This window comes from Condylostylus longicornis, unplaced genomic scaffold (genome assembly GCF_029603195.1).
Source record: "Condylostylus longicornis isolate FDR11 unplaced genomic scaffold, ASM2960319v2 ptg000065l, whole genome shotgun sequence".
Taxonomy (NCBI): Eukaryota; Metazoa; Arthropoda; class Insecta; order Diptera; family Dolichopodidae; genus Condylostylus; species Condylostylus longicornis.
Window position 1 is genome coordinate 309,779 of NW_026578033.1, and position 60,222 is coordinate 370,000.

General features: G+C 30.6%; 2 protein-coding genes across 4 annotated transcripts; both read left to right on the forward strand.

Annotated features, from left to right (window-relative positions):
* Window positions 1-484: 484 nt before the first annotated feature.
* LOC129612308 (eukaryotic translation elongation factor 2) lies at window positions 485-5,751 on the forward strand. The gene is made up of 7 exons (XM_055525850.1): window positions 485-634; window positions 775-888; window positions 944-1,044; window positions 1,290-1,817; window positions 2,547-3,243; window positions 3,413-4,022; window positions 5,158-5,751. Exons 1-7 carry the CDS (start codon window positions 632-634, stop codon window positions 5,637-5,639), a joined length of 2,535 nt encoding a protein of 844 aa, XP_055381825.1. The 5' UTR covers window positions 485-631; the 3' UTR covers window positions 5,640-5,751.
* Window positions 5,752-14,266: 8,515 nt separating this feature from the next.
* LOC129612310 (uncharacterized) lies at window positions 14,267-19,799 on the forward strand. 3 transcript variants are annotated; one of them, XR_008697220.1, is made up of 4 exons: window positions 14,267-14,834; window positions 17,309-18,158; window positions 18,215-19,008; window positions 19,063-19,799. XR_008697220.1 is itself a non-coding variant. In XM_055525851.1 (2 exons), the coding sequence occupies exons 1-2, from the start codon at window positions 18,027-18,029 to the stop codon at window positions 18,809-18,811; spliced, it is 729 nt and encodes a 242-aa protein (XP_055381826.1). In that variant the 5' UTR covers window positions 16,313-18,026; the 3' UTR covers window positions 18,812-19,048. The 3 variants fall into 3 exon arrangements, 1 of the variants encoding a protein (XP_055381826.1); XR_008697221.1 differs by lacking the exon at window positions 14,267-14,834 and having other exon boundaries at window positions 16,313-17,577; window positions 17,632-18,158; XM_055525851.1 differs by lacking the exons at window positions 14,267-14,834; window positions 19,063-19,799 and having other exon boundaries at window positions 16,313-18,158; window positions 18,215-19,048.
* Window positions 19,800-60,222: the final 40,423 nt, after the last annotated feature.

Consider the following 60,222-nt stretch of genomic DNA (forward strand, 5'->3'; position numbering starts at 1 on the left):
TTTGTTTAAATTTGATTTTTTTTTACGAACATTTAAAACAAAAAAATATTTTGAAATGTTGTTTAGTTTTTACTATAAAAAAAATTTTAACTTATCTTTTTTGCAAATTATACATATTTTATAGTAGAGGCCAGATAAGAAAATAAAATAAATATCGTCCTGTTATGACTTTGACAATGCTTGGAGCAAAGAAAGAGACAACTACAAAAATTTGGTTTCATTGTTTTTTCAAATCAACTATTTCTGATTCGTTGCAATTTTACTTATATATTTTGTGTAAAATATCGCACAAAAATTTTAACGGGGGAAAGAATATTACTTTTCGGCTTACGCTAGCTTTGGGAAAAAATTAAGCGAAAACTACATATCAGAATGTAAACGAAAAGGAGCTAAACTACTGGAATTGCATTCAGTTACAAATGTACAGAGTGTAAACATGCGCATTCGTGTATAATATCTGACATATAAACGCAATCTAATTTTTCCTTGCTAGGAATAAGCAAATAATTGTCAGATTTTGAAATTGCTATGAAATCATATACGTCACCGAAGTCTTTCTTTTCTGTGAGCGGCGCCATATTAGGCGTGTTGAATTATACGGAGTTTAGTTAGAAATCACAAAACATCAAAAATGGTAAGAAAGCTTAAGGAAATTTGAAATTAAATATTTTTGAAATTTAGGATTATTGTTGCAAATTCGCAAAACTTTCACTAACTTTTTAAATAGCGTAGAAGTTAAAAATATTTTTTTCCTACAAATTTTCAATGTAACAGGTAAACTTTACTGTGGACGAAATTCGTTCCTTAATGGACAAGAAACGTAATATCCGTAATATGTCTGTTATTGCTCACGTGGATCATGGCAAATCTACTTTGACTGATTCCCTTGTAAGTAAAGCAACAACATCCGTATGTTTTAAATAAATGAAATTAATTAAAATAGGTATCAAAAGCTGGGATTATAGCTGGCGCTAAAGCTGGAGAGACTAGATTCACTGACACGCGAAAAGATGAACAGGAGAGATGTATCACTATTAAATCTACGTAAGTTAATATTTATACATATATACTTATATTTTTTTTGCTTTTTTGAGATAATATTAGTGATGAGTCGATGACGAGACTGAAAATGTGTAAAAGTTGTATTTTTCTGTTTTTATGCAAATTGTATTTCGCAATTGTAATTGAATGAAAATGGCAAACTGAAATTATTAGAATAGAAAAATTAAAAAAAAAACTTAAATACTTAACGACATAATGTAATTAGTAGAATTATTTTTTTTCCACAGTGCTATTTCTATGTACTTCGAATTGGATGACAAAGATTTGGCTTTTATAACTAATCCTGATCAAAGAGATAAGGATTGTAAAGGTTTTCTAATCAATTTGATTGATAGTCCTGGGCACGTTGATTTTTCGTCGGAAGTAACAGCTGCTCTCCGTGTTACAGATGGTGCCTTAGTTGTGGTTGATTGTGTTTCGGGGGTCTGTGTGCAGACTGAGACAGTACTACGGCAAGCTATTGCGGAGAGAATCAAACCCATATTATTTATGAACAAGATGGATCGGGCATTACTAGAACTGCAATTAGATTCGGAAGAATTGTATCAAACTTTTCAACGAATTGTCGAGAATGTTAATGTTATTATTGCTACCTATAATGATGATAGCGGTCCTATGGGGGAAGTACGTGTCGATCCGTCAAAGGGAAGTGTTGGATTTGGTTCAGGTTTACATGGATGGGCTTTCACGCTTAAGCAATTTTCTGAAATGTATTCTGAAAAGTTCAAAATAGATGTTGTAAAATTAATGAATCGGTAAATATAAAATTACTTCTGTGCGAATACATGCACCTGAACTATAGTGCTCGATGTAATTGGTATAACTTACAAATTAATGTCATATATATCAATCCGACCACCAAACTCAGAGAGTAAATCAAAGCCAAGTTTCAAATTTATATGGAAGGGGTGTCGGAAATTATTTGTGGGAAAAAATTGATTAGTATTTTTAGCTTTATTGATTCTGTTTATTTTTAACTTAAAATTTAAATTTCAAAAATAATTGGTTGAAATTTGAAAAAAAAAATGCAACTTTTGACGCAGTCAACTCTTCCTATTTCTTCCAAATGGAGGGAAGAAACTTTCAATAAATTGATGTAAACGTACTAAATACTATGCGAACTTGTTTTTGTATTGTGCTCGGGGGAGTAACTATGTAATTTGATTTTTATGAAGCGATTTTTGTATCAGCAGAAATGGAAAGATGGCATAAATACCATGCAAAATTCCGCCTGATGTTCGCGAAACTGGTAAGAGAACACCAATAAGTTTGTGTGGTTACTACTTTTCCATTTCGGTAAATATAAAAATTAAATTGCAAGGTGAGGCTTTTATAGGTATATATGACATTATTAGATACTTCAAGTAAAACTTATTTAAATATGGTTTTACATTATCTGTAAAAGTATGTTAAAATTCTTTTTATAAATTTAACCCGATATAAGCTCCAAATTGATGAAGAAAATTTTATCGTTTTTTTTAAAGCTTGTGGGGTGAAAATTTCTTTAACGGGAAAACGAAGAAATGGTCGAAGCAAAAAGACGCAGATAATAAAAGATCATTCTGTATGTACATATTAGATCCGATTTACAAAGTTTTCGATGCTATTATGAATTACAAGAAAGAAGAAATACCACAACTTTTGGATAAACTAGGGATTCAATTAAAACATGAAGATAAAGACAAAGATGGCAAACAGCTTCTTAAGGTTGTAATGCGAACTTGGCTTCCAGCAGGAGAAGCTTTGCTTCAAATGATTGCCATTCACTTGCCATCTCCAGTTGTGGCACAGAAATATAGAATGGAAATGTTATATGAAGGTCCTCATGATGATGAAGCAGCAGTAGCTGTTAAAAACTGTGATCCAGAGGGTCCGCTGATGATGTATATTTCAAAAATGGTGCCAACTTCTGATAAAGGAAGATTTTATGCATTTGGCCGTGTTTTCTCTGGAAAAGTTGCAACCGGTCAAAAATGTAGAATCATGGGCCCTAATTATATTCCTGGAAAAAAAGAAGATTTGTATGAAAAAGCTATTCAACGCACAATATTAATGATGGGTCGTTATGTTGAAGCTATTGAAGATGTTCCTTCGGGTAACATTTGTGGTTTAGTGGGTGTGGATCAATTTTTAGTAAAAACTGGAACTATTTCTACCTTCAAAGATGCTCATAATATGAAGGTGATTTCCAATGTTTTTGGATCAGTTTCGTTTCAATAAATTTTTTGATGATTTATTCACAGACCTGTACTGAAGAAATAAGTTGTGGATTTGTTTGTCTGATATTGTTTTTACATTAATCATTATAAACATATCCTTTGCCCTTGTAAAATATTTTATAATATTTCAGGTTATGAAATTTTCGGTTTCACCTGTAGTTCGTGTTGCTGTAGAGCCCAAAAATCCGGCCGATCTACCTAAACTTGTTGAGGGTCTTAAGCGATTGGCTAAATCAGATCCTATGGTGCAATGTATAATAGAAGAATCCGGTGAGCATATCATTGCTGGAGCCGGTGAATTACATCTGGAAATTTGTTTAAAAGATCTTGAAGAAGATCACGCCTGCATTCCATTAAAAAAATCGGATCCAGTTGTTTCTTATAGAGAAACAGTAGTCGACGAATCAAATCAAATGTGTTTGTCAAAATCACCGAATAAACACAATCGACTTTTTATGAAAGCATGCCCAATGCCTGATGGTTTACCGGAAGATATTGATAAAGGCGATGTTAGCTCTAAAGATGATTTTAAAGTAAGAGCTCGCTATTTAGCTGAAAAGTATGACTACGATGTTACAGAAGCAAGAAAAATTTGGTGTTTTGGGCCCGATGGGACTGGTCCGAACTTTGTTATAGATTGTACGAAAGGGGTACAATATTTAAATGAAATAAAAGATTCAGTAGTGGCCGGCTTCCAATGGGCTACAAAGGAAGGTGTGCTAGCTGAGGAAAATATGCGTGGTGAGTGCTTAATTTCAACAGCCATTAAAAATCGGTTAGGTTTTTTTTATGTATTAACTTTTTTTTTTTGTTTTGCATTAGTCAAGTCTATTACTGCTTCAAACTGTTTGACCATATTTGATCATCCACTGTTCATCATCTAAAATTTGTTGAACAGGTCAAACAATTATCTTCATTCCTTTGGATAGTTTCGTTATCTGAAATAATGCTTTTAAATTTGAATTAACATAACTGCGGTGTAACCGCCGAAATAAGATATAAATGTCACAAAGCTGCAGCTATGAATGTAAAATTATTAAAAAAGTTATAATGACGTAAGAATTCCATTGAAATAATGGACTGAAAACATAAATGGAAATACTTGGGTAAAAACATAGGCTGTATTATTTGTGATTGTTGTTAAAAGGGAGCAAACATATAGCGTTTTTGACAATCTAATATGCTTTCGCATTTCTAGCTTAGAAATTAAATAACTTAGACAACAGAAAAACAAAAACTACAGCAAAAACTACAAATTGGACATTAGCATAAAAAAATTTTTTTTAGTTGTGAAAGTCAAAGGTTGTCATATGTTTTTTGAAGTTTCAAAAATGAAATCACAAAATTAATATTTCATTATTTCAAATTTACCTAAATATAAATTTAAATTTTAATTAAACTAACAAAATTTTAAAGAAACTTATTCTAATAAATTTTCTTAATCCGACCTTATCTTTTCTTTAAGTATAAAAAAGTTTGCGGTAAAATCAAAACTGAATTTTAGCGCTTATATCTTAAAAATCCTTACCTGCCGTTGTATTTATAAAACAAACTGCAAAAATAGTACTGCATTAACAAACATATTTTTTTGACGGCAAGTGTGTTACTTTTATTGTCAAATACAGGAATTATCAAAAATGTAGATAATTTTGTATTCAAAAACTTTTTCTATTGAGCATGATACTAGGCATTTTGAATTAGAATCAGAAATATTTAGTTTTAGTCTATTTAAAGAGTTAGTGATGATATATGACTGTCTTGAAGAACCGTGTGGATAAAATTTTAAGCTCAACAGGACTGATGTTCTCTTTATAACAAATTAAAAAAAAAAAAAATGTATCTTTTTAACAGAAAAATTGTTTTAATATTTTTTGAGGTGTAAGATTCAACATATTTGATGTCACTTTACATGCCGATGCAATTCATCGTGGTGGCGGTCAAATAATTCCAACAGCTCGTCGTGTATTATATGCTTCAGTTATTACAGCTAGCCCTCGTTTAATGGAGCCTGTATATCTATGTGAAATTCAATGTCCAGAAGTAGCAGTCGGTGGTATATATGGCGTTTTAAACAGACGCAGAGGACATGTTTTCGAAGAAAGTCAAGTTGCTGGCACTCCTATGTTTGTCGTAAAAGCCTATTTGCCAGTAAATGAATCATTCGGTTTCACTGCTGATTTACGTTCAAATACTGGGGGTCAAGCTTTTCCTCAATGTGTGTTTGATCATTGGCAAGTTCTACCTGGAGATCCAATGGACGGTAGCAGCAAACCTTATCAAATTGTACAAGATACACGAAAACGTAAAGGTTTGAAAGAAGGACTACCAGATTTAACACAATATCTAGATAAATTATAAGCGTTAATGCAACTGCATTCTTGACAAAAACGCTGCTGATTATATAATCAAATTGTCGTTTAAAAAAACAAATTTCATTGGAAACTAAAAAATAAAACTTGTTCTTGGAAAATTTTTTCGTTTGATTTTTGAACATACATATATTTCAGCAAATGCAACTAGGTGTATTAATTATATGGAATTAACTTATCACCGCAAAGTTGGTTATATGAAGAAGATGCAAAAGCTTCAATAGTATAAGCGACCCTTTCCCAGCACGTTAAAGATTTGACAATGATGTTTAGGTCATTCGCTTGGTATTGTAAATTTTGTAAAGTGGAAAATTACAATACACTAGATCCTCGATTTACGTCATATAGGATAATATGTATGTATGTTGTATATTATGTTTACATTAAAATTGTCAGCAACATTTTATTTATATATAACCGTGACTTCAATAATACGCTTACAACGTAAACTTTACAAAGTACCACGTTCCAAAAAGTTAAGTAAAAGCTCTTGACAATGTACACTTTTCCCAAATGCGTTCTATACGTAGTGGATACGTAAAATAAAAGTAAGTCGGTGATCGGAAAATCGAGCACGCTTTTCTTATACATTCATATAAATTTTGCCAGAAATAACCAATTAAATAAACTAGTATATATTTTCAACAATAAAATGCTAGTTATTAAGATTTTTTCTAAAATGCAATGTTTTTAATGATGTGATTACGTTTGGCAAAAATTAACATTTGTACAAAACTTTAAGTTGAAATTTTCAAACAAACGTCAAAATATGTATTAATATTGTAAAAGTTGTTTTCTAAAATGTATTAACAGCTTTAGCAGCTCTTTTTACAATGTAAAGGTATTGCAAGCTCTGACACGCGAGCACAATCGTATTAATAATACCGTACTTAAACTTTTTAACTCATTATTGAAGTCACAGTATAGCTACTTCTCAGGTGTCAAAAAGTACGGTTACTTCTAGAAGGGCTAGAGACATGGGACAAAAGGCCTCAGATAGGGTTTTTCCTTTAGGGTACCAGAAAAATCTGATATTGGAACTTTCCAACCCCGAATTAGCTCTATTTTAAGATTTTATGAAAAAGTTTTTGTATAACAAAAGCACGTTTTTCTTTTATGCATTATATAATTAGAAACACAAACCATGAAATAAATGATACGTTTTATGTAATTAGAAACGCAAACCGAGAAATAAATGTTTGAAAATATGATCTCATATATAAAAATCGAAATAGTCTTAACGTAAATAATAAGTCAACTTTTATCAAGGACATCAGATGTTTTGTGGCATCTGAATATTAATGCCTCATTTGTTATTGTTTTGAATATTATGTTTCGTCAGCAAGCTTTAAAAAAATATACATACACAATTTATGTTGTAGTGCATATACAATATACATACATTAATTACATACATTACTATATATCTACCTATTCACGATATACGTACATTACCATAATATATTCATAGCATACATACATTGCTATATACTTACCTAAACGGTTTAAAATTTCATTACTTGCAAACAAGCGGCATATTATCATATGGTGAACATATGTTTCGCTTACACTTTATGATGTGTATAACAACAATGCATACCTTTATGTTTATATTATACATTAGAGTATAAAGCGGTATGCATAATGTTAATATGAAAAATGCAAGCCTATGCATTTTCAGTCATTATTATTGTTTGACGTAATTTTAAGTAATGAGTGAATGAAGGTATATGAATTGCACTTTCTTTTCCAGGAAATAGAAATAATTAACTAGAAACCTAGATAAATAGTAGAATAAGTTTTTAAAATAAACAATCAAAGTTTTGAATCGAAACTACAAACATCTTGTTTTTCTTTTTAAAACTGAAGATTCTCCAAATCGGCAGTAGTGCCAAACTTGGATAGATCAGCGTTTATCGCCATTAGGGAAAACTTAATTAAAATATAAATAAACCATAAACTTATTACATGGCAACCCTGCCAAACATAATTTTATTACATGGCGACCCATGCCACAACTGAACCTACAATAAGACCACCAACATCTAATAACTATGTATGTAGAATTAGAAAGACCACCCACACTAGGGAAATTTTTGGATCTACCATTAACACCTGAGGGACCACTAGCAACAAAATACCAAGAAGAAATTGAAGAAGTTGACGAACAAATCAGAAAGACAAAAGAAGCAATTGAGAACCTAAACAAAAAGAAGACAATCAGCGCGAAAGAATACCTCAACAAGTATATACTCAAGAAGCCAGACAAACAACCCAAGCCCAAGAAACAAAAAACAAGAGGAGGAAGATTGGTCAAATTAAGACAAAAGAAGGCAGAACTACAATATTTAATACCAATATCAAACATTAATCAAAGAAAAGCATGCCAGCAAGAACTAGACGTAATAATAAAAGAGCTCAGATTCCGTAAAAATGGGAACAGGAACTAGTAAGAATGAAGAAATTACAACGTTTAACAATCAACCATCAGAGATCCAGCCCATACAACCTACCATTACAACAAACCAGGAACAAACAATAGTAATACTGATAATAATACTAATAATCTTAATTATCGTAAAAATACTACTTAAATACTTTGCTACTTATTTAAAGAAAACGATTAAGAAAGAACTAACAAATATTACTGTTTAAAATAAAGAATATATAAACAAAAAATTCTCTTTTAATGTCCATCAATGAATTATTACAACAAATAGAAACCCTAAAGAAATTAGAAAATCTCTATTCTAGGAAAAAAAGAATAACAAATTCAGACTTAGAAGAAAGAAAAACAATAATAAATAACATCAAAATAAAATATAACAATATATTGAAAAATAGCGCTTTAGATAAGCAAATTAAAGCAGCAATACATGAAAAATTCTTGAAAGTATACATAAATTTAACAAAAATTACAAAACTGGAGAATATAACAGAACAGGATACAACCCTGACATCAGATACAAGTAGTGAAGATAACAACACAACAATAATAAAAGAAGCAACAATGGAGTTTGACATAGATAAGACAATTAAGACAATACCTCTATTTGACGGTGAAAGTCAAAATTTAAACAATTTTATAAATCTAACCAAATATTTATATGACGCAACAAAAGAAACAGAAAAACAAAAATTAATTCAGTTTTTCTATCATGCAAGAATAAATGAAAAAACAAGAAACAAAATAATAACAGAAGCTAAACCTGAAAATTTCGTTGAATTCGAGAAAATATTTAACAAAGTTTTTTCAAACAGAAAAAACCAAACTACAATACACACTGAATTATCAACAACAATACAAGCCAACAGACCACTCAACAAATATATAGAAAGAATAGAAAAACTGATAGCTGAATTAAATATGGTACAACTACTCGAACTAGGTGAAGAACACAGAGCAACCATAGTAAAACTCAATAATCAACTTGCTCTAGGGACTTTCAAAACAGGATTATCGGAACCCCTACACTCACTAATATTCGCAGCACAACCCAAAACATTTAATGAAGCTGTCAAAATTGCCACTGAAGCAAGCACAAACAACAAAACAACAACAAATAACATCCTATACTACAAAAACAACTATTATAACAACAAAAATAATAAAAACAACAACAAATACAACAACGGTCTTAGGTATAGTAACAATAGGTTCCACAATAAAAATAGCTTCCAAAACAGAAATAATAATTTCCAAAATGGGAAAATTCACAATAATAACGATAACAATAATAAATATAGAAATAATAAGAAATTTAAAGTTAGACAAATAAATATAGAACAGGGAAACGGTCAGGTCTCCGAGGAGCTCATCGGAGATATGAACAAAATAAATATAAACTAAATGAAAATTCAAAAATTTTTAAGATAAATAAAGATAATATAAATTATGTAAAATTGAAAACCAATTTTAACTTTTTAAATTTATTATTAGATACAGGAGCAGAGATCTCCATAATAAAACAAGAACTAATAGAAAATGAAGATTTTATAAATAGCAATGAAATATGTAAAATTACGGGCGTGAATGAACACCCAATTCATTCAGTAGGAACCATTTCTTTAAAAATAAAAGCTAACAATACTTATATGAGTCATAAATTCCATGTAGTAGGCTCAGAATTTCCAATTCCAACTGACGGCATATTAGGTTCAGAATTTTTCCATAAATACAGATGTATTTTAGATTTTGATACATTCTTGTTTTCTATAAAGGTCAATGGAGAAGAAAATGAAGTTCCCATTGAAACCAAAATACCAAATTACAATCAAATTAATATTCCTGCACGGACAGAAATAATATACCCTCTAAACATAAAAATTGAAGAGGACAGTGTCATATTAAACCAAGATTTAGGAAAAGGTATTTTCTTAGCAAATTCAATTATACCTGCAAAAGGTGTACCCCATATAAAAATCCTAAATACAAATAACCGAAGTGCTACAATAACAAATTTGCAACCCAAAATAAAACCTTTAAAAAATTACGACATATTAAAAATTTCAAGTATAAAACAAAATAGAACTGAAGAATTATTGAAAGAACTAAATGTGACTACTTTAGATGAAAAAGCAAAACAAACTATTCTAACTATCTGCAAAAACTTTTCAGACATATTTCAATTAGAAAAAGATAAATTAACACATAAAAATTTCTATACACAAAATATTCCACTTCAAGATAAAACCCCAGTTTACATAAAAAATTACAGATTACCTCAAACACAATTAAAACAAATACAAACACAAGTAGATCAACTACTTAAAAACAAAATTATAGAAAATTCCAATAGCCCATATAATTCACCTCTGTTAATAGTACCCAAGAAATCTGAAAATGACAAAAAAAGATGGAGATTGGTTGTAGACTATAGACAATTAAATAAGAAAATAGTCGACGACAAATTTCCACTTACACGTCTTGAAGATATTTTGGATAGTCTTGGGAGAGCAAAATATTTTTCAACACTTGATCTAAGCAATTCATTTCATCAGATAGAATTAGATAATGAATCAAAACCAGTGACTGCTTTTTCAACAAATAAAGGACACTACCAATTCAAAAGATTACTTTTTGGCTTGAAAATTTCTTCCAATAGTTTTCAGAGAATGCTCTCTATAGCTCTAGCTGGACTAGACTCAGAAGCCTTCATATATGTCGATGATATAATAATTTTCGGTTGTAGTTTACAGCACCATAATAATAATTTAGTTAAAGTATTTCAAAAACTTAGGAAATATAACCTTAAGTTAAATCCCAAAAAATGTAATTTCCTAAAAACTCAAGTGACATACTTAGGACACTTAATCACAAGGGATGGAGTAAAACCTGATCCATCTAAATATGACACAATAATTAATTACCCCACACCAAAAAATTGTGATGACGCAAGAAGATTCGTAGCTTTTTGCAATTATTATAGAAAATTCATACAAAATTTTGCACAAATTGCAAAACCACTTAATAATTTATCAAAAAAGAATGTAATATTTGATTGGACGGATGATTGTGAAAAATCATTTTAAACTTTAAAACAAAAATTAATTAAACCCCCTATTCTGACCTATCCAGATTTCAATAAAGAATTTATTATAACAACAGATGCCTCAGATTTTGCCTTTGGCGCAGTTTTATCTCAAGGAGAAATCGGAAGTGACAGGCCAATCGCTTACGCTAGTAGATCTTTGAATAAACATGAATTAAATAAGCCAATAATAGAAAAAGAATTATTAAGTATACATTGGGCTATATCCTATTTTAGACCCTATGTATATGGCAGGAAATTCACAATTGTTACAGATCATAGACCTTTAGTAAGTCTATTTACACACAATAATCCATCGTCTAAAATGACAAGAATTAGAATAGATCTTATGGACTATGACTTTGAAATAAAATTTAAGAAAGGAAAAATAAATACTAACGCAGATGCTTTATCACGCATCCAAATAAATACAAATACATTAAAAGAAATGATCCCTACCCACGCCATTAATATAGTAACTCGTAGTATAAGTAAGAAAAATAATACTATAGATCCGGGGTGGCCAGACTTGGTTATGGTAAGAGCCAAAACTCAAAATTTTGAATTTTTTGCGAGCCGCAATGATATAAATTATAAATTATGTAATATCTGGTTGAAAATGTCTTAGTCCTACAAATTAAAAAGAGTTAGAATTAAAGAAAAAAATATGATATTTTTATACTTTACTGGTTGATGCATGTGGGTTGGTGTGTATTACAAATTTATGAAAATCTGGCTTATAATTTGTGAATGCCGTACGTATAAGCTCAGTCAAATGTTCATTTGTTAGCTGTGACCGGCGCTTGGACTTAATAAATTTGATTGTAGAATATAATGATTCGCAGCAATATGTTATACCGAATATTGAAATTAATTTACTCAGTAAATATTGTGGAAATATGAAGTCTTCACCAATAATATCAATGTCAAATGGATTTACAAGAAAATTTATACAATACTATTCATTTTAAATTTTTTTAAATCTTGAAATCGTAAATTAAAATTCTCCATCAACTCCTGCAATCTATCCACATATTCTTTAAGCTTTCCATTTTCTATTTCCGACTTTTTCTTTCAATCTCGGAAAATGATTGAAATTCATTGTCATTATATCATTTTTAAAAAGTAGCATTTTTTTTGAAAACTAAAGATTGTTTGCGTGAAATCAGAAATAGTTTTCTGCTGACCCTGCAAATCTAAGTTGAGTGATTAAGAATTTAAGTTTTGACAATATATACAAATTATTTCTCCATATGTTAAGTAAGCGTTGACAAAATTAAAAAGTGTGGGAAAAGATATACTCTACTGCGTTTTTACTTTTAGTCAAATTTCTATAAAAAAAACTTTTTTTGGGAATATTTTTTTTCGACTTGAGCTGCACTAAAAATATTTGTTAATTTTTTCTTCGAGAGCCGCATGAAATTGGTTGAAGAGCCACATGCGGCTCGCGAGCCGCAGTTTGGCCATGTTTGCTATAGATAAAAACAAAAGTAAAAATAATAATAAAAATAAAGAAAAGTGTTTTATATGGAATTGTACTTCCATTACAGAAATAAATGGTATACCAAAAATAAAATTTGTCGACAATAAAAATGAAAATAATAAAAATCCGGTAGATAAAGAAAACATGCCAATAATAAAAAACGGGGAAATTATGGTACCGATAGTAAGTGATAATTCATCTCGCGACTTAGGTTCGATCTTGGAGAAGCTTATTATTTTTACACAAAAGAAAAATATAGAAGTGCTAGCCTTGTCAAATAAAGACAAAATTTTTAATGAAATAAATATGAATAAATTGAAAAAATTGTACAATAAAATGATAAATGAAAATAATAGGCATGAATTAAAAATATTTTTATATACCCCACCAATTCAAATCGATAATAATGAATTAAAAAATAAAATTATAGTAGAACATCATAATAGTCCTCAAAGTGGACATACAGGTACCAAGAAAACTATAAATAAAATAAAACAAAAATATGTATGGAAAAATTTAAATAAAGATGTAAAGAAATACATTAGCAACTGTCAAACATGTAATAAAAATAAAATAACAAAATATAATAAAGAAAAGTTGCAAATTACAAACACGCCATCAGCACCTTTTGAACAAATAAGCATGGACACTGTAGGCCCTCTAAGATTAAGTAATGACTTTAGATACATATTAACAATACAATGCGAACTAACAAAATTCGTTGAAGCAATACCACTTCAAAATAAAAACGCAGAAACTATATCTAAAGCCTTAGTTGAAAACTTTATCTTAAGTTACGGTAATTTTAAAACAGTTAAAACAGATCTTGGCACAGAATTCATTAATGAAACTTTTCAAAATATAAGTAAAATTTTCGGTGTAGAACATTTTAAATCTACACCTTACCATCATCAAACTTTAGGCGCAATAGAACGCAATCATAGATTTCTTAATCAATATTTATTATCTTTCACAGTAGACTATGAATGGGATAAATTAATCCCATACTTTACTTTTTGCTATAATACAATGCCTCACGTAGACACTAACTATTCACCTTTCGAATTAGTTTACGGGAGAATAGCCACTTTACCAACTGATTTAAATTTCAATAATAATATTCCAATTCAAGACATAGATGACTATGCCTTAGAACTAAAAGCCAGATTAAATTATGCTGCCAAACAGGCAAGAAAATTAACTGAAACCGTAAAACAACAAAGAAAAGATAAATATGATATAAATTTAAAGCCAATACAATTTCAAATAGGCGATTTAGTATTTGTTAAAAATGAAAATAAATACAAATTAGATAGCCCATATAATGGTCCATACAAATTAATTCAAGCAGACGGCGTAAATTCCAAAATAAAAATAAAAAATACAATAAAAACCATACATAACAATAGATTAAAAATATACAAACAACAATAAAATTTTTTTTTCAATAAAAAATTTTATTTTTCCGAACGGAAAGGGTGTAGTGCATATGCAATATACATACATTAATTACATACATTACTATATACCTACCTATTCACGATATACGTACATTACCATAATATATTCATAGCATACATACATTGCTATATACTTACCTAAACGGTTTAAAATTTCATTACTTGCAAACAAGCGGCATATTATCATATGGTGAACATATGTTTCGCTTACACTTTATGATGTGTATAACAACAATGCATACCTTTATGTTTATATTATACATTAGAGTATAAAGCGGTATGCATAATGTTAATATGAAAAATGCAAGCCTATGCATTTTCAGTCATTATTATTGTTTGACGTAATTTTAAGTAATGAGTGAATGAAGGTATATGAATTGCACTTTCTTTTCCAGGAAATAGAAATAATTAACTAGAAACCTAGATTTTAAGAAACATATTGTAAATATTACAATAACAATTTAAAGTAAATTTAGAATAAGAATTTAGTATAAATAGTAGAATAAGTTTTTAAAATAAACAATCAAAGTTTTGAATCGAAACTACAAACATCTTGTTTTTCTTTTTAAAACTGAAGATTCTCCAAATCGGCAGTAGTGCCAAACTTGGATAGATCGGCGTTTATCGCCATTAGGGAAAACATAATTAAAATATAAATAAACCATAAACTTATTACATGGCAACCCTGCCAAACATAATTTTATTACAATGTACGTATGTACTTAAAATTTTATTGTTATTGTTCCAAGCGAAAAACTGTAAAATTCTAATACATTCATATGTACATACATATATTTGAATAAAATTATTTTTTTGTTTTTGCCCAAACCTTTCCTTTATTTGAAAGGAATTCTATATGTTCACCCACAGTTTTAAAAAATAGGTATACATTCATAATTATGTATGTTTTTACAAAAAATTTTATTTCTAATTATTCGAACGAAAAAATATATTTGAATAAAAATATTATTTTATGCCTAAACCTTTTCTTTATTTGAAAAATTTATTTCTGTATGTTTACCCCCATGATTTACTAATTATGTGTTTAAAATTTATTTTTATATGCCAAATCACAGTTTTGAATATTATTCATATAGAAAAGTTAATTTATTAATTATAAAATATTTAACTGTTATATATTAAAAAAAGTAAAACAAAAAATTTAAACAAAATAGAAAAAAAAATTTTAAAATAACCCCAAAAAAAAAGAAAAATACGACAATATCCAAGCAAGCATCGATCTAATAACCTTCTGGTTATTAGACTACCACTCTACTCACCAGATTGTGTACCTTAAATTTCCCTTCATATTTTATTCATATTTCGTATAACTCTATAAAAACTATCCTATTTTACATTATATTATTATATATATATAGCTACTTCTCAGGTGTCAAAAAATTAGGTACCAGAAAAATCTGACATTGGAACTTTTTAGCCCCGAAATAGCTCTATTTTAAGATTTTCAGAGAAAATTTTTGTATAACAAAAGCACGTTTTTCTTTTATACTTTATAGATAGACGCAGAAACCAAGGAATAAATAAGACGTTTTACGTTATTATTAGAAACACAAACCGAGAAATAAATAATATTTAAAAATATAATGATATCACATATTTTTGATTCGAAAAATCGAAATAATCTTAACGTTAATAAAAGTTAACTTTTATCAAAGACATCAGATGTTGTTTGGCATCTGAATATTAATGCTTCATTTGTTATTATTTTGAATATTATGTTTCGTCAGCAACCTTTAAAAAAATAAGCACACAGAATTTATGTACCTATCTACTTAAAATTTGATTTTATTGTTGCAAGCGAAAAACTGTAAAATGCTAAATACATTCAAATGTCATACATAATATTTGAATAAAATTATTATTTTGTTTTGGGCTAAACCTTCTCTTTATTTGAAAAATTTAATTCTATATGTTCCGAGAAATAAATAATATTTGAAAATATAATGATCTCACATATTTTTGGTTCGAAATATCGAAATAATCTTAACGTAAATAAAAGTTAGTTTTATCAAAGACATCAGATATTGTTTGGCATCTGAATATTAATGCTTCATTTGTTATTGTTTTGAATATTGTTTCGTCAGCAATCTTTAAAAAAATATACATATATACAAAATTTATGTACGTATGTACTTAAAATTTTATTTTTATTGTTTCAAGCGCAAAACTGTAAAATGTTAAATACTAATACATTTATATGTACATACATACATATATTTGAATAAAATTATTATTTTGTTTTTCCCTAAACCTTTTCTTTATTTGAGTTTTGGCTTCACCTGCACTTAAAAAGAGATAAAAAAAAACACAAAGAAATATACCTTTACAGAATTAAAAATATGGAGTACATATCCTCGGATCTGTATTAATATTTTCATACCTATACTTTAATGCAATATTAACCTGAAAAATAAATAATACGCATGAGTACACATACAATGCAAAAATTGATTTGGAAATCAAGTTACCTGCGATGAAATTTGGTATCCACTTACAGCTTAGCAAACCATCTCTGCTTTAAAAAATTATTTAATTAGTCATCTTTGATTTCCTGCAAAAAGAAAGATATAATAAATGAGCATGGTATTAGAATTTAAAAATAAAATATTATACTTACTAAATTTATCCATCTGCTTCGAAAGTTTATTTTTGTTTACTAATTGTTAAAATAATTTTGGTCACTAACTTGTCAACGCAAATTATTACATGTAGATTCCATCTACAAATCAAAATCTATTGCGAATGGCACAGTTTGTGTATTTGGATAAAAATAGTCATGTATTAATTTTCTGTTACGATAACACATTGGCAGAACTTAAAGGCCATGCGTAATAACATAACAGAAAGTTATGCTGTTAAAAAGGAAAGGTGTATAATAATATTGAACATATGATCATGTAAAGCAATGATCGCAATTAGGTGCCACGCGTGCCAAGATTGGCACTCTTCGAAACTTTGCTGGCACGCGTCATAAGTTGATATTGAAACACATATCTGATATTTTTGTTTTTATTTTTGTTGATTAAATATATTTAAGTTTTTTTTATATAAATTTATGTTTTAATATAAATAAAAATAAAATAATAAATGAAATAAATAAAAATTAATATAAAAACGAATATAAGTATTCTGATTTTCAATACTACTTAATTTTATCGAATAGATTCGGCACGCCGAAATATTGGTTTGAAAAAACACATCTTTTTTGGCACGATACATAAAACCTTATTACGACCACTGATGTAAAGTATATAAATAGGTCAACGCACTAACTGTTAATGTAGCACTCGATTTTATACATACACTTTATGATGTATTATAGCATTATGAATTAAGGTAAAAAGAGTATTGCAATAGCAGATTGCGGTGTGTTTAATAAAAGGCAAATTAACAAGAAAAAGTACGATGATGGCAAGATTCGGAGGCAAAAAGGTACCACTATTTTTAAAATTTTTTATTAACAAAAGCAAGGACGATTTTTTCCAGAATTCATTCGAAAAAGAGTAGTCAACCACCGAATATCATCACAATATTTTTTACCAAAGTTTAATTTAAAGGTGCCAATTCCCATAGTCACGTCACGGGGTTGTCACCGTGACAGTTAAAATTTGCTATTCTTGTAGTCACGCTCGTGACAACCCTCACGAAAATCGAGTGACAGTCGTCACGCAGTTTTTATTTGTGAGAGTTGTGTTTTTTTTTAATTAAGGAAATTTTGTATTTTTTTTAGAAAAGAAAATGAGTAAAAATAAGAAGAAAATAAAATTAAACAAAATTATTAATATAAATGAAACGATTATTAATCAATATTGACAAAAAAAAATTATTTTTACAGTATAAAAATTACAAACAGAAAACAATTTGAATGTTTGGTTGCATGTATGGCAGAAAACGTTTACTTGGCTAGAAATGTTATGCCAAATAAAGACGATTATAGGAAAATTTGGAAAAGTATTTCAGATAAGCTTAACAGCTTAGGACCACCCATAAAAACAATGTCGGAGTGGCAGAAGGTTTGAACAATTTTAGATCCTTTTGTGTTTATATTTTAATTTTTTTGATATTCTAGATATGGACAGATATGAAATTAAAAGTAAGGAAAAAAATAGGTGTCAATAAAAAAGAATTGAAGGCAACCGGGGGTGGGTTGAATAAATTATATGAATTCACTTCTTTAGAAGAAGAAATTGTAAGAATCTTGCAACTGGATAAAGTAGCAAATTCAGGTGGAGAAATTTTTGGTCTAGAAGAGGACGTACAACGAGATATCTCATCTGAAATGGTCACAGAAATAACTGACATATCTAGCAGCAACAATGAGGGTTTATTTGAAATGTTGGAAGACCAAATGTTATCAAATGTAACAGCCAATGTCTTAACTGAAGTTGAAGATTATAACAACAAAAGCAATAAAAATATTAATGATGATAAAAAAAATACTATTAATGAAAATTTAAAAAAAAAACCATTCACAACATCAATATTGAAAATTGCAAACAAACAAGCTGTTGATGAAAGAATGGTTGTCATAAACAAACAAACGGACATTTTTAAATCAATATCTTCAAAAATGGATGAATGTGTACGTTACCTACGAAAAATCAACTATTCGAAAGAGAAAGAAATCCAACTAAAAGAAAAAGAAATTCAACTAAAAGAAAAATAAATTCAACTAAAAGAAAAGGATTTAAAATTAAAGGAACGTGAAGTAAGAGTGAGGGAAGAGAAATTAGGACTGAAAGAAAATAAAAAATTTAAAAAAACTCATTTTGAAAACGGAATATTTAACCTAAAAGCAAAATTAGATTTTGAAAAAGGAATTTAAAACAATTTTTATTTTATAATTCTTTTTTGCATACATGTGTAAGTAAAATGAAGTACAAAATTTATTCGTTCGTTTTATTTTTTTTTTTTTAGCTAACAAATAGAATTCATTATATGTCTTCTAACTTCAACCCCAATATTATTTCTGTGGTCAAAAGCCAAAACGACATAACTCGAGATATGTTCAAAATGAGTTATTACCACCATGCTCTTCTCCATATGCAAATGCATATTGTGTCAAATTTTGGTGAAAATCGGTTAAAAAATAAAAGAGATATAAGGCATGGAATTTTAGCACAACCCATTTTGTTGCTTTTTTACAATTGGAATAACCACACAACTCATTAATTTTTTTACATGTTCTTTTATTCCAAATTGAAATTTGACTGGATTTTAATTTTTGTTCAAAAAGCATAACAAGATATCTGACTTATGGATTTATTCCGCGATAGAAGCCCGTTTTGTTCATTACATAATTCGATTTTGTCTTTATTCCAAAATGTGAACTCAGTTTTTTTAAAGCATAGGTTGAGTTGTATTTTTTTGGCAAAATCAAAAACTATAAATTACGGAACATTACTGTACATATTCGTTTATTCCGAGAGAACTTAAAAAATTTTGAGAAAATTATGTCGACATGTGCATTTATGTCGAATGTAAACAGGTTTCACAGTTGTAAATGAGTTCTTGTGTAAGTAAGTTTGTCAATAAAAAGTGCTTAGTAAATTTGATTTTTACACTTAAATTAACTGAAAAATTTCAATAAAAAAAAGGTCATTTTATTATATTAATAACCTTTTATTATATATCAAGTTATATACTGTATTTAAAAAATTGTGTTTAAAATGATTACAAGAGCTCAAAGACTTGTCGAAATGGCTAAGCTAATAGTTAGCAAGGAAAGAATAGGTAAATATAAATAATAGTCTTAATCAATATTTTGATGTTTTTAAAACTTACTCATAGTAAAAAATTTCATTCAATTTGGCTGATAAAAGTACATATGTATGTACGTATTTGTTGTTTTATTTTAACTATAAATAATTGAATTTAATATTCACATTTAATATGCGATTGGTTTGTATCAGAAACTGTTGATTTGCTTACTGTAAACGCTATAAAAATAAGTGAATTTATAATTAAACATCGTGAATATTTGATTAAAAATTTTTGAAAGCTCTATAAAATGCCATAAAATTCTACCATAAAAAATTAAACCAAATACAGTTATCTACCTTCGCAAAAAACAACAGGTACGTTATATGTATACTAGGGGCCCCTGTGGTTTGCTTATAAGCAGCATTATTTGTTGTAAAAACAGGATTGTGGCAATCAATTTTAAAATAAGTTTAGAAAAATTTGTACATATTATGGCATACATATGCAGGTATATGCTTGTACATGCATAAATATCATATTGGTTTGAATACTAATGATAAATAAAAGTAATGGAAATATTTTTAATTTAATAAATTTTAAGATGTAATATGTGTCACTGTTAATTACATAGATATGATTAAAATTCAATTTAAGAATTAGTTAACAATTAAGAACGAAAAATTTCCTTATAAACAACGTTATCTGTTAAAATATTTCCATCATCGATTTTTCCCTGACGAACCGTATCTTTGACTTGAATTTTTAAAGAATTGGAGTCTATGGCTCTTGAACATGTTGTGTATAATTGCCCATGCGAAAAGCACGGCTGGGGGAGATAGAGGCCAACCTTTTCAAAAGTTTGCCCTTGGGACTTATTTATAGACATGGCATATGCAAGACGGATGGGGAACTGATGCCGAACAAAATTAAAAGGAAAGGAAATAGTACCTTTCACGCTAAACTTTAAAACCAAAGTGAATGTGAATTAATAAAAAATCAATGCCTCTTTTCTTTATACAGACCTGGCTTGGCTACTTACTCAATTGAAATTTCGCAAGCACACGAAGAATAAATGCCTTAGTACGTAACGTAACGTTATTCGTGTTCTTATATCTCTCACAATTTTTAGTCTTATTTTTTTTAATTTCATTCCATGTTAAATACAACAACAAAAAATTATTTTACTCTTACTTAACTCATTTAAAATATTTCGCTTCCTTTTGCTTTTTATTTTTGTTTATGGTAGTAAAGCAAAAAAACAAAAAAAATATTACTCTTTTTTTATTCTCTTTCGTTTTTCGCTTTTCGCTTTTCATTTTTTGTTTTTGCTTTACAGTATGTATAATCAATTGAGTAATGTTTCTACCCAGTATTCTCTTTTGCTATTTTCATTTTTTTGTTTTTGTTATTTATTAGATTATATGTATACCTGTTCATGAACTGGAAAAATCTTGTAAAATATAATATAGATGTGCATAATGCTTTTTGAATTATATTATATTATTGAATATTACCATTATATATTAGTTTTTATTAAATTATATGTGCATCTTCTTATTTCAAACTAATTACATTCATAAATACTACCATCAGGTATGTCCAACCAAGAAAATAAAATACATACAAATGATTTAAATGAAGAACTCAAATCAGATTTTAGTTCCGATAATGAAATAGCTGACCCAAACTTTGAAATGCCGTCCGTTTCATCAGATGATAGTTTAAGTTATATGGGTGCGCAAATTGAAAATTCTTTGCAACAGGAGGATAGTTTTCAATTAACCGATACAACAATAAAAAATACGGGTGCGCTAAAACCTAATTCAAAAAAAGAAATAAAAAGAAAACGAAATTCTGGAAAGTCCTACATTTCTAAAAGGGGAAAATTAGTTAGTTATCGCAAATTTTTGCCCTTGAGTATTTGCAAAAAACTTTGCATGAAGAGAATTACTCATAATGAACAGAAAAGTTTGTTCGACAAATACTGGGCGTTGAACTCGTATGAAAAGAGAGTTTTGTACATTTCAGGAAATATTGAATTAGCAAGAAAACTATCACAGAAGCTAAACAAATCAGAAGCAAACCCTAAAAACCGAGAAAATACAATTTACTATCATGTTGAAATAAACGGTAATAAAATAAATGTTTGCAAAATATGTTTTATGAAATGTTTTGGAGAATCACCAGGATTTTTAAGAAGTGTAACCAAAAAGAAACTAACTTCAAACTTTACTGAGGGGCGTGGAAAAGCTGTTCCAAAAAATAAACTTGATGAAAATAAAATTAAGAGTATTAAAAATCACATTCTAAGCTTTCCAGCGTACGAAAGTCATTACTCCCGGCGGGATACTGCAAAAAAATATTTAAGCTCAGATTTGTCAATAGCCAAAATGTTTCAACTTTATTGTTCGAACGATGCGAACCCCAAAATTAGCATTACAAAATATGCAGAAATTTTTCATTCCCAAAATTTAAAATTTAAGTCGCCAAAAATAGATACATGCAACAAATGTGATATTTTGAAAGCGAAACTTGATTTTACTGAAAAAAATCTACCTGAATACGAAGTACTTAAACTACAACAAACAGAACACCATATAGAAGCCGATTTAGCGTATAAAACTAAAGAAATAGATAAAAATTTATCTAAATCAAATATAAGTATGAAAACATTTACATTTGATTTACAACAGTGTCTTCCAACACCGTACCTAAACGCAAACGTTTCATATTATAAAAGAAAACTTTTTACATATAACTTAACTATACATGATTGCGAAACAAACGAAGCATTTAACCATATATGGCATGAGGCGGAAGGTAAAAAGGGAGCAAATGAAATTTCATCCTGTTTATTTTTTAAATTAAATTCTTTAGCTGCAAATGTTAAAATAGACACGTTGATTTTGTATAGTGATTCCTGCGCTGGACAAAACAAAAATTCGTACGTTAGTGCAATGTTTATTTTACTTTTACAAATACATTCACATATCAAAACAATAGAACATAAATTCCTAGCCATATGGAAAGTGATGTAGATCATGCAATAATTGAACGAAGAAAGAAAAAGTATTCTGCTCCAATTCATCATCCAAATGAATGGTACCTATTTGTTAGAACTTGTGGTGGCAAAAATCAGTTTCATGTTACTGAAATGGCAGATAAATTTTTTGACTTTGGTAGCTTTTCAAAAAACCAAATTTACTTGGAGAAAATTTAATGAAAGTGGTGAAAAATTTGTTTGGCAAAATATTAAGTGGCTTAAATATAGTCAAACAGATCCTTTTAAAATACAATACAAAAATTCCTTAGATGCATTTTTACCTTTCAAAACATTAAATATTTATAAACGTGGTACTAAAAATCTTAGTGTTAATGACATAACTCAAGTTACTGAAAGACCAGTTATATCAAATGAAAAAAAAAAGATTTAGTTTCGTTATTGGACTTAATAGCACCATGTTACCATGACTTTTACAAAAATTTAACAGATGATACTATACCAAATTTGGATCCCGATATAACAGATGACGATGTTTTTCTGGATGAAAACGGAATTGAAAATTAAAAATATTATCATAATAAAATTTGATTATATTGCTGAAATAACGAATTTGTTTTTATTAATGTATGTGAAATTACAACTTAATTTTATATAAAGTATGTTATGTTTCCTAAATGAATTGATTAAATATGTTTTTAAGTTCTTTAAATAAAAGATAGTATTTGGAAATTGTTATTTTATTTCTTAAAGTTAAATTTTTTCTAATTTTGATTATTAATTATTTAATACATAAGACCGGATTACACATACCTGTTAATTTGGAAAAAAAGAATAAGTTTATTTGTATAGTTTAAAAATATACATGGCGATTTGGAATAACGACATAACTTAACATGTGTTGGTAAGTTGGATAAAAAGGATTTGGGGAAAATGACATATGTAAAGTTGTGTTTAACTTTATCAGCGTTTGAAATAAGGGAAGAATTACACAAATTTGTTTTTAGTTCATAACTTCCTTAATATTCAACTTTCAGTCTAGATTTGAGAACTAAAATATGTCAGGTTATGAATACTTTTATTGATAAAAGAATTATAACAATAAGTTCATTAACTTTTTTCAGAGTTCAATTCAAAGTTAAAAATTGCTCTACTGAAAAGTAACAAAAAACCACTTATGTCGTTTTTCCTTTTTACCACAGATTTAATGGTTCTTCCATTGGATGGTCTTCTAAAATCTCTGTTTCGACATTGGAGGAATTATTTACTTACGCTGCGTCTGGTAAATTTAAAGGATCACATTTATCCCTTAACATTTTTCTTTTGGAAATTAAATTTCTTTTTTTTTCATCCTCTTCGTCTTCTTCCTCGTCAGATGACCATCACAAATATATACAACTCATTTTAAATTTTGAATTTATAAACTTAAAAAAAAACGCTTTTGATTTTCAATATTTATTATTATTGGAAATGTCAAACAAATATGTGTTACCATCGTATAGCAAAATTTTGTCACGTCACTCTCCGTGACTATGGGAATAAAGCATTCTCCGTGACGTGACAACAAGGTGACAATCGTCACGAAAGTGACGTGACTATGGGAATCGGTACCAAAATCAATTTTATTTAAGTATTAAATTCTAATTTCTTAAAACATTATTGTTTGTTAAATTGTATCCAATTATAAGATAATATAAATTCAAAATTTATTGAAAGTAATAATTTGTTTTACAAATATACATTTTATTAAGATAAAAAACTGTTGCTTCATTCATTTATAATAACATGTACAGACAATAGACATTAATTGATAATAGTGAATATTAACTTAATTGCGAATAAATGAACTGAAATGAACAAATGAAACAATGTGTTCTTTATTGAATGATTTCTGGCAGATACCAGGTTGCACTAGCTTTAATTGATCCTGGGCCCGACGCATAATTTTTAAGTGAGACTTTGGCTCAACAAATTGTTTTGAAGCGGAAGGAAATCTGCAAACAGATACATAGTGTTGGAAAAACATCAATTGCCAAATCAAATTTTCAGCGAAATTTTTCTTGGGCACTTTGAATCATTGTGGTCTAGAACGGATTGAAGTCACTGGTCTATTATTGCAAAAACTCACGCACATGATACCGGAAAAAGTAGTGATTAGGGACGATTGGATGCATCTCAGAAGATTAAAACTGGCTGATCCAGAATATTATATTCCGTCTAAGGTGGACTTGCTTCTGAGTGCTGACGTTTATGGTCGCTTATTTTAAATGGCGTGGAAAAAGGTCTAGTTGGTACACCCATTGCTCAGAGAACAATATTTGGATGGATTTTGTCTGGAGAGGTACAAGAATCGAGTCACACAACTAATTTTATATAAAATTTCCATAAATGCGATAATTTAAATGAAGAACTCAAGAAATTCTGGGAGATTGAGGAGGTATCCACTAAAAAATTACTCACTTTGGAGGAGGAACAATGTGAGTTACATTTTATGAGGACACACACAGGCCTATCAAATGGTAAATACATGGTCGAATTACCGTTGAGACCTGAATGTGATGAAACGTCTCTTGGAAAATCACGAAATGTTGCTGTTAGCAGATTATTGGCAATGGAATGACGTTTTAAAAATGATGAAGGTTTAAAAAATAGCTACAAAAAGTGCGTGCAAGAATATCTAGATATGGGGCACATGGAACAATTAAATGAAAATTAAATGAAATAATTTGGACGAGATGGGCTCGAGCTATCTTCCTCATCACGGAGTAGTCAAAGAAAGTAATACAACCACAAAATTGCGAGTTGTCTTCGATGCTTCACGTTCTAAAAGTACAGGTGTGCCATTAAATGACAAAATGTTTAAGGGTCCAGTGTTACAGGATGAATTATCCTCGTTGCTTATTAGATGGCGAATAAACAAAATAGCCTTCACCGCCGACTTAGAAAAAATGTACAGGCAAATATACGTTTCACCTAAACATGTGAACTTCCAAAGGATTGTTTGATGTGATTCCCCGGATAATTCAATACAAGATTTTAAATTGACAACAGTCACTTTCGGAACAAAATCAGCTCCCTATCTTGCAACTAGGGTTTTAAAGCAACTTGCCATAGATGAAGGTCATAGGTTCCCTCTTACAACTGAAATAACATTGTCATCCTTTTACGTTGATGATCTTCTATCGGGATCCGATGACGTAAAAACAGGTTTAACAGTGCAAAAGCAATTAATTGAATTAATGAGAGCTGGTGGTTTTATACTGCGAAAATGGGCCTCAAATTCACAAGATCTTTTAAATACTGTGCCGAAAGAATACCGTGAGATCAATTTAACGTTAAATATGAGTGAAGAAGAAACAATTCCTGCGTTGGGTATACAATGGAATCCATCGACTGATAGAGTTGTATATACAACTAATATGAATATGTCTCAAAATATAACGTGGACAAAAACAAAGGTTCTGTCTGAAATAGCTAAGTTATTTGATCCTCTTGGTTGGCTTGCGCCATCAATCGTTTTCGCAAAAATGATCATGCAACGACTTTGGCTATCTGGAGTAGATTGGGACGAGGAAATAACAGGTGAAAAAAATGTTGTTATGGGTTTCAAAAAATTCAAAATATTTAACTGAGTTGCTGGATTTTCTATAGAGATGCATGGCTTTTCGGATGCCTCAATAAAGGCTTAGGCAGCAGTAGTTTATCTTTGCATTACAGATTCAGATGGTAAACGATATGTGAGTTTGATTCGCTACCCCGACTTGAACTAAATGGTGCTTTGTTATTAGCAAAACAATGAAATATGTGATAACTGCTCTGAATTTCAGGCAATCTTTTCATGTAAAGACGTGGACAGATTCGGAAATAGTGCTGGCATGGCTTTCAGCTCACCCTAGCAAACGGTCATCATTTATAGCAAATCGCGTAACAGAAATCCATGAAAACCTTGGTGAAAATGTTTGGTCACATGTTCCGTCGAATGAAAACCCTGCTGACTGCGCATCTAGGAGAGTTTATCCCTTAGAACTGCAGCACAATACGATGTGGTGGAATGGTCCTACATAGCTTAGAAAACTAGAACAAAAGTGGCCACGTAAGAAAATAGCTAAGTCAACTGATCTCGACATAAGAATAACAGCTTACTTATCTACAAATTGCCAAGACGTCAATGTGCTATCAGAATTATTGAACAAGCAATCAAGCTTGCAAAGATTATTGAGAATTTTGAGCTACATGCGAAGATTTATCAAAAATTGCAGAAATCCCTCAAATCAAATCAAATTAAAATACATCACATCAAAGGAGGCCAAGGCATCGCTGTATGAACTCATTCGTTTTATATAAGGACACCACTTCGCGGCTGAATGTAAATCTTTGAAACAACAGGGCTCGGTATCGAGCAAGAGTCGATTGGCTAAATTGGTCCCGTTTGTTGACACTAACGATATAATTAGAGTGGGTGATCGTTTACATAATGCAATTTTACCATATAACCAGAGGCAACCTATTGTTTTACCTGACGGAAATAGATTTACATGTCTACTCATTGATAAAATTCATAATGAAACATTGTACGGGGTACTCAATTCATGTTAAATTACTTAAACAGCACCTACTTGCTCTTAAATGCAAGAAATACCATACGATCACGTATACATATAAGTGTATAACTTGTTATAGGCGGAAGGCATCCAAAAATTACGGGTACTTCTAGAAGTTTTAAAAAGTACGCGTACTTCTACAAGGGCTAGAGAGATGGGACAGAAGGCATTAGATAGGGTCAGAAAAATCTGACATTGAAACTTTTTAGCTCCGAAATAGCCCTATTTTAGGATTTTCTTAAAAAAAATTTTGTATAACAAAAGCACATTTTTCATTTATAATTTATATTACTAGAAACACAAACCAAGAAATAAATGATACGTTTTACGTTATTATTAGAAACACAAACCGAGAAATAAATAATATTTGAAAATTATGAAGATCTCACATATTTTTGGTTCGGAAAATCGAAATAATTTTAACGTAAATAAATGTCAGCTTTTGTCAAAGACATCAGATGTGTTTGGCATGTGAATATTAATGCTTCATTTGTTATTATTTTGAATATTATGTTTCGTCAGCAAGCTTTAAAAAATATACATACATAATTTACGTATTCACTTAAAATATTATTTTTATTGCTCGAGCGAAAAACTGTCAAATGCTAAATTCTAATACATTCATATGTATATACATATATTTGAATAAAATAATTATTTTGTTTTTGCCTAAACCTTTTCCTTATTTGGAAAATTTAATTCTATATGTTCACCCACAGTTTTGAATATTATGTTTTGTTACGAGTTTTAAGTAAATGGGTATATATTCAAGTTAGTGAATTTACGGCAATTCGTTGTAAAAAACATTTATTTCTAATGAAAGAACTGGAAGTCCGCTTTTTAGCACTTTTCCAAAAATTTTTTGAAAAAAATTTCGTCCGTGGACATCTTTACAAAACTTCTACACCTTTGAAGATAAAAAGTTGAAATTTAATATGTACACAGATCTTTATTAGAAGCTTATTTCCGTAGAACAAAATTTTTACCTATCTCACCCCCTCTAGAAGTTTTACCACCCAAAACCCAAAAAATGCCATTTTTTAACTATTTGTTGCAGTGAAACCATAAACATTTTTAACATTTTGCAAACGCAGAAAGGCATACTGTAGTTAGAATTAAAAAAAACCAAATGGCTGTTCAAATTTACTGTTATCTTAAATTCGTTTTTTTTAATTTTTGATGTTGCTTTTCTTCTAGACCCCAGGTTGTAGGAGCCTGAAATTTTACTAGCTTTTAGGCACTAACAAATAGTTCATTTCGTTAAAATAAAAATTTCTTTCCATCTTCACCTCCTCTCAAGTTATCGCCTCTTAAAATTTGTAAAATTTAAATTTTTGACGCCTTGTACGAGTATTTCCGAAACCGCAAACTTTTACGAATTTATAAACGGCAAATTCCATGACATTAAAAAATATAATTATTTTTATTAACTTTCAGAATTAACCCTTAACATCGAGCGTTATGTCAACCCTTCTTTAAATTAATTTTTAAATTTTTTTTAATTTAAAAGTGTTTTTAGTTCCCTGGTTTTGTTTAAGTTCAGCTAGTAAAATATTCGAGATTTAGTTTAATTTTTCTGTTAGTGGATTTATATTGTATGGCCGTTGGTACAACTTGCGACATGTTTGGAGTTCTTGTATTTGGTTTTCTGCAAAATGATGATATTCTTATATTTGTGACATTGATTGGTGATGCCGAATATTTTATCGTGATTCATTAATAATTCGGAGTGATTTAAAGACAATTAACTGTTATTTTTTATAGGTGCTCTTATCTTGATGTAATTGTACTTCATAGTACCTGTTTTTGGTATTGACACCATACAAAGCATTGTTGAGTTTTTTGTTGCTACTGATGGTGTTGCATATTCGACTATCACATTGGAATTGGGTAGATTTTCGCTTTCAACAAGAATTCGGTGAATTTCTTTCTTGTTAAGTAATTTTGTGTTGATCATGTTTGCCTTTGTCAATTTGATTGCTCTGACTATTTCCTTTACTTCTTCCTTCATTAAACTTAATTGGTTAAAAATTGTTTACTGATTACCTTCGCTGGCATCTTTATTGATACAAAGTTCCGTTTTGTGATATTTATCAGGATTAAGTTTATTCTATATTGCTCGTTACTGTTTTCCATAATTTTATTTTGACTTGGTCTAATTAGTGAATCAGTTTGTAGCTTGCATCTAGATTTTGTGCCATTCCTTCCTTTATGATTGCTATCGGTGATTGTTTATTTATAAATTTGCAGGGTTTTTATTGGTGCCCTTAACCAGAGCCAAAAGCTGAAAAGAAAAAAAATTGGTTAGGTGGTTGCGGGTGAATTCTCTTCCCCGATTCGCTGGAGATGGTAACCCTATTATTTCTTGCAACTTGCTCTTTTTTAAATACTGGTTTGTTTTTATCTTTAATTTGTTTATTGGCTACGTAAGTGATTTCTTCAGGATAATATTCTTTGGGAGTTTGTCTTTTGCTCGTTTCCTTGTCTATTTTCTTTTTTTGATTTGTTTGAATTTACGCTATAATATCCTCATGCACTTTTCTTTGGAAGTCGTGTAGATTTTGTTAGTTGAAACGTTGTGCTCCTTCAAAAAAGATATTCGCTGGTTTTTTCATAGTAACAGAATGTATCGAGTTGTTGCATTTGTCGACTGTCATGTTTATAATTTGTTTCAACGATAGTTTTCTGTATTCCTGTTTGAAATACCTTGCCATTTCCTCGATGGTTGAATGTAATTTTTCTATGAACCCATTTATTTCACTTTTTTGAGTGGGAGTCAAGTATATCTCGATTCCTAAGGTTCTTTGATAGTCTTTGATGATTGGACTGGTAAACCTTAGCTCGTTGTCCATAACTATAATTTTTAATACTGTAAAAAAGTGGAGTACCTTTGTCAGTTTTTGTCTTAGATGTATTGCAGACCTGTCTTTGATTTTGAAAAATTTAACAAATTTTGAAAATTTGTCAAAACATGTGACAGATTTTTCTTCCTTGATTTGTATTAAATCAATGTGTACAACTTCCGCTGGATATGTTGGAATGGGTGTTTTTTTAGTTGAGGTTCGGCTGTCGATCGTATTTGTCAGTGTGGCAGACATCACACGTGGCGGTGTATTTTTTTACTAAGCATGCCATGCTAGGAAAATAGTATTTTTCTAGTATTTGTTCCTTATTCTCCTTCCAATTATGATGGGCTCTCCTATTACATCTTCGATTATTTTTAACTTGTTTTCCTCTAGGAGAATGTCTTCTACAATTCTTTGAGTAATCCTTACATTGTAAGACTGGAAATGCTCTCGGTGTACTTCTTGCAGCATTTGTATATAGTATACAGTTCAGTTTTGGTGATTTTTTAGAAGCTAACGTAATGTCTGTTGAAATTCGAATGTTGTTCTTCATGAGCTACGATTCCATTTCCTACGCCAATTATTACTTGTTTTCTGCATGTGTTTATAGACCTTTTACAGTGAGGTATCAGATCCGAGCTACCGTCTTCAGCACTATGAGTCGTATCTGTCGATGAAGGGTCCTGAGGTTCTTTATTTTCATCTTCAGCGTCCGTTAAGGAACTTCTTGTGTCTTCATTACTTAAGATATTTACCTCTGTTTCATGCATCCGCCCCCTTATTGGTACAGCCAGGCTTGTAAAGTATTTCATAATGGTACTTAGTGTAAGCGTTAATGGCTGGTGGTCCGTGAGGATCTTAATTTTTTTTGCTCCGTAAAGATAGTTGCGCTATTTATCTATTGACCATACGGACGCCAGTATCCCCCTTTCATTGGTTGCGTAGTGTTCTTCGGACTTGTTGAGTGATCGAGAAATGTATATTAAGGGTTTGTTTCTTCCTATATCCCCTTAAAACAAAACGGCTTCTATTGCTTGGTTTGAAGGTGAAGTTGAATATTTTGTCGAAGTCGGGAAATATTAGAAGGTCGGATGATTAGAGAACTTCCGTTAGGTCATTAGCCGCTTTTAGTTCTTCTTGGCTCAATTTTTATCTTTACCTTCTTTGATTGATCTGCTCTTATTTGAGCATTTTATAATCTAGTAAAGTTTGTGAGGGGCTTATTAAGTTGAGGAAAGTCCCTTATAAATCGCCTGTACTATATTGCTAATCCAAGGAGTGCCTTCAATTCTTTAAGGTTTTCTGATGGTTTAATACTTATTACCGGCTTCACTTTTTTTGGATGTGCTCTGATCCCTTGTCCAGCAATTATGTAACTAAGCAATTCCATTTGTTCTTTGTGAAATCCTGTTTTATCCAGATTTACTCTTAACTTGGCCTTCAGGAGCTTATCGAATACTTTTTCGACGTTTTTGAGATGTTTATCTTCATTGTTATCACCAAATATAATTACATCATCGATATATATGTGACAAATTTTACCAACGTATTCCTTTAAGACATAATCCATCATTCTTTGAAAAAGCGATTTAAGGTCGAAAAAGCAGTTTTCGGCATGTCACTGGTTTTCACCCTTATCTGATGGAATCCACATCTTAGGTCGATTGAAGCATAATATTTCGATTTGTCAAGGCTTGCTATTGTTGCACTAATGTTTGGAATGGAATAAGTGTCAGCCACAGTAACCGCATTTAACTTTTTGAAATCTATTACCAGTCGATATTTTTTGATGGACGACGCGTCCATCTTTTTCTCACACAGGTGAGTTATATGGGCTTTTTGAGGTAGGCTATTATCGTTCAATTTGGTTTGGCTTTGTGGAAATCTTTTCGGTGGATATCGAATGCTTCTGAACGTACTATTGGTAGTTCGCTAATGATGGTTGATATCTTTTTGGAGTTTTAAATATTGCTTTATTTTCGAATAGCTAATTTACACGAGAAACAATTGCGTTATTGGAATGTTTGGGATGCATTTGTATATTCCGGTAATGTAGGTTTTGAATCTCCAAGCAGGATGAATAGGCTTTGGGCATGCTTTGTGGTCGCTGTATTATAAGCATTTTTGAGAGATCGTTGTTGAGACCTCTGAAGAACACATCGAGAGCAGAGTTGCGGTATGTCTCGCTCAATACAGTGACGGTTTCGTGGCCGTAGTTTTCTGTTTTGATTTTGTTAATAATGAGCGACAGTTGATGATTTACTTCGGCATAAAACTCACCGATGGTCTTGTTTTTTTGTGTTAGATTGGACATCTGGTGTTCCGAAGTTCTTAAGTCACGTTTATCTGCGTAATGTAATGATAAACATGCCCTAATGTCGTTCCAGCTATTATCAAAGATATTTTGAGAAATGGGCACTGAATCTGTTGGTTTTCTGATTTTCTGTCGAATGTGCTGTACCACGGTAAATTAGTTTTGACATTACTATTTTGTAGTCTCTCAAGATGTTCTCTAAATTATTTATCTACGAAACATAATGTGTAGGGCTGCTGTCAAATACTTGCTATTATTTTACAGCGTTTGGAAGTTTACATATGTGTTTCAAATCTTGCTCCATTTTTGGCCCTGTTAGTGATGATTCATCTGTCGGTTGTACCATCGGAATGTTTATAGTATTCGTCTATTTTTCTATTTGTGTTATTTTTTGTTGCAGTTCTTTTTTCATAGTCAATTGATCCATTTTAAATTGTGATTTAATATTTACTTAGTTTGTTTTTAATTTTTACCGACCGTATTGTGTATACAATAGGTAGGTTATGTAAATTTTGCATATCGAGTTTCCGGTGGGAATGCACTTCTCCATAGTAGGGAAGTGTAAACAAACTATTTTTAGCAACCTGTCGGTTTGTCGGTCTGTGTGTGCAAGTTACATATTCAGTTATACAACCGAATAAAGTTGTAATTCTACCCGTTACTTCCACTTAATTTAAACAAACAATTTTTTTTCCTTTTAAAATATTTTTTTTTTATTCTTTCTACTAAATTAAATTCAAATTCTAAAATAAATAATCACATCAGCATTTTTACCTGTTATACTTTTGCGCGTGTAAAAATCATGCTATGTAAAAATGCTTAATTAACAAATTTCATTTAAACTACCTTACTATGTGATGTTTCTTATAATTATTAAGTTTTAATCAGTCGTTAGCCGTAAAAGTAAAAACATCAGTTATTTTATATATTATAGTAATTGTCATATATTACCTGTAAAGGAAGGAAAAGTTATCTTTGTAAGAAAATTAAATCGAATTAAATTGCCATATAAATTTTAAATTAAAAATAATAAATCATAAGAAGATCAAATTGAATAAAATTGTCATATAAGAAAATTGTGAATTATAAATAACAAATAATAAATTTAAATTGTTAAAATTAAAAATAATAAATCATAAGAAAATCAAATTGAATAAAATTGTCATATAAGAAAATTGTGAATTATAAATAATAAATAATAAATTTAAATTGTGAGAATTTAATTGTGAGAATTTTAAATAAAAAAAAGATAAGAATAAAAATTCAAATAAATAAAATAAAGTTGTTTTAAATTCATAAACAAAATATAACTCTTTATTTATTTTTCCTTTAAAAAAAAAAAAAGGAAAATATAAAACACAAAACTGGCGCAGTCGGTAGGATTGCCCGGCTAGTGTAAATTAATATTAATTATTAAAATAAAAAGAAAAATAACTAGTTTCAAGACTGTAACAGTTATCAAGGAATTTTAGTGCAAATTAGTGCTTAACACAAATTTCAAAACAGTGACAGTTATCAAGAAAACATTTTTCTGAAACATTAGCTTTCTTTTTAAAGAATTAATGGGTGAACCTAGAATAAAATAAATAAAAAAAAAAAAAAAAAATTTTTTTTTATATAAAATAAAGGAAAAATATATTTTGTGCGAATAACAAAATAACAAAAATTTTAACAACAAATTTCAATTTTATTTTTAACAATATCACATAAAATCCTTAACAATAAATTATAAGTAAAATAAAAACAAAAAACAAAAAAAAAAAGAAAGGTAATTATGGCAAATACAATTACTATTCGCGATCTCATAACCGAAGCTAGATCGTTACCCAACTTCAAAGGTAACAGGGACTACGATCTCAGCTCATTTATAAGAGATGCAGAAACGTTTATAAACCTAGCACCGGATCAAGGATCAAAAGAATACATCATATCAATCATCACCAACAAGTTACAAGGACCGGCGGCTGATTCAATCAGAAAAATTAATACCACCACGGATTGGGATAGCATAAAACGGCAACTAAAAAGGACGTTTGGAGTCCAGGAAAGTTATTTAAAGCTTAAAGAAATGGCAGATTTAATCAAATATAACAATGTAAGTCAATTTTATATAGATCTAAATGAAATATTAAATAAACTAAATTTTAAATATAACCTTGATGATAATAAACCAATAGAATTTAGCCCGAGTAACAATGAGGCTAGTATTTTAGAAAAATTTTTAAATAAGTTACCACGTTCAGATAGTATGTTTTTGCGAGCGAAAAACGTCACCACTTTAGATGACGCTTTTCATGAAATTTTACAAACTTTAGGTCCCAATCATTCCGGCTATTACAGCCAAAATAACAATAACTCTAAAAGACAAAATAATCCTTCGAATAATAATCGTAACAATAACTATAACAACAATAACAACAACAGATCACATAATTTTAATAATAACAACAACTCGCGTAATTTTAATAATAATAACAACCCGCGTAATTTTAATAATAATAATAACAATCCGCGTAATTTTTATAATAATAATAATAATAATAACAGAAATTTTTCAAATTTTAACAGAAATAGTGGAAATTTTAGAAATTATAATGATAATTATAGTGCAAGGAATAGAAATTATAATAACAATAATACATCAAATAATCGTCCTTCCGAACCAATGGAAGTTGACGTAAACCACAGCGAGGATAACCAAGAAAATTTTCGGTTAGAGCCTCGCAATCAAATAATTTACCAATAGTAGAATTTACTATTGATAACACTAAAATTAATTGCTTAATAGATACGGGATCTACTACCTCTATAATTAATAAAAATATATTGCCTCATATTAAACCTAATAAATTAGAAAAACCAATTAAAATTAACACCTTATTTGGAAACAATAATATTTTGTTTGAAAAACTCACAAATGTTCCAATGGAATTTAACCATAGTGCGAAAATTCTTTGGAAAATTGTAAACATTAATAATAGGAACTTCGACGCTATCTTAGGGCAAAACATATTAAATGCAGTTGGTGCAAAAATAGACTTAGAGAATCAGGAAATAGAGATTAGGGGCAAAGTTACAAAATTTAAAAATGCTTGCCCATTTAGAGAAACACACGAACTATATTCAATAAATTTGAGTCCGAGTGAAATCTATAATCATATCAAGGACGAAAATTTGAATATAGAAGAGTGTAAAAACTTAAAAAATATTATATATGAAAATAGGGATTTGTTTTATCAGGAAGGTCAACAATTAACCTGTGTTGACTCTGTGAAGCATTCAATAATAACTAAACACTCCCAGCCGATATATTCCAAAATGTATCGATTTCCAAAGGTTCATGAATTTGAAGTAGAAAAAACAAATAGCAGAAATGTTAGACCAAAATATTATAAAACATAGTAATTCACCTTATAACTCCCCAATTTGGGTAGTTCCCAAAAAAATTGATAGTTCAGGTAAAAGAAAATGGCGAATAGTCGTGGATTATAGAAAACTTAACGAAATCACTATCGACGATAAGTTCCCAATCCCTAACATCGATTCTCTTTTTGATAAACTTGGTCGAGCCCAATATTTTAGCACAATAGATCTTGCAAAGGGATTTCATCAAATACTCGTTGATGAAAATGACCAAGCAAAAACCGCGTTTTCGACCCCACAAGGTCACTACGAATTCATCAGGATGCCATTCGGGTTAAAGAATGCTCCTGCAACTTTTCAACGCATGATGAATCATGTGTTACGCGAATTCATTAATATATGTTGTGTCGTATATCTAGACGACATATTAATCTTTAGCACGTCCTTGCAGGAACATGTTGAAGCTATTTCAAAAATTTTCAATAAATTACGGGAACATAATTTAAAAATTCAAATCGATAAGTGTAAATTTTTTTCAAAAGAATCAGAATATCTTGGCCATTTGCTAACCGATAAAGGCATTAAACCGAATCCTTCCAAAATTAATGTAATAAAAAATTTGAAACTTCCAACCACGCGAAAAGCAATAAAAAGTTTCCTGGGAATTACGGGATATTACCGTAAATTCATTAAAGACTATGCCAAAATAGCACAACCGTTAACCCATTGCCTTAAGAAAAATAATAAAATAGATACCAATAATTTAAAATATATAGAAGCGTTTAACAAACTTAAGGACATAATTAGTAAGGACCCAATTTTAAAATATCCAAATTTCAACCAAAAATTTGTACTAACTACTGACGCAAGCCAATATGCAATTGGAGCTGTTTTATCACAAAATGGCCACCCAATTTCTTATGCCAGTAGAACGCTCAACGAACATGAGATAAGATATAGTACAATTGAAAAGGAATTGTTGGCAATAATTTGGTCAACTAAATATTTTCGACCATATCTTTATGGCATAAAATTTACTATTAGAACAGACCACAAACCTTTAGTCTGGTTACACTCTTTAAAAGAGCCTAATTCCAAACTTCAGCGTTGGAAAATTAAACTCAACGAATTCGATTTTGACATCGAATATGTTAAAGGTAGAGATAATAAGGTAGCAGATTTTTTAAGTAGATTAGATAATGAAAAAAATGAAATAAATGCTATGGAAATCGATAATAATAAAAATTTGGATAGAGAAAGTGAAATGGCTACAATTCATAGTGGCATCGAAAATTTGGATGACCACATTCCGATTGTAGACAACATTATTAATAAATATCTAACACAAATACATTTAGTAAAAAATAAAACAAAAGAAATTGAGATTAAATATAATAGATATAGGAAGATTTTCATAAGTGAAAAAGATTTATCAGATCAAAATTATTTAAATAATGTATTAAGACGTTATATCAAAACAGGCGTTACAGCCATATTTTCGGAATTAGAAGAAAGTAAATATGCAAAATTGCAAGAAAAATTGATAGAATTATTTAGTAACTGTAGAAAAATTAAATTTGTTAGATGCACCAAATTTGCCAAGGAAATTGATAGCGAAGAAGAAATCATTGAAATTATTAAGCAAAACCACGAAGATACAAACCATCGTGGCATATTAGAAAATTTTAACGAATTAAAAGATAAATACTATATTCCGAAACTTAAAGATTTTATATACAAATATATAAATAACTGTGATGCTTGCAATTTAGCCAAGTATGACAGAAATCCAATTCAGTATAAATTCGAAATATCCGAAAGTCCGTCTGAACCTAACGAGATCGTCCATGTTGATACCTTTTATATAAAAAAGGAAGTATTTCTAACTGCTATAGACAAAATGTCAAAACACCTTTCTATAATAAAGTTACCTGATCGAAACAGCGTAACAATAGTTCAAACACTAAAATTACGGAACTCACTATTCGGTAAACCCAAAAGATTCGTATTTGATAACGAATTTAACAGTATCAATTTAAAAGATTTCTGTAGAGTTGAAAATATCGCAATTCACTTCACTTCTCCAAGAAGTCATACCGGGAACTCAGATATCGAACGGGCTCACGGTACCATAACCGAACATATTAGAATTCTAAATTTAACGGAACCTGATCTCGACACAGAAAGTAAAGTTCTTAAAGCCGTAGAAGCTTATAATAAAACAATCCATTCTGCAACTCAAAGAAAACCCATCGATTTTGTTAACGGGAAAGTAACCGATTTCGAAAAAATAAAAAATAAGATTCAAAATAATAAAGAAAAAATAATTAATAAAGTAAACAAAAATAAAAGACATTTTAAACCTCCCGAAACCGGAGAAATTTTAATAAATAATCCCGCGATAGTGCGATATAAGGAATTACCTAAATATAAAAAAATTAAAATTACTAATAAAAATAATAAAATCTTTGATAATAAAAATTATAACATTCATCCGACCCGCATTAAAAGAAAATTTAAATTTACAGGAAAAAATAATAATAACGCTAATAATAATACTAACATCAATGATAATCCCGTGTAACTCAACTATAATAGACGTAAATAAAATTGATACCGAAGCTGGATTTACTATAACGCAACATCAAAACATCGATATAATTGTAAGCTATGATAAAATAATTCATATAATTAACTTAACAGAAATCCAAACATTAATAAATATAATAGAAAACCAAATAAATACTTTACCTTTCGTTAATAATTCTAATAAAAACCTATATAATATGCTGAAAAATAAAATTAACAAGACTAACCATTCCTTCAAAACAATCTTACCATTAAGATTTAAAAGCGCTTTAATTAATGTTGGAGGATCCTTTCTCAAATGGATCTTTGGAACATTAGAACAAGAAGATAAAATTGAGTTAGAAAACCATTTAAAAACTGTAGAGCAAAATAATAATAATATAGCTGGCAACGTTAATAATCAGATAAAAATCAATTCGATATTTCAAGAAAATATCAATTCTCTTAAAACCAATATCGAACAAAATCAAATAATAATAGATAGAATTTCAAACTATGTTTCAGTCGACCACAAAAACGTTGTCAATCAATTACAATATCTTCAAATTTTAACCAATATAAATCTTCTAAACGAAGAAATCGAAAAGATTCAGGAAAATATAATGTTTGCAAAATACCAAACAATGGCAAGATCACTACTTAGTCCTGAAGAAATCGATGAATACGAAATTGATTTATCTAAAATTCAAAATCTAAAAAATGCAGTTGCCATTCGTAATAATTCATTAATTTTCATTCTTTAAATTCCCAAAATTAGTAAACAAAAAGCAAACCATTTTAAAATAATTCCAATACCTAACTCAAAGTTTGAAAAAGTTTCAATAGATATAACTGACGTCATAGTCTTTCGTAATAAAACATATTATCTGAATGAAGAAAAATACATTAATAAATTAAAACCAACATCAAATTGTTTAGCAAATCTTATTCATAATTCATATAAAAATTGTTTTAAAATTCAGGAAAGTAAACTAAAAATAATAGAAATTGAAGTTGGTATGGTACTAGTTACTAATGCAAATAATATAAAGTTGACTCATGATTGTAATAAAATAAATTATTTTCTAAATAAAAATCATATTATATTTTTTAATAATTGTACTATCGAAATTAATAATTCAAAATTTTCAAATAAAATCAGTGAATATAACCAAAACATTATAATACCCAATTATTCAATATTAAATAATTTAAATTTTTCCATTAATTTAGAAGCTATTCACTTGAAACAAATAGAAAACATAGAAAAAATTGAACAAATTTCCTATGAAAAAAATAAAAACAAAGTAATAGTTTATTTCAATACAACTTTTATTTCAATCTTTTTAATAATTACGATAAGCATATTTTTGTATATCAAGAAAGATCACATAGAATGTTTTAAAAAGAGTAAAGATAAATATGTTGTCCAGGAGAACAACAATCTTAAGGAGGGGGAAGTTACATATTCAGTTATACAACCGAATAAAGTTGTAATTCTACCCGTTACTTCCACTTAATTTAAACAAACAATTTTTTTTCCTTTTAAAATATTTTTTTTTTATTCTTTCTACTAAATTAAATTCAAATTCTAAAATAAATAATCACATCAGCATTTTTACCTGTTATACTTTTGCGCGTGTAAAAATCATGCTATGTAAAAATGCTTAATTAACAAATTTCATTTAAACTACCTTACTATGTGATGTTTCTTATAATTATTAAGTTTTAATCAGTCGTTAGCCGTAAAAGTAAAAACATCAGTTATTTTATATATTATAGTAATTGTCATATATTACCTGTAAAGGAAGGAAAAGTTATCTTTGTAAGAAAATTAAATCGAATTAAATTGCCATATAAATTTTAAATTAAAAATAATAAATCATAAGAAGATCAAATTGAATAAAATTGTCATATAAGAAAATTGTGAATTATAAATAACAAATAATAAATTTAAATTGTTAAAATTAAAAATAATAAATCATAAGAAAATCAAATTGAATAAAATTGTCATATAAGAAAATTGTGAATTATAAATAATAAATAATAAATTTAAATTGTGAGAATTTAATTGTGAGAATTTTAAATAAAAAAAAGATAAGAATAAAAATTCAAATAAATAAAATAAAGTTGTTTTAAATTCATAAACAAAATATAACTCTTTATTTATTTTTCCTTTAAAAAAAAAAAAAGGAAAATATAAAACACAAAACTTGCACGCGTGTATCTCAAGTTCGGCTGAACCGATTTTGATGAAATTTTATATGTAAGTTTATTTCCACCATGGCACGGATCGATCAACTTTTGGTATATATCAGACTTCGGGAACTGAACTTTTTAGCGGGCTTGTTTTACATTTTTGAACATTTTGAAGAAAATGTTCAACCGATTTACTTGAAATTTTATATATAAGCTTCCCTAGACCGACCGCGAAACCTCCTAACTTTTGGAAGAAATGAGGCATCGGCAACTATACGTTAACTACGGGCCAAATATACATTTTTGTGTATATCAACCGATTTCATTGAAATTTTGATATTTAAATTCCTCGTATTAAAAAAAATGAACATAAAAATTTTTTGGAAAGATCAGGGCTCGAAAACTGATTTGCGGGTCGATTTTACATTTTTCACCATATAAGAGCCAAATTTACATTTTTCTATGTATGTTAACTATAAGCTTACTAATGTCCTAAAAAGTGGAAAGAAGTATTTAACAGACATTTTTATAATATTCTGTAACACTTTTACTTAACTAGACAACAGCGGTCGGTTATGTGCTGACCACATCGGATTTTTTTATATATATGGTCTTTAACTTACACTACTGTTAGCTGCATAAAATTTATATGTACGTCACTTTTTCCCAAAGTATTGACGTTTCCCTTGTGGTTCCGCCTTTAAGAGATTGACGTTTCTCTTGTGGTATAACTGGATATTTTCGTATTTTTTCCGTTTGGGCACAGGCTTTGAATATCGCTAGTGTCTTACTAATGGTACTTCTAATGTCACAGTTTTCTCGGTTGTTTGCTTTAGAAGAATTTTGCTGTGTTCCCGTTGTTACAGTTGTATCCTTCCTTAAGCACGGCCTTGCTACTCGGACGCAATTTTACGAATTTACGACAATTCCTTATAAAAAAAATTTATTTTTAACGAAAGGACTGGAAGTCTTCTTTATTATAGTTGGTTTAATTACAAAATTAAACTGTGTCTAAATCTTAATTCTAACGGTAATTATACAATTTAATTGCTGATTAGGCTAAAATTCAGCGCCAGAAATTATAATTAATATGAATATATGAAAATGCAAAAACTGACCTCAGCGTCTGGTTTAATTATACACGTTCTGTAGCATCTTAACTTTCATAATTATATATGTTTGTACCTAAAATTTTATTTCTAGTTGTTTGAATGACAAATTTTGAAATGTTAAATTCTAATATATTTATATGTACATACATGCATTTTAATAAAAATTATTATTTTATTTATGCTTAAACCTTTTCTTAAAAAAAAAAACGAAAAAATTAAAAAAAAAAAAACAAATTTGTAAAATAATCCAAAAAAAGAAAAATACGACAATATCCAGGCAAGCATCGATCTAATAACCTTCTGGTTATGAGACTACCACGCTACCGACCAGGCTACGCAGTACATTGAATTTTCCTTTATAATTCTATATTTTATTCATATTTTCGTATAACTCTTCAAAAACCATCCTGTTTTACATTATTATGTATATATAGCTACTTCTCAGGTGTCAAAAAGTACGGGTATTTCTAGAGAGTTGGTGAAAGGGACAAAAGGTATTAGATGGGGTTTTGCCTCTAGGGTCCCAGAAAAATCTGATATTGGAACTTTTTGGCCCCGAAATAGCTCTATTTTAAGATTTTATGAAAAAATTTTTGTATAACAAAAGCACGATTTTCTTTTATACCTTATATTATTAGAAACAAAAACCAAGAAATAATAATTTATATTATTAGAAACAGAAACTGAGAACGAGAAATAAATAATATTTGAAAATATAATGATCTCAGATATTTTTGGTTCGAAAACTCGAAATAATCTTAACGTTAATAAATGTTGGCTTTTATTAAAGACATCAAATGTTTTGGGGCATCTGAATAGTAAGGCTTCGTTTGTTATTGTTTTGAATATTATGTTTCGTCAACAAGCTTTAAAAAAATTTCATTTAAATGAATGAAATTAATATTCAAGACAATATCAATTAAAACATTAATATTCAGTTGTCACAAAACACCTGATGTCTTTGATAAAAGCTGACACTTATTTAAGTTTATTTCGATTTTTCGAACTAAAAGTATGTAAGATCACTATATTTTCGAATATTATTTATTTCTTGGTTTGTGTTTCTAAAAATTTAAAGTATTAAACAAAGATGTGTTTTTGTTATACAAAAGTTTTTACAGAAAATCTTGCAATAGAGCTATATCCGGGCTACAAAGTTAAATATGTCAGATTTCTCTGGGACCCTACTCGCAAAACACTATCTAATGCATTTTGTCCCATATCTCTAGCCCGTAAAAAGTACCCGTGTTTTTCCACCCCTAGAAGTAGCTGTATATATATACATATATAATAAAAAATAGGATGATTTTGGAAGAATTCGTATAATTCTAATTAATACGAACAAAATAAAGAATTAGAAAGATAAATTCAAGTTACTGCGTAGCCTAGTAGATATTCTTTTTAATGTATAACAGATAAATATTGTTGCCAAAGCAGAAGCAGAATTTCCGAAAAAATATTGTTAAAATCGTTTGGAAAAATTCTCAAAAATTTCAACTACATACATTCGTATATACATGGGCATGTATGATATATGTGATTGTATCAAATGTGCTGTTACCCATTCTTGTTATGTGACCCCTTGCAATTAATTTATTTTATAACAGTAATAAAATCATACGATTATCATAATTTAATTTCTTGCATATTTTGATTTATATGTTACTGGAATATAACAATATTCAATCGGATTAAACATTGTAAAATTATGCTGTAATTGCTATAATTGAAGTACATTAACTATTTCAATCAATTTACCTTAAATATTTAAATAAAATTTAAAATAAATTATTCCACACCATATATTTGGGGGTTCAACCGGGATCCCCAGAACATCCGAAGGCGACTCATAATTATGAAATTTTTTACCAAAATTGCACGAGGAATAAAATAAAATTTGAATATTTTCATAATTTTCATAATTTCTGCAAGGACGTACTTCATCCTCTACCCAGCTGTTTAATGTTGAAACTTCAGGTGAAAAAGCTGTGAAATTTAACTTTTTGGATTTCGAAACTATTTTGCGAAAATTTTCTGGTGATTGTACAGGAAGCATAGAGGAATGGTTCTGTGAATTTGAAATGTATGCGAACACTTTTAGTTGAAATGACCTTTAAAAGTTCATATTTTGTGAACGCTCTTTAAAAGGAGGTGCAAAAGCTTTTGTAGAGACCCAAACGAAATCTTTACAATATTATAACTTACAAATTGATTTGATTAATGAATTTGAACCTAAAACTAGTAGTGCAGACGTCCATACAAAGTTAAGAGAAAATCAGAAGTAGGAAAATGAAACATTACGAGAATACCTGTACTGTATGATTGAAATCGCCTCAAATGTAGATGTTGACAAATAATGCATTATCACGTACGTTACTGAAGGAACAAAAGACTATCCAAGCAACTAAACTATTGGTGCTAATACTATGAAGCGGTTCAAGAAAAAGTTAAACATTCATCAAAGTACTAAAAAAGATATGTAGCAACAAAGCAGACATAAAAATTATGAAAATAAAAAGTTCATCAGAACATGAGTGGCATGCGTGTCTGCAAAAAGGAAAGGATCTAAATGTTTTGGCTGCAACCAATTTGGGCATCAAAAATTGGAATGTCAAAAATGTCATGTACATTTCTGCTAAAATGAATGATTTTGTTTTAGACTGCCTAGTTGACACCTAGGAAATTTGCTTGATCAAGGAAAAATATTTGTCCGTTAAACCGAAACACTTCAGTAGAAACTCGAAATTATCCCTATCATGCTTAGGAGGAAATATTTTCGTAATAGGTTCATGCGTTTTAAATGTTGAAATTGCTGAAAACTTTTTTGAAAACGTAGAATTCCACATTATAAGAAATCATTTAATTGTACCAGACATTATTGTAATGAATTTATTACGATTTGCTGTACTCTAAGTAGAAAAAAGTTGAATTAATATCACCAAACGAAAAAATTCATTTCAAATTGATTTTAAAATGAAATTTCATGAAAATAAAACATGTTTTCTTACCGAAGTGTCCGTTAACATAATGAAAAACCCTATATTTCCTGAATTTTGCCTTAACTTTAAAAAAGTTTGAAGAATAAAATTTTTAATTTAATAAATTATATTTTTAAGAAATTGATTTATGAAGGTATTGTCATCATTTACTTACACTATATTGTGATTCCGACAAAATCTATTCAAGATGGAATAACGAAATTACAGAAAATTTCACACATCGCAATTAAAGCAGGGTTAAAAATCAAGTGGACAAAATTTACAAAGTGAAATCGAATACTTGGGCTATTTAATCAAAAATGATCAAATTTCACTATCAAAAACACAGGCAATTATAACTTTTCCAGTTCCAATAACCACAAAGCAGCTATAAAGCTTTTTAAGCCTAGCCCAGCTACCTTCGTATAATTATAAAAAGTTCTGCACTTGAAGCAAAACCGATTGGTTACCTGTTTAAAAATGAAAACTCTTTTCAAATAAAAGAACCACAACTGAAAGCTGTAAATAAAATCAAAAAACTATTAGCAGAAAAACCAATACTTTTGAATACGGAATTGAGACAGAGTTGCATACGTACGCATTGAAAGAAGTATATGGCACAGTTCTTATGCAAAAATGTTCTAATGATAACTTACTTCATCCTGTTCACTTCTTCAGCAAGAAAATTACAAACGGAAAAAAATATTGCAGCTATGAATTAGAAGTTCTTGCAATAGTGGAAGCAGTTAAACGTTTGATAATTTACATGTTAGGTCGAAAATTCAAACTTGTAACTGATTGCAAAGCCTTTGAGTGCACCTTAAGGAAAAAGGATCTTGCTACCCGTGTTCCCAGACGGATTTTACTATTAGAAGAATTTGAGTACAGCGTAGAACATAGAGCTGAAAACCAAATGCAACATGTAGACGCGTTGAGCCGAAATTCAATTAACATGCCTGCAAGTGCCAATAATAATGAATTTTTAAAAAACTTAAACAATCTCAACTGAAAGATGATAGATTACGAGCTCTAATAGAAATTTTACAATCTAAACCATATCAAGACTATGTTATAAATAATGATATTTTGTGCAAAAGTGGAGGTAATAAATTTTTATTTGTTGTACCAGATTCAATTATTTCAAACATTATTGCAAACGCTAATGAGAAGGAACACTTCCATGTCAGAAGAATGAAAGACATTGTAGAAAACGAGTATTATGTTCAAAACTTATAGAAAATAATAGAAAACTATATCCAAAGAATGTGTGAAGTCTATTTTGCCAGAACGGAAAACTGGCAAAGCTGGAGTTTACCTGCAACCAATTTACAAAGATGACCAAACGTTGCAAACATTTCATGCCGTTTAACTTGGCTCAATGTAAAAGATTATAAATGTTGTGTTCAAAAGAAGAAGTTCATGAGTGACCAAAAATTACATAATGCTATTCAGATAATTTGAAAAATTGGCCTGAAAACCTAAATATTCAAATAATCTCTGACGATGATAATGATGATGATAAGCCGAGGTTGGGATTGTATCAAAGGTGCTGTTACCCGCCCCTATTATGTGACACTTCACAATTAATTTATTTTATAACCGTAATAAAATCACACGATTATCATAATTTGACCTCTTGTATTCTTTAATTTATATGTTCTTGGTTACTCTGATTTACTACGTGGACATGGTTATTGAATGTGACAGTATTGAATTGGATAAAAATTGTAAAATATTTAAATAAAATTTAAAATCAATTATTAAAATAAAATCAAATGGCTTTCATTTAAAATAATTCGTTACCATATCGTCGCCCTAGTATTATTTTGTCGTAAACGCCAAAATCAAAAAAAATAGTTCATGAATTAGGTTCTGCCAATTTTTTTTTGCATATGTGTTGATGAAATCCTATTTCTCGTAAGTCCTCATAGTTTCGGAGATAATTAGTAGTAATTTTGTCGTATACGCCACAAAATTAACAAGTTTTACAACTACACTGTTGTTAATGCCAAACTTTGGTGTATACGACAAAAATTCAGTGCAAAATCCACGAAAAAAATTATCAGAATTATTCTATCGTATGTACCCATTATGATCAAGTATGTATAGCACAATTATAATCAAGTATGTAAGACATTTTTTTTTAAAATCAAGTATGTAAGACACCTTGGATATTTTTGAAACAAAAAAATATACTATCATTTTCACAATTTAAGAGATAAAGATACTGGAATAGCCAAAAATTTTAAAAGGAAAAGCATGTGAAACATTATTAATTAAAAAACTATTACAAAAATAGAAAATTTTATAAAAAGCTTTCCAAAAACGGAATCTCACTATTGTCGTTCACCTTCCTCCTGAAAATATTTATCCAGAATTATCTACATCCAAAATGCAGTTTGCTTCAAGATAATTAGCCCGAAAATCCAATCACTCTCTATACATTTTCTAGAATTTTTAATAACAATTTTAATTTAAGCTTTCATTAACCAAAAAAGGCCGAAAAAACTGTGACCGTTGTACACTTTTTGAAAATTTAAAAGAACCTAGCGAGTCGGATATAACAAACTTTCAAATTCATAAAAATGAAAACAGTTCGTTTAAAGCTGAGAAAGCCTTCGATAAAAACAATCAAAATATATTAACTTTATTAATTAGCTTCGATTTATAAAGTGTTTTTATGTTATCTAAAGGATTTGCATCAAATTATTTTTGCACAAGAAAACACAACGTTTTCAATTGAACCGAAACTGTTTACAAGAGAAAAACTGTGCAATTTGGAATGAGGTTGAGTCCAGCTGATCGGGAAATGAAATACCAAGCGCTTTAATCCAAATTTTAAAGAAAATTTTAAACGATTTTGCTGTAGTTAAAGAGCAATTCAAGTATTCCACAAAATAAAAATAAAATCATGACAACTGCCCTACAAAAATTGAAGTGAAATCTAGCTTTGAAAACTATATCACAAACATTTTCAGAACCGGGTCATTTACGAAGAAATTGATTCTGTCCACAGTGCATTAGATCAATATCTAAAGGAGAAAGAAATTCATAGCTCCTTTTTTTAAAATGTTAAAGAACGTTAAATATTGTAAAATCTCAATATCATTCAAATGAGAAAAATGATTTCAAAAATTGTTCTGTAAAATCTGGAACTTTTAATTATCACCTTACTCCTTTTAAAAAAATAAAAATTCTTTTTTATAATTTTGATGATCTATTCAGGGTTGGATGTAAATTAAGTAATGCAGAAAAGGAATTTTCTGCTTCATTTATAAATAAAGTTGGGTCAAACCAATAGTTTGTATTGTACTTTTCCCTTCAACAAATAAGAATACTGCTTTTAAATACAATCTATGTATACCTACCACTCTATTAGAATTATTTTCATTCATATAACTATTTCTAGGATTGCATATGTTTAGGATGAACGATTTATGCAGTCTTTGAAATAAAGCAAAAATTAATTTAAAGAAGGGTTCACATAATGTTCGATTTTAAGGGTTAATTGCGTGAGTTAGGAAAAATAATTATGTTTTTTAATGTCATGAAGTTTACCGTTAGCTGAATAATGGCACCTAATAATTAGTTTACCGTTTCGAAAATATAAGGTGCCAAATATTCAAGTTTTAGAAATTTCGAGAGACGAAAACATGAGAGGGGGTGGATATGGGGAAAAATTTTTTTCTAACGAAAGAAACTATTTATGAATATTTAAGAGCTGCTGACTCCTGTAACGCACTGTAGCTGAATTTCAGACTTCTGTAACGTACGACATATATAGAAAAAAAATGGTATTAAAAATTTGGAAAAAACGGGTTTTAGATAACGGTAAATTTTAACAGCCATTTTGTTCTTTTAAAGTTCAAAATAATATGCCGCGGTAGAAGAAGCCAGCCACTATTTTTTTGCTTTTGCAAAATTTGAAAAATACTTATTGTTTCACTGCAATAAATGGTTAAAAAATGCCGTTTTTAGGGTTTTATCGGGTATAACTTTTAGAGGGGGAGAAATAGGTGAAAACTTTGTTCTACGGAAATAAGTTTCTAGTAAAGATCTATGTACATATAAAATTTCAGCTTTGTATCTTCAAGAATGTAGAAGTCTTGTAAACATACACACGGGCAGACGGATGGACGGACAGAAGGAAACTAAAAAGCACTTTTTTTTTAATTTTTTTGGAAAAGTACTAAAAAGTAATAAATGATTTAGATGTAGCAACTATATCCACCTGAGGAGAAAATCATTACAAGCTGATCTTTCTCCTATCAATTTACACCACCGAGAACTTTTAGTAAATCGTCTTCAAAAAATAATAATAATTTAACTCAAAAAATGTTATAGCAACTAATAATAACATAACATTGTAGTCAGTGTTTAGTGAAATTATGAATTTAAAATAGTTAAATAAAGTTGCTCTTAAAACTAATAAAGTATTGGATTGAAAGAAAAAATACGCTCTATCAAATAAAATAAATCTCTTTGAGAACAAAATTAACCAAATAGAACAAAAAGAAATGCAGAACATGGTAGATAATGCATTGTAGTCATGCCTGATGAATTAATTTCTAATGTTGTTAAAGAAGAAATTAATGTTGAGCATATAGATTATTGTTTTGTTAAGAATGTTAAAAAAGTAATAACAACGATAGCATTGTTTTGTGCTAAACAAAAAGAAAAAGAATATGTAATTATAAGTGAAAGTCTCATGTCATACAATAGATTATTGCTTAATAAATTTAAAAAAATGAAGCAAGAGAAAAAATGCAAATATATGTGGGTTAGAAACTCAAAAATATTCATTAGAAAAGAATACAGTGGAAGGCTATTGGTAATAAACAGTTTAGATGATCTCGAAAAATTCAATGTTTAATGTATTTAATATTATAATTTTAGAAAAAAGAAGAACAAATTGAAAATGTTAAATAATTATACAAATAATATTATAGATCATCAAAATTTAAATTGCTGTAGTACTTGTTCCCCTAATTTGACTACCGTTAATTGTTTTTGTTTAAATCATATTGATAATTGTGAATGTTCTGGTTTTTTGCACCTTACATCAGAACATACGTGGTTCGTGGCAAAATTTTGGTGATTTTCTTGCCAATCTTGCTCTTGCAGGCCATTTACTGGGTTGAATATTTGTATGGTAATTATGGATATAATATTATATTAACGAAGTTTATAATTATATTTTGCTGGTTTTGCCTTTGAAGCAATTTGTAATGATATTTAACAATGATATTATAATATGTTTTACTTCTGATAATTATCTTACTGTTTTGTCATGCGTTGGTTTTGAATCGTTGATTTCTACACCTGCTGTCATAAATATAATGAAATGATTTTTTGTATCGATCGTATATTCGTTACATTAGATAGAAATAATAAAACAAAGTTTACTGCTGATTCATTTAAAATGCAAATCACCGATTACCAAGAAATTGTAATTGAACTTGATATTAATAGTAAAAGGGAATGTACTAAACTTGATATAAATACCACATCACAAAAAATTGATTTTACAATATGAAGAAATTGCCTCATTTCTGAATTATGGGAGAATGTTTTTTAGACCAAAAATAGAATGTATATTTTTAGACAAACTTTTGCTTTTAAATCACAATTGCAGTTTCACATGTTGTATGGAATTTTCTAAAACTTGTATAGAATGGTTGTATTTAATTTTTCTAAAACTTGTATAGAATGGACTGGCTATATGGGTGGTAAAATATGTATGGGTGTTGTTATAGAATTGTGTGGTATTATAGAATTGAGATATGGTTTATGAAGTATACATGTATATTTAGAAAGGTGAAAGGTGAGCGTTATGCTGTTTCTGGACGGGGGAATGAAGTCGACGAGGTTGTCAGGCTGGGAGCCAGATGCTAGGTTGGAGGGTAAGTGCGGCGGGTTTCAGGGGGAGTTCTCAAGGAGCTTGGCAGGTTGGGAGCTGAAGGTTAGGTGCGTTGGTGGCGGTGGCGGGTTTTGGGAGAAATTGGATGGAGTTGGGGTTTGAACGAGCACACTGGAAAAATAGATTTTTGGCAACCTGTATTTTAGTAAAAATTCTATAAAAATGTATCCTATAATTGTTGGTTATTATATTTTATTGAAGGTCTTTTTACATTTTGTTATTTTTCTAGAATAATGTATGAAAATCGTATATTTTTGGTAATAGTACCCTAAAGGGCTTTAAAAAATGCAAAATAATAATTTTTGAGATAACAAAATTGTTTTGTGGTTTTTATTGTGGTAATTATTTGAAAGCTAACTCAGTTCTGCATTTAAAAACGATGTAATTGCAAAAGAAGTAGCTTTCGGTGGAATAATACAAAGTGCACAAGTCTTCTATAGACATTTCAGATTGGGATCTGGTGAAGATGAAGATATTAAAATACGATGTTCATATGATTCCAACTTTCAAGAAAAAACTTTAAAAATTGAGTATATCAAAACTTCTGCTAAAAGACTTACAAGCAGTGGTGAGTTAGAGACATATACCGCTTTCAATACTGATTATCAATCTTCAGCAGATAAAATATTAAATTTAGGCAAGGTAAAGCGAACCTATCATGTGGAAATTTTTTAAAATATTCAAATTTTCTAACAATTTTTTATTGTATTTTTACCGACCGTATTGTGTATACAATAGCTAGGTTATGTGATGGCAACAAATATTGCATGTCGAGTTTTCGGTGGGAATGCACTTCTCCATAGCAGGGAAGTGTAAATAAATTATTTTTAGCAACCTGTCGGTCTGTCGCTCTGTGTGTGCACGTGTGTATCTTAAGTTCGGCTGAACCGATTTTGATGAAATTTTATATGTAAGTCTATTTCAAGCATGGCACGGATTGATCAACTTTTGGGATATATCAGGCCTCGGGAAATGCACTTTTTAGCAAGCCTGTTTAACTTTTTGAACAGTTTAAGGAAAATATTAAACCGATTTACTTGAAATTTTATGTGTAAGCTCAGCTTGGCCGCCCACAAAACCTCCTACCTTTTGGAAGAAATCAAGTATCAGCAATTGGTCGTTTACTTCGGGCCAAATATACATTTTTGCGTATATAAAGAGAAATAATCAATCGATTTCATTGAAATTTAATATTTAAATTCTTCGTATATTTATAGTAATGAACTATAAATTTTTCGGAAAGATCAGGGCTCGGAAACTGATTTGCTGGCCGATTTAACATTGTACATCATATCTATCAAACGAATTGATTGAATTTCTTGAAATTCGATATTTGAGTTCTGGTTTTTACCGAAACTAACTAGCGAGCATTTTAGGGAATTCGGGTAGCACAAAGCGAAACTCTACTAAGAGCCAAATTTACATTTTTCTATGTATGTTAACTATAACCTTATTAATGACCTAAAAATTGGAAAGAAATATTTAACAGACATTTTTATAACATTCTGTAACACTTTCACTTAACTAGTCGGTTATGTGCTGACCACATCAGATTAATTAAATCTACTTTATTTATACAGTAATTGTGGCTTGATGGAAAACCATTAAAGCCATTTTACAAAAACTTTATCATCTTTAGTTTTTACAACTTTTTCTACTAAATAAATGTCATTATGTTTAGATTTAAGCAACTCATATTCATAGGAAGCACCTTCAATTGGCTGACCTTTGTACTCTTCTAATACGTGTGCTACAGGGTTTGTTATCTGCGCTTTCCTTATCTTAAAATATTTCTGTAGTCCAGCTAGGTTTATAACCATTTTCGAAAACATATTTAAACTTGCTTCTCCGAACTGAGTCACCAATTTTGAGTTTTACTTATTGTGAAATCTTAATGGTGTTGTATGCCCTTGACAACAAGTCTTAGCATTATTTTTATTTATATCTACTGGGCGTCTTTGTATGGTTTGATGCTTTGTATGGTTGTATTGGTTAACTAATTTATCAGTAATATCTATCCATTTATGATTTCTGTTGAAGCTGAATCTTTTATGAACAATTTTTTTTTAAAAGTTCGGTTGAAGCGTTCCACAATAGAAGCTTTTAATGAGCTATATGTAGAATAATAATTTATTTGATATTTACTCATTAGGTTTTTAAAAATTTTGTAAAAAAATTCTTTTCCATCACCGGTCTGAACATGTTTTGGATATCGATTAAATTAGCTCCCATTTCGATTAAATCAGCTTGCCATAAGTCGCCATTAACCTTTATAATAACTCTACGCCTTTGAAAATTTCTTCATGCAGATTAATGCAATTCTTTAAAAACAGCTCTCTTACTCATATTTTTGATTAATAATTAAAAAATATTTTCGTAAGTATTTTCAAAAATCAGGTGTATTGAGGCGATCAATTAAATCAACAACCTTATCTTAACTCATCTTAAATATAAATAATCAAATCAAATTTTTTTTTATTTTAGATTTTTATTTTTTGTCAATTCTTTCATATAATCGCATTAGCTTTACAATTCTAATCGTAATATTTTCAGCTGATATGCACAGACGAGTTCCAGGTAAAGAATCAGAGTCTTGTGAATGTGAAGAATATGGGCATATTGTATAATGGAATCCATAGCCCTCTGTAACCACCTGATAGGAGTCTTCGAATTGCAGTGAAAATTTGAAATGATCCTTCAATTCATTATAATGCTCCTCCACTAAAATATTTTCATATTTATTTAAAAAAGTATTTAATTTATATCCTATTTGTGGTATATCCATTTTGAAGCCGCTGCTGTTCATTGATTTTTCTAGTAAAACGTGCTTCCATGTTTCTTAGGTCGTCTTTTGTTAAATTTAGATTATTTATAATATTTTTATACCCGTACGAACGTATGTTCGAAGGGTATACTAAATTTGCCTCACCGTTTGTAACGCTAAGAAATAACGGCCTTAAATAATTCTGAGTTGATTTAGCTTTGTTTGTCCGTCTGTCCGTCCGTCCGTATAATAATAATAATACTATTAATTATTATTATTATTATTATTATTATTATTATTATTATTATTATTATTATTATTATTATTATTATTATTATTATTATTATTATTATCTTAAAACCAGCAAATTTTTGGGGGGGGCTTAGCGGTGATACGAGTATTCGTCGAACTTCGGGATAAATCTAGGCGCGTCTGTAGTCATAATGAGCGGCGACTTGGTCGGCGTCTGTACCCCACAGGGGCGGCCGTGTAATGGAAGGAGAGGACAAACTTCAGAACAAAGAGTTAAAACAAAAAAAAGAAAAATATGCAATGGACAAAACAATAGATATAGTTACCCCAGGTGGTAATCTAGATATTCTAGAGAATCCACTCTCTATTATGGAGACCGGTTCCACGGATTTTGGGGGGATCATTTATTGCATTCACCACTTCAACGGCAGCAGGAGCTGCACTCATCATCAAGAGAGAAGGGATCGTCGGGAAATCAACCAAAGGAGCAACATTCAGAAACGACATCAACGGAGGTAAGAAGTAGCACGCAGCCTGACCCGTTTAAGAAAAGTAAAAAAGTAAAGAGGTCGCCGATATCTGTGGCAAACAAGCAGATATCTCAAGCATTGGTTAGAAATCCAGGTAAGAGAGCAGAGAGATGTGGCTGAGTCACCGCTCCGTGTGCAGTCTGGATATGTGATGACTTGAAGGGAGCGGAAGAGGAGCAAATCCGGATAATGCACGATCTGACGAAGCCTATGATTCAGGCAGCCACAAAAAAAAAATGTGAGTATGGAAATTAAAACGTGCTGATTAGGCTGGAGGAGTCTATAGAGGTATTCAAGCAGTGCAGGAAGCGGCGTGCTATGCATCGTACAGGACAAGCGAGGGAGGGCCGAATCTTAGTGATTGATTCGACGCCTACAAGTGCGGGTGCAAGTAAGAGAGCAAGGGACCGAAATGCGAGCTCACCCGGCAGAACCGAGGAGCTTCCGGTGCAGAAAAGGGCTCGCGAACAAGAAAATGGAGAGTGGACCTTAGTGACAAAGAAGGGACCAATACTGAAAACCGGTTTGCTGCACAACACCCCAGGGAAAAGTGAGGTCGCTAGCAGTCAACGGAGTAGAAAGAAAAGTGAAGGTACATTAAAGAAGCCGGATAAGCCTAGGAGACAACAAAGACCACGGGCGGAGGCAGTACTTATTAAGCCTAACACAGGGAAAACATACGCTGAGATTTTAAAGGAAATTAAGGAGCGGGTCAACCCAGAAAGAAGGGAAACGGTGATAAAAGGCATCCGAAGAACGCTAAAGTTAGACTTACTTTTGGAAGTGGGAAATGGAAACAAAGATGAATTTATCCGTGAACTTCAAGAAATACTAGGAGAGACGGCAAATGTAAAGGAACTTAAGGCAAAAGGAACGGTAGAAATACGAGATCTGGACCGCTTGACAACAGAGGATGAGGTTAAAGCTGCACTTAGGAGGAGCCTGGGTGGCATTGCAGAATGCAAGCTTTCCCTCACTAGGCCGAATGGGAGGGAGCAAAGGATGGCAATCAAAGAACTCGACGAGAAGGAGGCTGTAAAGCTATGTACAATGGCAAAAATTAGAATTGGATGGATCAATTGCATAATAAGACAAAGAGCGGAGGTTGTGCGACGCTACAGGTGTTTAGATTTTGGACATATTAAGAGGTATTGTAGGGCACCGGATAGAGGAGATTTGTGCTATAAATGCGGACGGGCGGGCCACACAGCAAAAAAAAGTGTGCGGGAGCCGAATTGCATCCTGTGTGAGGAGGCAAAGGAAAAAAGATGGGATCATGCATCCGGATCGGGAAGTTGTAGCGCTTTCCGGAGAGCACTCGAGCAGATTAAAGGGAGGAAAAGATGATCAGGATTTTGCAAGGAAACTTACACAGGAGTAGAACAGCTGATGAGCTACTGACACAGATGATTAGAGAAAAACGAATTGATGTACTAATAATTAGCGAGCAATACCACAACAAAGACGAGAGGGGCTGGTTCCCAGACAAAACTAATACGGCGGCTGTTTGGGTAGTAAACACAGGGAGAATGCTAGTAGAGGAGCATGGAGCGGGAAATAGATTTGTCTGGATTAGGAGCGGTGGAATGAAAATAATGAGCTGTTATTTAACACCTAAATCAAAGCGCACAAGATTACCGGGAAAAGATGGAGCACATAGAAGATGCAGTAGCGAACACGAATGGAGAAGTAATACTGGCAGGCGATTTTAACGCGAAATCGGTTGTTTGGGGGATGCCGCACACGGATGAGGGAGGCAGGTTGATTTTGAATATTGCATCCCGGCAGATCTTGACCGTGATGAACACGGGGAAGACGTCAACTTTTCGTCGACCGGGCTACGCCGGGACCATACCTGATATAACGTTGGCGACAGACAAGCTAGCTAATAGGGTTGGGGGCTGGGTAGTACTGGAGGAATACACAGCTAGTGACCACCAATATATTTTTTACAAATTACGCATGAGAGCGGAGGTACAACTAGAAGATGCAGGTCTCGTCCCTAAATGGAATTTAAGTAAATTGGACAACAACAAAATGATTGAGATACTACAGAACGACTTTAATCAAGGAATACATATCTTGGATAATTTAAGCGAGCCAGACAAAGCAGAAGCGGTGACTGCAGCGACTATGAATATTATCAAGCATGCCTGCGAAGAGTCAATGCCCCGGAAAAAATGTCGCGGAAGGAAAGCCATTAGGAAAAGCAAGAGTGAAAGCTGGAGAGCACTGTGTAATGATGTGAATGATGACCCATCGGGGCTTGGGTACAAAACTGTCCTAAAAAAGCTTAAGACCGCAGTGGTGGGGGACCAACTCGAGCCAGAAACTATGGAAGATATAGTCAATACTTTGTTCCCCACGCATCCGAGGAGAGAAGAAACACAACGGCAACTCGAGTGCATAGAAATACTATTATTCACAATAGACGAATTGAAATCAGCAGCGAAAACAATGAAAAGCAAGAAGGCTCCGGGACCGGACAGAATTCTAGGAGAAGTAATCAAAATAGTAGTTGGTGCATGTCCACAAAGTTTTTTTTTTTTTGTTTTTTTTCTTTTTTTTTTTTACCGAGAGGTAGGGTGAAAAATCTCGAAAGACACTGCCAGACGAAAAGCAGTAGTGTGGAACTTTAATCCACTAAAAAACACCCTCCCAAAATTAACTAGTCGGAACCATTAATTTTGCTCTAACTTTTTTGATTATTTACAAGCTTTTGATCTGGCACAATAGTGTACTAAGTACTCATTGTTTCAGATAAAAAACTTTAAACTAACTCGAGAGGTCTCGTACGTTTAAGTCTCCTAACAAAGTTTTGATTGTCAACCAATCGAGCCGCCTCAATATTGACATGATTAGATAAACGCATTTTATGATTGGCTGCTTGCTTTTTAATTTCGTCTGTGACACTTAGGATCGTGAGATTCTTGTGTATATCGGCATTACGGACATACCAAGGAGCGTTTACAATGTCCTCTAATACCCTATTTTGAAATCTTGTATAGATTGTATAGATTCAGCCCCACAACTGAATACCGTAAGCCCAGACAGGCTTAAATATTTGATTATATATCAAAACTTTGTTGTATATTGTCAATTTAGAACGCCTCCCCAAAAAGCCATTCAAACTTTCTGGATTCCCCCTCTAGTTGAGATCTCTTTTTCTTTATGTGCTCCTTCCATCTGAGCTTCGCGTCCAACGTCATTCCCAAATACTTCGCTGTGTTGGCGGACGGAATCAAGACGCCATTTATTTGAACCGAAAATGAATTGTCAATTTTCCTATTAGTGAAATTTACATGTACTGATTTCACCTCGTTAAGTTTTATATTCCACTTTCTAGTCCATTTTGAGATCACATCACTGGCCCTTTGCAATTTTTGCGTAGATTCATTTTCATTTCGTCCTATTGCGATAACTGCTGTATCGTCAGCAAATGTAGCTGTTGTCACTCCTTCCGATTCAGGAATATCACACGTGTATAGCAAGTATAGTATCGGGCCCAATATACTCCCCTGTGGTACCCCCTACCTGATATCCCTAAGCGAAGAGTACGCCTCTTCCTGTTTAACTCGAAATACCCTATTAGTCAGGTAAGATTCGAGCAGGTCAACTTACTGCCTTGGTAATAATCGCCTAAGTTTTTTTATTAAGCCACAATTCCAAACCTTATCGAAGGCCTGGGCTACGTCCAAAAATATGATAGAACATACTGCTTTTTCTTCCAGTGAATTTTCTTTTAAATCAGTTATTTTATGAATCTGATCTATGGTTGAGTGGTTGCGGCGAAAACCAAATTGATGATTCGGGATTAACCTTTTACTTTCAATTATAGGCTGCAGTCTTCTCAGTAAAAGTTTCTCTAGCAGTTTTGAAATCATTGGCAACAAAGAGATTGGTCTATAAGAAGTCGTTCTGTCTATAGGTTTGCCAGGTTTGTGCAGCATGATTATCTCTGCAACTTTCCAAATTTCAGGCACGTAATTGAACCTTATACATGCATTTATTAGGCGCGTAAGCATCTTTATACCCCTTTTGGGTAATTCTTTCAAAATATCGGCCGTTATTAGGTCAAATCCTGGGGCCTTCCTAGGTTTAAGAGCCCTAATTTCTTCTATAACATCTCTTTCCCTGACAATTGGAATAGTCACGCTATCCCCAACAAAATCAGATTCCTCATTTTCATACCCGCTCCGGCTGTCATGCGGGCAGAATATATCGGCCAAATGATCCGCAAACGCATTTCCCTTGTCCGTGTCAGTTTTTTCCCACGATCCATCTTTGTTTTTAATAGGATTGAGATGTTTGATAGGTTGCTTCATTTTCTTTGTTGCCCTCCACAGTGAGTAATTGGTTTTCTCACACGCCGTCAAATTTTGAACATAATCAGCAACCAAATCCTCTTTGAATTTTCTAATACAGCGTCTTAGTTGCTGCGATTCATGATTATATCTGGTTTTATCAGCAGGATCACGCGTTTGCTGCCACCTTTTTCTCGCCCGCCTGCTAAGTTTTACTTTTGCTAGTATATGTGGGGGATAATTAATGCCCCCCATCCTGATAACGTTAATTTTGAAACTACTCCAAGCCGCCTTTTGAATAATTTTAGTAAAGTTTTCGGCCTCCTCATCTACGTGCTGGGTCGTTCTTATTCTTTTCCTTAGATCTATTTGTCGTTCAATCTCTAAGCGAAATCTTGACCAATTTGTAGTTCCATTTGTCAGCTCAGGTTTCGCTCTTTTCATAACTATATTTTCCTTAAGTGCATGAATAACCACCCAATGATCGGAGTCAAGATCGTAGTTATCATGTACCTCGATGAAATTTTTCGCAATCCGTTTCGTTATGAAGAAATCTATTAAATCTGGACACTTCTTAACATCGGTTGGCCAATACGTTGGCTTCGCAGTAGAGTGAAAAAGGCACCCCGTGCCGCCAATTGCTGTCCTAAGTTCTCTTCCTCTAGTTGAAGTATGCCTTGAATCCCAACCAGTGTGCTTGGCGTTAAAGTCACCCCCCAATATAAATCTATCGCCTAGGTGTGTAAGAACGCATTGAAACATTTCTGCCGTAATTTTAAATCTGAGGTGACAATACAATGCAGCCACTCCAAATTTTTGTTTAGTCGAAGTGATCTGAACCGCCGTCATTTGCATTCCCTCGGTTTGCATCTGGTGCAGATCGCAATGCACTATATTTTCTTTTATTATTATCGCCGTTCCGCCCTTCGCTATATTTCCAGGGTGGTCCGAGTTGTAAATTCTATAACCCGGAAAACGAATCCTGCTTCTTAAAGTCATATGTGTTTCAATTACGAGGCACACGCCTATATTCTGTGTATGCAGAAAAACTTCAAGCATTTCCTTTTTATTTGCAATGCCATTGCAATTCCATGTTGCTATTTTAAAATTACCTCGTGTCATCATTTATGGGTCTTTTGGTATTCGATTTTTTCCCTTCGCTCTCTAAAATACTCAATCTCTGAGAGATTTTGTCCATCATATCTAGCACGTTCTGCATCATATTTTGCATTTTATACAAAACATTTACGTCACTGGCCCTTGTTTTATTGCTCGTGCCACCGTCATCAATTTTCGTTTGGAGAACGTTCCTGTATGTTACATCTTTTGAGACTATTCTCGAGGTGAATTTCCTCCGGGGCCGTTCAGAATTCTTCAAGATGTTGTTGCTGTTCATATTTCTACGTTTTTGCAGTTCCTTAGCTACAAGACATCCCCTATAGTTTGCTGGGTAGGCCTCCAAGCAATTGGAACACTTTGCTGCAGTACTCTTTGGCTTACTACAATCTGATGTTAAGTGCCTGCCTGCACATTTAACGCAATTCGGTTCTCTCTGGCAAAATTTTTGTGTATGCCCACACCTCTGACACCTTTTACACTGCGGTCCTTTCGAAGTGCCTCTA

Bases quoted from the DNA above. Each gene is read 5' to 3' on its own strand.
- LOC129612308 (XM_055525850.1), top strand. The intron at 1,045-1,289 runs GTAAGTTAATAT...TTTTTTCCACAG, and splicing joins TGTATCACTATTAAATCTAC to TGCTATTTCTATGTACTTCG. The intron at 1,818-2,546 runs GTAAATATAAAA...TTTTTTTTAAAG, and splicing joins GTTGTAAAATTAATGAATCG to CTTGTGGGGTGAAAATTTCT.
- LOC129612310 (XM_055525851.1), top strand. From the start codon at position 18,027: ATGGCAGAAAACGTTTACTTGGCTAGAAATGTTATGCCAAATAAAGAC. The intron at 18,159-18,214 runs GTTTGAACAATT...TTGATATTCTAG, and splicing joins CAATGTCGGAGTGGCAGAAG to ATATGGACAGATATGAAATT.